Here is a 71,573-nt window from a genome sequence, read left to right on the forward strand (position 1 = left end):
TAAATACTTACATTGAGAGTATTAAACATTTTCATGTGAAAAGGAAAATATACAATAAATAAAAATATTAAAAAATAATAGAAATATTCAAATACGAGACATAAATATTAAATACTTACATCGAGAGTATTAAACATTCTCATGTAAAAGAAAAATATACAATAAATAAAAATATTAAAAAAAATAGAAATATTCAAATATGAGACATAAAAAAAATTTAATTGACATACATCTTTTTCACATAATTACATAAAAGTTATGATAAGATGAAAAATATAATTGAAATGCGAATGAGTTTCATGACAAACCAAATAATTAGAAGAAATAAATAAATAATACACATATATATATGGTTACTTAATTAATTGTGAATATTTTAATAATTTAAACGGGGACGGATATTATGGCGGGGATATGTATTGAAAAAGTCGGGGATTCCCCATACCCATACCCAATCAATGCGGGAATTCCCCGTCAAAACGGGGACAGGTTCAGGCAATATCCACGGGAACGAGTTTGTTTGTCATATCAGTTGTAGTGTTTCAAAATTGGAAAAACTGTCTTGAATTATCAAGTAAAGTTAAAATTGGGTTCAAATCGATGGAAAAAGCTAAAATGGTAATAACTTGTTAATTAATGGCCTATTAATTTTAATAATATTTTGACAGAATATTCTATTTTATTATTGTAAAAGAGTATTATATCTTTAATTTGTTCATATTAATTCAAAAACACATCCGTCGTTACTATATCTGTGATTTATTTAATGTATTTTTATTGTAAATTTTATTTATGAATAAAATTTAGTATTTCTCTGTCAATTATGTTTTTCTCAAATTATATGTCTTCCTGTGCGAAAATTTGTGGGACAATATTAGTTTCTGACTAGTTAACATGACAAAAAAATATAGCATGCCATAAAATGTTAAATGTAATAATTATCTTTTCAGTAATATATTCAAGATATAAATATACTAATAAATGTAATGCAATGAATAATAATAAATGTACAATTGTAATTGTACATTGCATTTAATGAACTATTTAGTTATATAATTGTTTTTATTATAAAAATTAATGAACTAGTTAATTTTAATAGAATAAATAGTTCATGACTATTAAACATTTTTGAAATTTTATTAAATCATGAATTAAAAAGAAGAAGTTATGATGACATCTGTTTTACAATAAATTATAATAATTACTTGAAAAACTACTGACTCCAAATAATAAATGCGGGAGACTCAAATATAAATTGGAATATTTTTTATTCATAAAACGAAATTTGAATAATTTCTTTTGCTTAAACCGTGGAATGAAATTTGTTTTTCCAATAAGGAGCTTACTTTCCAAATGTAAATATAATCGTTTTAAAACTTTTAGAATATATATATATATATATATATATATTCTGGATACAGTATAAAATTTTTATAACACTGTAATAGATGATAAGTTTATTGATTTTTATAATATTTAAGAAAAATTATATTAAAGATTTTTCCTGTTAAATTGACAAAATATAACATTATTATATGATTCACATGCAGAATTATTTATTTTTAGTGTATAATTTCATTAGGTGGTATTTTGGGTGCTTCGAATTTTAAGAACTCGCTGAAGTAATAAAATTATAAAACTTTAATATTAAATTAACATTAAAGGTATACAAATGTGAATAAGATGGAAAAGAAAAAGAAAAAATTGATTGAAAATGGTTTACTTATTAACTTTATATAAAGCAATATTGAAAAAATAAATCAGTCATCACACAAGGATATGCTATATATAAGGATATCGAGCATTTTTATGAGTTTTTTTTTTTTTTTAAATATAGTTAAACTAATTTTCTATAAGGTAAAACTATCATTTGATAGAATTTTTATGCAATTTATTTTAATCTATACACAATATTTTTTTTTTGTTTATTAAAACATTTAATTGTCTAACAGGAAAATTACACTAGAGATCAGTATTGAGAGTATTTCGACAAAAGATAAGTCTGAGGGCCTACTACTTAATAACTGATAAGAACGTCTACTAATCATGCAGTCTCACCATGTAATAGTTGTGTCCAAATTCACAAATACCTCTCTTCCAACCTTTCTTTTCCCTCTAATCAGACAGACATGTGAAAAACACTCAAACAAAAATAAATTGATGAGACAAAGAAAAAGTAAAGTTAATATTTTAAAAATAAATACTATTTTCATATATTATAATTATTATTTAATTTGAATATATTTTTTATCATTCCGTTCATTCAAATTATAATTTTGATTTGTATCTTAAGATATAAACATTTTAGAATTTTCTTTATAACAAAATTATAATTATATATATATATATATATATATATATATATATATTATGACCTTAAACTTAACATATTAATTTAAAGTATCTTGAAAAACAATTTAATCAATTAAAATAAAAGAAATAAAAATATAGACAAATTTTCATTCGAAATTGAGAATAAAAAATAATACATGGATTAAATTAAATAAAATTTCAATTTTTAAGTGTTATTTAAGGATCTTTAAGAAACACTATAACAAATGTAATAAAGTTTTCTAACTTTAATAACATATTAACAAGACCTTTTATTTTATCTCTTCAACTTTTGTACTATTAAATGCATATATTTAAAATAAGAGATTTAAATACATTATGTAATTAGGGATAATAAAAATATTCGTGTCGGTGAGTATTTACGGATAAAATTTGTAACGGAGAGTTGATATTTGGTTATCTGCGAGTAACATGTAGTGGATATTTTAATACTTGTTTATAAATGGGTCAGGTGAGGATATCATACTATCCATACTGGAAGGTATCTGTTAATTGTAAAAAATTAAAATTAAAATTTAGTTTATGTTTTATTAAGTTAAATTTAATTAAAATTAAAATTTAATTTATATTTTATTAGATTAGATTAAATTAAATTTAAATTTAATTTATATTTAATACAATTTATATTTTATTTTTTGATTTTCTTTAAATTTTATTATAAAAAATTATATAAATATTCACGAATATTCATGGGTGTTCACGGGTTTTAAAATATCTAATCTTTCAAATGAGTATCCGACAAGTAAACAAACGAGTAGCAGATATTTATTTATTCTTTTTTGCAAATCGGACTGCATAATAGACATTATCTGTACCCGATCCAAGTTGTCGTCCCTAGATGCAACAATATTATTATGTTATGAGAATCATTTTAATAAATATTAAATTTAGATATATTTTTCATAATTTATAACAATCATTTTAATAAATATTAAATTTAAATATATTTTTCATACGTTGTAACAATCACTTTATTAAATATTAAATTAGACATCTCTTTTATTATAAGGCGTTACAATTTTTTTAACATTATAACATGCCAAAACAAAATAAAACGTTTCAATCTCTCTCACACAACGTCACAGTATCAAACTTGTTATGATCATCTCATTCATCTGCACATGAACCAAAAGGTTTAAGGTGGAAGATCGAAGAAGAGAGCTTAATTTGTTTGATTGGAGTGTTACTGAATGATTCAAATATTAGGGTTTTAGAAAGATTCATAAATTGCATTTTTAATTTCATGAATAATTTCCTAAAAAATTTACTTTGGTAAAAGAGTTGGAGTATTTCATAGTTGCAAAAACTGTCTTGAATTATTAAGTAAAATTAAGATTGGATTCAAATTGATGGGAAAAGCTAAAATGGTAATGACTTGTTAACGTATGGCCTAGTAATTTTAATAATATTTTGATGAGATATTTTATTTTATTAATGTAAATAATATTATATCTTTAATTTGTTCATATTAATACAATAACACATCCGTTGTTACTATACCTATGATTTATTTAATATATTTTTATTCTACATTTTATTTAAGGATAAAATGAAATATTTCTGGGACAATATTAGTTTCTGACTAGTTACGACAAAAAGTTATAGCATACCATAAAATGTTAAAAATAATAATTATCTTTGATTAATATATCTTCAATAAATAAATATACTAATAAATGTAATGTAATGAATAATAATAAATGTACAATTGTAATTGTACAACCATTTAATGAACTATTTAGTTATATAATTTTTCTTTTGTGAAAATTAATGAACTAGTTAATTTTAATAGAATAAATAGTTCATGACTATTAAAGATTTTGAAACTTTTATTAAATTATGAATTAAAGATAAGAAGTTATGGTGTAAGACAGTTTGACATCCCGTTTTATAATAAATTATAATAAATTGTAATAATTACTTTAAAAACTACCGTGAATCTAAATAATAAATGCAGGAGACTTAAATATAAATAAAAATATTTTTTAATATATATTTTATATACATACTATAAGTAAATGTGATTAATAATTAATTTTAGTGACTAGAAATTGTTAGTAACTATAGTGATCAAATTAGATATTAATTTATAAAATAAAAATTTATTGGTTACTAAAATAGTCATTATTATTAATAAAAATTTATAATTGATTTCTGGATTAGTTTTTAAAATTTAGCTACCAAGAAAATTGATTATTAAATATAAGCTATCAAATTTTTTTTACAAAAAGAAGTTAATTTTTAAATTAGTTTTTATTAAATATAAGCTATCAAAATTTATTTTACAAAAAGAAGTTAATTTTTAAATTAGTTTTTAATTAATTAATGACCAATTATATTTTTTTTATTCATAATGGTGACTTTTTTAATAATCAATAATTTTTTATTTGTAAATTGATATATAAATTTATCATTACAGTAACTAACAACTTTTTAATCATTAAAAACAATTTAATAAAAACAATTTTCAAATATTTAAGTAAGATCTATATTAAAATACTACTAAGTTTGCATAAATTAAGAATTTTAGTTAAGTTTGTTTAATGTTTTTTATTTCATAAAAATAAATAAATTTAATACATTTTTGTAATCAAAATTATAAACATGGGTCAAAATGTACACATAAAAATATTTTTGAAGTAGGAACATTTAAAAGGAAGCCTGTTATAATTATTTTTAAATAAGTGAGATTGTTGAAAATAAAATCAGTTTTAATTTTAAAGGTTTGTGAGTTTTAAACTTGACTACATAACTAAATATAAAAAAGTACTATTATATATATATATATATATATATATATATATATATATATATATATATAATATACGCTAATTTGATATATAAAAAAATCAATTCTTCTTTCATTCAAATTTTTATACTTTTAATTTAATAAGCACTACATAATTGAAATGAGAAATAACTTTTTTAAAGTCTGTAACTTCCTTTCACTTACATTAATTATATAAATAAAATATTGTGAAATTTTATTAAGGTTGTATTCCTTTGTATGTATGGATATGAGAGAGAGTTTGAAGATGAATTTGTGTAAATTTAAGGAGATAGAGATATGTGTATTTTAGTAGATTTAGAAGGTAAAATGAGTAAATTTGGAGAAAATTTTTGTAAAAGTTAGTGAGAGTTGATTGTGTGATAAATAAAAAAAAATGTGAAAATAGATAGAATTTCAAAGTTACCAAAATGAAAAAATAGAATGATTTTGTAATTTGATGTTATAAAAATAATTAAAATTAAATAATACGAATTTAAAAAAAAATAAAAAATTAAATAAAATGTTAAAATAAATAAATATAATTTTGTATGAATGAGAAAAATAATTATCATGCAAACACACAATACCGATTACATAATCCAGTGTCACTCGCTCACAACACTAACATCGATTACATAACCAGTGTCACATATATTACCGCACTAATGATGTAACCGGTGCACAAACGAACAAACATAAAATCATTTATGTAACCGGGTACTCTCACTCACACACACCACCCACTCTTTCCACACCCCACACGAGTTCACTCACACACACAAACATCTTTCACTATTCACACACATGCTACAAGGTTATAATGATAAAATGTCTCATATTCCTCTCAAATCATAGCTTATTAGCAAAAATAAGATAATGATATCATCCCACAAATCCATGATTTCAAATCACTGCACATCTATCGAAAAGAACACATTGTAATCCACAAATTCATCACTTCAAATGACTGCAAACACTGTTATCAGGCGAACACCGCGTAGGTGTTTAAGGTAGCTGTTATGGGAAAAACCGTGTGTTCACGTGGTCCCCACCTGCTGAGACACTTCAGAGATAGATAAGTCATTGAGCTTATCATACTAGATGAGATAAGTTCTGGTGAGTATTTTCCTTCTTGTCCACGACACTGATTCTTATATATTAACCTCAGTGGTTAGGCCAACATTTCTTACACAAAGGTTTATTTTCCCAGTAAGATAAAACCTTCTCATGTTTTCTTCCTAATTTTCATCTTTTTTTTTCTCCTTTGGGTTGAGTTTGGGTGAACCCTTGCACCTTTCTTTGTGTTTCATTTCCGATCCCTTTCGGTGCCAAATTTTTTTCTTTCATCTTTTAGTGCATGCAAGCTTTCTACTGTCATTCAGTTTGCCATTTCAATAAAAAGACTGTTCTGAGTATTTGAATGGGACAATTATCATGATTTCGATAAAAGTTTTGATTTTTATATAATTATGATGCAGGATTGATAATACAAAAGAAACAGGTTGGTAATGGAGAACTCTGCTCTACTAAATAAAGATCTTGTTTTCTTAACCATAAAATTTCTCAGAGAAGAGGGATTGAAGGAAACTGCACACATGTGGGTCACCCTCTGTATATAAATTCAGTTCTGGTTTTTGTTCTCATCATTGATCTTTTGACATTTTGTTTCCTTTAATTTTTTATTCTTCTATTCATAGGCTTGAGTGTGAAAGTGGGTTGTTCTTTAACCTGAAGCATTTTGAGAAGATGTTAGTTGTTGGAAAATGGGATGATGCTGAGAGCTATCTTTCTAGATTTACAAGCATAGATGACAACGTGCACTCAACCAAAATTTACTTTGAAATCAGAAAACAAAAATACCTTGAAGCATTGGATATGTAAGCTTTCTATTGTCTTACAAATTTAAGAAAAACCTAATTGGGCTAATCGTATTATTTTCAAAGAAATCCTAAGTTTTCATTTAGGTATAATTTTCATATCCTATGTTTGTGTTGTTTCATCGTTCATTAGTCACGATCGTGGTGAGGCTTTAGATATTCTCCTTAGGGATCTAAAAGTTTGTATTCCCGGGCATGAAGAACTGTTTAATGAATTGACTCAGCTTTTGGCAGTCAACAATATAAGGTACAACTCAATTTTCAGTGTTCTAATTTTAGATGTGAAGTTGATGTGCTTTAAGGTTAACCTTTTTTCTGGGTCTGATCAGAGAGCATGCATTACTTGCAACATATAAAGATACAAATTCTGCGAGGAAAAATGTTGCAGATGGTATTATAAAACTCATTGAGGGAAATCCTGAGTTCCATGGAAAATTGAAGTTTCCTACCTTTAAAAAACAGCGATTATATTATCTTCTGAACCTAAGGTTTCACTCTTTTTTTCAACTTAGAGTTGATAATATATATATAGACACATATAGCAATCATGTTTGTTTGTTTTTATTCTCGATTTAGACATTTATGTTTGTTCATTTTGTCAGTTTGAATTGGCAACATCAAGTTCGTAAAGATCCACTTCGAGCTCCTGACATGAAAACCTTTTTAATGGACCCTGTTTCCAGTTCCAGTTCGAATCCTTCACTTCTGCAATCAGAAAATAATGATTCAATTGAAAACTTGCAATCTGGTAAGCATAACTCAAATCGCAATTCTAACTCTTATGCTTTAATTGGCTTTGAAGCATTTTGTGCTGCATTAGCATATCTGGGTATGTGATTTGTTCTTGCTTAATTAAATCATTTCAATTATTGTGTATGACGGTAATAATCCATGTCCTTTCTCTAGAAACTACAATGGAGGATCATAATGTATTATCACTGCAGGGAAGACCCAACCAGGTGTCAGAGGAGGTTTGTTGGACTTCTTTTGTTAAACATTGTTGATTATATAAAAGATACACAAGGTTTTAGAAAATAAAAAGTTATTTGTTTTGTTTTATATATATATATATATATATATGTGTGTGTGTGTGAGAGAGCACTTGTGGTATTCTAACCAATATATAAAATTATATATATTGTTTCTCAAAGAGATTATCCCCGTGATATAAGATGATATTTTACATTTGCAATCAAAAATACTTATTTTTTTATATATTTTGATCCTGATAATGATATTCATAATTCTTCATACCAGATTAATTACACAAATTATCTTTCTATATAATGTGCTACTTCATTGTCTATTTTCAAGTGTTGTGTCCATGCAGTACTTATGTCCAACAAGGTTAGGTTTCATCAATAGCAAGATTTCATCAATACCATATAATCGAACATGACCTTTTGGAAATTTAAATTTCTCGAACATAATTTTTTCACTTCAAACCTCCTTCCTGCGATGTTCTACTCTCGCTATGTATTTGATTAGTTTTAATTCTCAATGATTTTTACCAGATTTTCCTTCTGGGTGAGCCTTCTTTATCTATTCATTCTCTTGCAAAAAGAATACTCTAGACTAGATCATCTGAGATTTGTTAGTCTTGGTTAATTATGCCTTTATGCAGTCCTCCAATTTAATGTCCTATTATCTAAGTGCCTACTTATAGTTTTTTTAAAGTAACTTGTGTAGGCATCTTATAACAATATTTTAATGCAATGCAGAGGATATAAATATCAATAAAAATGTTTTATATTTGCTCCTTATCCATGACCATATCCTCATTTGGGCTATAAGCTCCTTTTCCTATATATTATGATCCTAACAATGATATTCATAATTCTTCATAATAAATTAATTACACAAGTTATCTTTCTACATAATGTGCTACTTCATTGTCTATTTCCAAGTGTTGTGTCCATGCAAGACTTATGTCCAACAAGGTTTCATCAATTCCATATAATCGAACATGGCCCTTGGAAATTTAAATTTCTGGCACAAAATTTTTTCACTTCAAACCTCCTTCTTGTGATGTTTTGCTCTCGTTATGTATGTTCTGCTCTTGTTATGTATTTGATTGGTTTTAGTTCTTGATAGTTTTTACCAGATTTTTCTTCTAGGTGAGTTGCCTTCTTTCTCTATTCATTTTCCTGCAAAAAAGAATACTCTAAACTACTTAGATTTGTTAGTCTTGGTTAATTATGCCATTTATGTAGTCCTCCAATTTAATGTCCTATTATCCAAGTGCCTACTTATAGTTTTTGTAAAGTAACTTGTGTAAGCATCTTATAACAATGTTTTAATATAATGCAGAGGATATAAATACCAATCAGAGTATGAGAAAAATGTTTTATATTTGATTCTTATCCATGACCATATCCTCATATGGGTTATAAGCTCTGTTTCCTATATATTCTGATTCTAACAATGATATTCATAATTCTTCATAACATATTAACTACACAAGTTATCTTCCTACATAACGTGCTACTTCATTTTCTATCTCCAAGTGTTGTGTCCATGCAGTACTTATGTCCAACAAGGTTTCATCAATACCATCTAATCGAACATGGTCTTGGAAATTTAAATATCTCGCACGAAATTTTTTCACTTCAAACCTTCTTCCTGTGATGTTTTGCTCTCACTATGGATTTGATTGATTTTAGTTCTCAATTATTTTTACCAGATTTTCCTTCTGGGTGAGCCTTTTTTCTCTATTCATTTTCCTGCAAAAAGAACACTCTAGACTAGATCATCTGAGATTTGTTAGTCCTGGTTAGTTATGCCCTTTATGCAGTCCTCCAATTTAATATCCTATTATCCAAGTCCCTACCTATAGTGTTTGTTAAGTAAATTGTGTAGGCAACTTATAACAATGTTTTAATGCAATGCAGAGGACATAAATACCAATCTGAGAAATGCAATACAACTTATAAAATGTTAAGTAAATTGTGTAGGAATCTTATTCATGGACGTATCCTCATTTGGGCCATAAGCTCCTTTTCCTATATATTCTGATCCTAATAATGATATTTATAATTCTTCATAACAGATTAATTACACAAGTTATCTTCATACATAATGTGTTATTTCATTGTCCACTTCCAAGTGTTATGTCTATGCAGTACTTATGTCCAACTTGGTTTCATCAATTCCATCTAATCGAACATGGCCTTGGAAATTTAAATTTCTGGCACAAATTTTTTTCACTTCAAACCTCCTTCTTGTGATGTTTTGCTCTAACTATGTATTTGATTGGTTTTAGTTCTCAATAGTTGTTACCAGATTTTCCTTCTAGGTGAGCCGCCTTCTTTCTTTATTCATTTTCCTGCAAAAAGAATACTCTAAATTACTGAGATTTGTTAGTCTTGGTTAATTATGCCCTTTATGCAATCCTCCAATTTAATGTCCTATTATCCAAGTGTCTACTTATAGTTTTTGTAAGGTAACTTGTGTAGGCATCTTATAACAATGTTTTCATGCAATGCAGAGCATATAAATACCAATCAGAGTATGAGAAAAATGTTTTATATTTGATCTTTATCCATGACCATATCCTCATTTGAGCTATAAACTCATTTTCCTATATATTCTGATCCTAAAAATGATATTCATAATTCTTCATAATAGATTAATTACACAAGATATCTTCTAACGTAATGTGCTACTTCATTTGTCTATTTCCAAGTGTTGTGTCCGTACAGTACTTATGTCCAAAAAAGTTTCATCAATTCCTCTAATTGAACATGGTCTTGGAAATTTAAATTTCTCTCACAAAATTTTCTCTTCAAACCTCCTTCCTGTGATGTTCTGCTCTCGCTATGTATTTGATTGGTTTTAGTTCTCGATTATTTTTACCAGATTTTCCTTCAGGGTGAGCCTTGTTTATCTATTCATTTTCCTACAAAAAGAACACTTTAGACTAGATCTTCTGAGATTTGTTAGTCTTCTTTAGTTATGCCCTTTATGTAGTCCTCCAATTTAATGTCCTATTATCCAAGTCCCTACCTATAGGTTTTTGTTAAGTAAATTGTGTAGGCATCTTATAACAATGTTTTAATGCAATGTAGAAGCCATAAATATCAATCAGAGAATAAGAAAGATGTTGTTTTATGGTTGCTTCTTATTCATGGCCGTATCCTCATTTGGGCCATATATTCTTCATCTACCTTTGCTTTTCGAAACAAAATGTTTTTTTCTTCCATATACTCCATATGATAGCTATCTACATCTCCTTCCAAATGTTGTTTCCTTTTTTATTAGTTCCATTAAGTGAAAGTAATTAAAATTTATTCTTAATTGGTTATGGTTTACATTACATAACTCCTACAAAAAAAATCACACATTTGTCATACTTTAGTTGCTATCTTGCATCCAAAAAACAAATGGTTGGTTGTTTCCTTACTCTCCCCAAACATAAGACACAGTTCATTTTTCAGCCTATTGCCCATGTGTTTTAATTGTTCCTTAATAGGTATTTTATTTGACATAACCCTCCATGCTAAACATTGGACCGATAGTAGTACCTTTACTGCTCATGATTCTGTAAAAATCGTGGTTTCTTCTCTCCTACTTTTATCATACAACTTCTTGTACATATCTTGAACCATGTAGCAGTCATCATCTTCACCACCCCATATTCAAATGTCATTCCTTTCCTTATTTAGTGATATTGTAGATAATTTTCTCTTTAGTTCTATTACTTGTCTTTTCTCATTCGAACCATCGCCTCCTCCAACTCATGTTTCATTCCCACTTGCTTCGTATATGAATTGGCATATAGTCTAGGGTAGGAGTGTGTGAGTATAATTTCCTCCTCAAGCCATTTATCTTCCTAGAATCTTATCCTAGTTCCTGATCCAATCTTTCATTTCGCATTCATATCAAACCAATTTTCTTGTGAAGGCCCACAAGTGTTCCTTAGGTCTCTCTACCACCAAGATTCACCCTTACCACATCTTGCATTATTAAGATCTCTCCATGACCCATACTTAGACTCTATTATATCCTTCCATAACTCTTCATTTTTGTTCTTAGTTTCCACTTCTATTTACCTAGTAGGATTGTGTTGAATAGTTTAATATCTTTAATCCCTAATCCACCCTCTTTCTTAGGTTGACACAACTTTGTCCTCCATCCCCAATCTCCACAAAAATTTTCATTGTATTTTATTGATTTGTTGATTCACACAAGTCGACGTCTGACATGTAATATAAAGGTAATGTTGTAATTACAACCTTAATTAGGCACACTCTTCTTGCAAAAGATATATAGTTGTCTTCCCTCCCACTTTGTAAGTCTATTTTTTATTTTATTAATGATTAGTTTCCAAAAAAAATATTCTCCTTGGGTTACCTCCCACATTCATTCCTAAGTATTTGAATGGTATTCTTATTATTTTATTTTGCAGTTGAGAATCAGTAAAAATCTCTTTAATTCACTCTCTTATATACCCATTCCACCAATTTTGCTATTATGAAAGTTTCCTTCAAGGTTTAACGCTAGTTAAAAACATCTAAAAATACTTTTAACCATCATTATATTTCTATTATCTGCCTTATAAGTAAATAATGTATCATCTGCAAACTGCAACATACTTCAACATACTTACTGTAATCTCCTCTTCCCCTATTTTCACTCCTTCTAAAATCTGATTTTTAACATCTTTTCTAACCATCCCAGCTAGGCCTTCAACAACTAATAAATGAAGAGGGTGTCAAAGGATCTCCTTATTTAAAATCTTTTGTTGGTTTGAATTCTTGAGTTGGATTGCCATTGACTAAGATTGATATTATTGATGAATCGAGACATCCCTTTATTCACCTTATCCATTTCTCACAGTCTCAATCTTTGCAACATATAATATAAAATTCCAACTAACTGAATCATATGCTTTCTCAAAATCTACTTTCTCTATTGCACATTTCTTCCTTTTTTTCCATCTAGCCTTCCCCACCACTTCATTTGCCACAAAAACACTGTCCAATAATCCTTTACCCTTGATGAATGCAGATTGAGTAATATCTATTATGTTAGGGAGTATACTTTTCAGCCTATTAAAACTCTGGATATAATCTTACATGTGCTTCCTACCAAAGAAATTGGTCTGTATTCATCTAGGTCTATGGGAGTCAATTTTAGGTATAAGAGATATAAACACTGCATTACAGCCCCTAGGCATTATCTCTCTTCTTTCAAAGTCCTTCACAGCTTCTATCAATTCCTTTTTCAATGTCTCCCAATGCTGGTCATGGACTTTTGCTGCTCTCACATTGCCCGACAACAACCTTTATTTCCTTCTTTGTGATATTGCATGTCAGCATTCTATTAGTTTCAAGGGTATGGTTGGGAAATCAATATTATCTATCCTAATATCATTAGTTATTTCTTCTGTAAATCTTTTTTTTTTAAAAAAATCCTTAATTCCTCCCTTAACAACATTAGGCTTAGAAGAGTATATTCGATGTTCACTATTAGCTTAAGTATTATATATATATATATAACTTTTTTTTTCTGTTTGTTCTGATTTCAACATGGTTTTTGTAAAAGAATGGTAATAAAAAAGGCTTGGAAGATGGGAGGTCCAAACCAAAAATTTATGAGTCGTCCCCTTGTCAATTTTTGGAGCTTCCAACTCATCCCGACATAACCAAGGTATGACATTTTAGAGCAATGCTTTATTGTTAAAAATTACATGTATTATCACTAATTTTAAAAAAATAGTTGAACATGATAAATATCATCTTTTAAAAATATAGCTCTATTTATAATGCTCAACTCCCCTTTTACATAAATGCCATCATAAAATAACAATTACTACTGGGTCCCATGGATTAATTAAATGATTGTTACAAATATTAAGTTGAGAATGAATGTTTTAATAAGATCTATTTTGCACAAACAAATACACATTAGAATTTACTACTAGGGAGAAATTATCGTTAACTTTCCCTACGATAAACAGATAGTTAGAGTGACTTACACCAATGAGGGAAATGGCATTTTGGCATTGGCATCAAATGGTCATCATATACTTTGGAAGTGGCCTTGTAATAACCTTAACTCGGATGGCAAGGTAAGTGGAAACATAAAATCCACTTTTTTTTTTTTTTAATTTTCCCTTTACCCATCCTACCTTCATATTTTTAGATTTCTTACTTTGTAGTTGAATTTATCATAAAATATATGTAATACATGTAGGCAACTACACAAGTTTCTCCTCAAATTTGGCAACCAAGGAGCTCGCAATTGATGAGCAATGAACTTTCAAGTTCATATAGTGGACCCCCAATTTCTTCTTTTTCCTTATCAAAGAACGATTTATATCTCATGTCAACATCTGGTGGACCAATCTCATTGTTCCACATGTTCTCGCTTGAGGTAAACATTATTAGAATTCTTTATATTATATGAGTTTTTTTTTTTTTTGCAAATTTGTTAAAAAAATTTATAAAAAAGATTTTGTTATTTTAAATATTTTAATTCGCAGGTAATTCTTTTGTGGATAATTATTTTCTACAAAATTATAAAATTTGCAAATATTTTTTACAATTTTTTTTTGCTAAAAGTATTTTATATAAAATATTTTGTAAAAAAATTGGTAGCAATTTTTTGCAATTTTTTTCATAACAAAATTTGTAGATATTTCTTACGAAAAAAATTTCAAAACAAAATTAATACAAAATATAATTTTTTTTTAATAGTAAAAGCAAAAATATAAAAAAATTATTGTATCGAAGAAAAGTTCTTCATTTATATGAAATTTCTAATGTTAATATTGTTATATTATTGTGAAGGTTTGATTCCGTCTATGTTAAAAATTCTAAGTATGAATTGAAAATCTCGTACTAAATATAAATGAAAGAGTTTAATGGTATATAAAAAAAAAAAAATCAAACTCACAAACATTGATTCTTAGATTTTATATTGAAAATAATGTCAGCTTTCTTATATAGATATGTCTAATTATATCAGTATTTGTACCATAAAATCTCTAATTTCACAAGAGTTTCGTAGCCACTTATAATTATACATAAACTCTTTCTGAAATAAAAAATAATTGAGTTTTCATTTTGTAATTATGTCACGTACCTCTTTTTCATCCTATGCTCATTTATGTTGCATACCTCATTTTTATCCTATATGTCCATTCATTTATAAACATTATCCCTTTGTTATCTTTTTTTTATTATTATTATTTGATATCACACTACTATTTACAATTTTTCTACTACATGTTTACACTGAAACTATGATTTGTTTGATAATAAATGTTATGCATTGTCCAATAAATACAGACTTTGACGACTATCATGCCACCATCATCTATAACAACTTGCCTCGCCCTCTACCCTCGTGATAACAATATACTCGCTATTGGTATGGATGATTTGAGTATAATTATATACAACACTAGTACAAATAAGGTATACAAGTTACTTTATGTTGAGAAACATATGTTTCATCACCTACTTCAAAGAGGTTGAAGGTATAACTTTTTGTGTCATACTTTTATACAGATTATAAGCAAACTTGAGGGTCACACCAAAAGAGTTTCCGACCTTGCATTTTCAAATAGTTTTGATCTCCTTGTTTCCATCGGTGTAAATGATCAGGTTAGTAATATCTATTTTAAAATTACCTTTCATTTTATTTGAATAATCCAAATATGAGTATAAATTTTAAATTAAGTAGAAATGACAAAATTAAAAATAAAGACTCATAAACCGAGTGTCTTACTGTCTTTAACGGATAAGTTAGTCAATTTTCCTAACTTGCTCCATATTAATTTTATTTGTCATTATTTTAATTACCACTTGTAGATTTTTGTATGGAACACCAATGGATGGAAAAAACTAAAAGATAGGTACTTGCAAATACATGGACAAAGGGTGCCGGAAGTACTAACTGAGACACATATTCACTTTCACCTATATCAGAGGCACTTCCTTGTTGTACGAAGTGATTGTCTTGTAATGTATAAAGCAAGAAATCTCAAATGTTATAACCAGGTTTTCCCTTTTTTCCTTCACTTGTGATATTGTTTTCTTCGTATAAAGTGACTTGTTTCTTACTAAACAAACATACAAACTTTTTGTTTCGTGCTAGTGGGTTCCAAGAGCTGCAGAGGTTATCTCCCAAGCAACTTTCTCATCTGATGGTCAAGCTGTGTATGTCTGTTTTGTTGATGGAACTGTAGCAATACTTGATACTTTAAAGTTTCAAATGCGTTGTAAGATTAATCTCTCGACTTACATTCCTACAATCCCAAGGTATGTTTTAATGGGTTATTATTTTCTGCTATTGTTGTGGTTATGGTGTTGTAGTGTTTTTTTTATCTTTTGTTATAATGATCTAAGCAGTCATCATGATGACGAACTATTGATTCTAATACCATTATTTGAGATTTTTTTATTTTCTTTTAAATTCATTAGGAATACACCTGACATTAGCTTAACTCATTAACTCATTGACATAATTTTTAACTTAAACTCTCAAAATAATAAATTTATGGATTTTTTACTTAATATTATTTAATTTTATTATTTTTATTCGATATAGAATTTAAATTTACACTTAAATTATTTTAACGTGTTTTTCTTCTTTAAAGTTACAATTTCTAGACTGAGTAATTAATAACAAGTTTTGGTTTGTTCATGAGATCTTGGTATCACCACAACAAGCTTTGGCCTTTTTATTTGACTGTCACACTAGAATCTGTTTTCTGGAAGAAAAGAAAAGATTTTAGTTTATGCACATTAGTAACACTGTTTTTATTCTGTGTCACTGCATTGTGCATCGTCATTCCACTAGGTTCATTTAATTTTGTTGTCACAATTGTAATCTCCAAAAGAAAATTAATAGAATTTTTTTTTTAACTTTTACATATTGCATATTCCTTTGGCACACATTAGAATTATATTATTTGTTATTTTGTTTATTCCAGTTCAAGCATGTCTCCAATAGCCATTGCTGCACATCCACAGAATCCAACCCAGTTTGTTGTGGGGCTCACAGATGGTAGAGCCTTTGTGTTTGAGCCTCGAGAGCCACAAGATTGGAGCAGGTTTAGCCATTGATAATGCAACACCAGGATTGTGAGAGTTCGTGAACATGTCAAAAATGAAATGAATGACTGAAGATTAATAGAAAAGTATAATCAATAATTAGAGAAAATAAAAAACAATAATACTGTTTATTGTTACTCTTCATTATCTATTGCTACTTTTTTATTCATTTTGTTAAGTTATCCTTAATTACATGATCGTGATATGTTTTAGTTATCATGTTATTCTCTAAATTTATCATTATTTAACTAAACTAATTGATATTAAATGTAAACATTAATTTGATCAAATTGTGTGTTAGACAAAATTATGATTCCATCATTTATAAAAGCGCGTAATGAAAACATTTTTTTTTTCGAACTATTATTTATATTGTTTTGGATCTATTTCTCTTAAGATTTGTATGGGGAATAGTGAAACTATTTTTTGTTTTCTCTGTTTTTAGAAGTCTTGAAAAGAAGGAAAAGAAATTAACTCACTTGGAAATTTTGTAGTTAAAAGCGAAAAATAAGATATAAGGTGTTCTCAAAATAAATAAGATCTAAATTTTTGGTTTAGTTCTTTTCAATACTTTTGTGAATCTTTTTACATATTGTGTGGTGTGATTTGCTATAGGTTTAAGCAATTAAGTTGGTATCTCCGAAAGACTATTCAAGAGATTTAATTTATATATTATGTAATTACATGTTTTTGACGAGTAAAATATATTTGTAATATAATTTTACTAGATAATAGAAAAAATATATATTAATATAAAACTTTTATACATTTTTTCTTTCTCTTATCTTCTATTTACTTTTTCATTTATTTTTTATAAAATCAAATCATCTTATTAAGTAGATCCAAGATTTTTTTTTTAATGTTATCAATTGTAAAAAAAAAAAAAGACCAATTTATTTCCATCTTATTGGGGTGGGGTCTAATTTCACTTACAGAAACATAAATTGAACTCTAAATTAACATATGCGTTAATGTATAACCAAAAAAACTGTTATATCATAAATATCAAGTTATAGTAGGCTGAAGAATACCCTACTTACAAATTTGAATTAAACTAAATTAAGCATACACTCAAACCATCTTAATTAAAGTGAATTTATGCATAAAATATTTAAAGTGCATAAGAGGGGGCTATATATAGAACTGGACGAAAAATATGATAAAAATGAATAATATAATGTGATACTTGACATCCATAAATTGTTACATTCCACCACTTAATCACTCACCAAGGATACATTACAATATTAATCACAAGCCTTCACCTATGAAAAAAAAAGCTGTATATATGTATATACTTTTGGTGCAAGCTGAACAAATCAAATCATCCAATATACTGGTACACCTTAAAGAATGAAACCTCGCAGCAATTCCCTTCAAGTATAAAAACCAAATAAATATATATCACCAGCTTTTCTAGTCTCAAATCCCAACTAGTATCACACTGGCATCAGAAAAAATAATCCAATCATAGCACCGAACAATGAGCTAAACAACAGTATGCAGAACAAAACTCCCTGCAAAAAAAAAAATGCAAGAAAACCCCTTCAGGCCAACCACATCGGTAAAAGGTAATTGAGAAAAAAGACAGAAAAAAAAACATAGTTGAAGGTATGTAATAATGTAATTTCATAACAATAAAAAACAGAACAAAAAATTTTAAGATGGAAAGATTAAATGTTAAGGACGACTGTGAAATACTAAAACTATTCATAACTTTTATTATTAGTCAATCCAGAACACTCTTATGTAACCCAAATATTAAATATTTAACAGCTAACATAACCAAGCTTTTGGTTACATAGAATGGACAATGAACATATACAAGACATTAACGTTATTGATGTTATCTTAAGTAACCTGTTTCTGTCCAAAGTCTAACGCCAAAAGCCAAGAGTTTTTCTTCCAGTCAGGGAACTGGCAAATCTCGTCTTACAAATTGTTTGCTTGAGTCATTCATATGATAAAGTGTCAGTGGTCACCATGAACAGTGATATCATTCAAACAGTGCCTCAACAATTATATTTTATAAATCCCATAAAAAATGGGTGAATATGAGAAGGTCACCCCAAAGATTTACTATTGTTAGTTAATAATACATACATATAAACATTAGCTACATTAACCATTGTGCATGTTTCTATGTTATTATACAAGTTTATATAAACCCTACTTTTCGTAGGTCAATCAAAACAATGCTTTGCCTCTTGCATATGATAGCCTAAGTTCCTATAACAGAGTCCATAAAACTAACGAAGCAGTAAGTAGAATTGATTTTATTGCTCAGAACTTCAGATATAACATGGAAGGACGAACACTTCGGCATAAAAGCTTGGCTTGAAATGAAATAAAAAGATTAGAAAGAGACTGTAAGGGGGGAACATAACATGGATAAATCATTAGGTATGCAGGAACCGCGTCAGCATTTGAAATCCTCTAGTTTTTTTGTTTCTTTTTCACCCTCTTAACAAACTCTCTCTGTTTGTTTGATATTGTTTCTTTAATTCTGATTTATGAAAATTCATTGGCAATTCCCTTTGATCTCCAAAGTTATTTCTGGAAGAAGGATTCTCCTTTCCTCAGAAGTTGTTCACAATAACTTTTTCCCTGGTGCATCAGATGAATTTGTTTCTCAATTCTCACAGCAAACTCAACAAAAACCAACGCAAGATAATAATTGTCTCTGTAATACCTAGTGTCGTGGTAATCTACAGACAAATCTAAAAGTTTGGCTGAGGGTCAAATAAGCACACTCTTAAGAAATACACTTTAAACTTAACTAAACCTTCCAAAACCTTGTACGACAAGGTTTATATCTACTGTAAATTTGTTTTATACCTTGTACGATAAGGTTTATATATACTATAAATTTGTTTTATCTCTAGTTAACGTAAAATGTATGACAGAAACATCTTAAACACTAAGGCAGTAGAAAGCCATTCACCATCAGAACTATGGTGGCAGGAAACTGGCATATATTATTATTATTATTATTTGTCGTGGTTATTCAGCCAACCCATCTTGATACCTTTTGAGTTTGATGGCAATTATAAAAGAAGATTAAGGTTTGGTTTACGCAGGCAAATTGATATACATGAAAAAGAAACTAAAATTCCTAAAATCTTTTCTACCACAAACAGAAATAACCTCAGTAGTGTCTTGAATATGCAAATCATGAACAATTTATCCCCCCTCTATCCCATTCAAAACATAAATAGATCATGCCGGCAGAAAACATCTAGCCGGTTAGTCCAGCATTCCGTTATTCATGAAACAACAATTTCAGTTATAAACATAGATTTTAAAAAAATAATAATAATTAAATGCTGTTGGAAGATGATCTTCTGTAAGAGGAGCACAACAAAATTGTAGAACACATAAGGTCTCACTTACCCGTCTTAGAATGGGATGAAGGAGCTTGAAAAATACGAAGACAAGAAATCATGCCTCTCAAGAATTTTTAACAAAAGAAGAAAACTTAAAACTGCTCCAATATGGAATGGAGTTTAGGAACACGCCGACGAAACAATGGTTCAAGTCGAAATGATGGATCACTAAACTGCCACCCCTGAGCATCGTACATCTCATTCCATGCCTGTACTATCTCATCAATTTTGAACCCTGTCATTAAGAAGAATGGATTGTTAGCTATCTGTAATCCTAAAATATTTCTTTTAAAGGAATATCACATCTTTCCATCACATACCTTCAAGTGCTGTTTCATTTGAGCAGTGATTCTTTACAATGAAAGCAATATCTGTTCCAGAAGTTCCAGCTAGTTCAAATTTTTCAACAGCAACCTCCAAACATTCCTCCCATGTGGGAAGGCCAAGCTTATATTCCACAACAGAACGTTCATACAACAAGGTTCCCCATAGTAGGTGTATCTGAGACCTCATCTTTGCAGCTTGCTTTGAAGCTTCATCATCAGAAACATCTTTGAAAAGACCATCCAAGCCCATTTTCTCTAACTGTTCTCTATATTTATCTGATTTGGATATTCCATTCAAACGCTGCTCCTCAACCTCCTCCCACATCAAGATGCCTTTCTCCATGCTATCCTCTGCCTTGTTATAAAGTTGTAGAACCTCCTCAGAAAAGCCAGCATTTGAGTCCTTGCATGCCAATGCATAACACCAGCACAGCCTTGCTTGCTCAAACTGCTGATGCCCAAGAGCAAGATATCCTTCATAGAAATCAGGTTTGATTTTCAAGGCTTCTTCATATCTCAATTCTGCTTTCTCGTACTCCTTTCGTGCCAACTCATATGCAGCTTTTATATGCTCCAAGGAAGATTCTCTAGCCCCATCCTCCGAAAAGGAACCTTGATTCCTTGCCCTGGACATCTGAACACTTCCCCAATTAAACAGTGCCAAGGCAGCCATCTCTTGAAATTTATCAGCAGCAATTCCAAAAAGTTCTTGAGCATCATTGCTTGCTACGGTATCCTCCATCGCTTCTCCGTACAGCTTCATTGCAAACTCATGAGTATCTAGATAAGAATCAGACTCAAACCCTACATGGTTCTTGAACAGCCTTGCAAACTGGAGAAGCCAGTCCTCCACAGTAATCATCCTTTTTGCAGCATCTTCATCTCTGCCTTCTTCCGTACCCCTATTCTCAACACCACCATTTTCATTTCCACCCTCCCTTTGCACCTCGTCCTCATTGGTTGTTGTTCCATCATAAGAAGGTTCTTGATCTGGACTGACCTCAGTAATATAAAGCCTAAACGATGCCTTCTCAGGAGCAGACTTTTCAGCTAACCTTAGTTCATCTGTAGTAGTGATAGTAACCAAATCACCTTCTTTATCCTTATACTTCACAAGAACTCCCTTCAAACCTGGAAACCGGTTCCTAGCTATATCCCTCACCAACTTCGCACTACAATTCACGGGTAATTGAGCCCACCTTATATCTTCTCCAAACACCAACTTCACGCTCCTTGTGATCGTGGCATGTTTTTCTTCCTCCACAGGTTTGACTTCCACCACCTTTTTTTCTTGCTCAATTGCTTTTGAATCCACCTCTTTTACTCGCTCAATTGTTTTTGAAACCACCTTGTCTTCTTGCCCAATTGTTTCGGAATCCACCTTGCCTTCTTGCCCAATTGTTTTGGAAACCACCTTTTTATCCTCAACAATGACACCCGGCTTTTCCTCCACAACCACCTTGTCCACAATTTTTTTACCTCTCTTCTTCTTCAGTTTTTGCGAAGAACGAGAAGGAGAGTGATAAACGGTTGTATCAAAAGCCATCCTTTTATCATCAACAGAGACCCCCTTTTCTTCCGTTGACTTCGTGAGGCTCTCGAGAAGCTCCAACGCGGTGAGGTTATTTGGCTCCATGCTCAAAACAAGATTAACATCCCTTAGCGCCAAATCCGAGCGATTAAGCTCACGATAGCATGTGGCTCTTTTCAGAATAGCTTTGCTGTACCTTGGAGACACTTCCAGCGCCAAATTGCATTCGTGAATGGCTCGAGGGTATTCCCCGAGACCCAATTGCATGTAACACGTGGCCATGTTGGTATGAAGGTGTGCGACATCTATGTGGTTCTTCGGAAGCAGCTTCAGTGCCTTCTCGTACTTGAGCATGGCGCCTTCGTGATCCTTCTTCTGAAACAACTTGTTACCTTCTTCCCTGAACTCTTGTGACATGTTAATGAACATTGCTGTATCTTCATCGAAAGCTTTGGAAGACTTGGCATGTTTGGCATGTGAATTTGCAGCACCCGGGGTAGCGATATCCTTCTTCTTCCCTGAGGGCTTTCCCATTAAGAACCAAAGGGACAATCCCAATCAAGATTTGAGAAAGAGAAATGAATGAAGGGAGAAAGGAAGAGGATACAGGTAGATGAAAAAGGAGAATTGAATTGAACGGTTGGTTTTGGGGGGAATGAATATCTTGTGCAGAGAAAATTGCGAAGAACACAACAATAGTGATTGCGGCACTACAGGTTAAGCCATTTTTATTGCATAAGCACTTATCTCTAGGGCTTAGTTTGGACAAGTCAACTCTGCCACAAGGATAAAAGTTTCACACTTAGGTATATGCTTGGAGGTACATATGGTTATTTACTAAAAAAAACTATTAATTTTATTTAATTGAAATAGATTTTGGTTTTAAATGAAAAATATATTTTAAACTATTATTAGAATATCTATACATAGTCGTAGATGACAAATAAATAGATGCATAGAGGAGGGAGTTATTTTAACTAGTTATAATGTTGGTAACAAAAAATATCTAAATTGATGGAACATGAATACGAATATGCATATTTAACCCTTTTTTATTTGATTTGGACATACAAAATTTCTTTGGTTCACTTCATTTTTTAAATTACTTAAATAATTTTTAATTATCTAAAATATTGTGTCTTGAAATTTATCAATTATAATCTTTTTCTTATTTAGAATTAAAAAAGTTACGAGTTAAATTTACATTCAGTAACGTCGCCAATTTATTTTTATTTCTAATATTGAGAAATTAAAATACAATGGAAAAAAAGTGTTTTGACAAGCACGTTTTACAAACATATTACAGCTCTTTCCAATAATAAAAATATTTAATTAAATTATTTAATAAAATGATACTAATAACTATAACTGTAGATTGGTTGAATAAAATTGTATGCTTATCAACAACTGTGGTAAAAGTGGAAAGAACAAGTATTTATTTATTTATTTTAACTTTTAATGGTCTAGTATTCATTATTAAAGCATTTCATTTTTTAAATAACCAAAGTTGGAAAACTTTTCTTATTCTAAATTTTTAAGTTTTATAATAATTATCTAAAAATATACGATAATAATTTGTAATTAAAAATGTTCTAGAATACCGGGCATATTCATTCAACCAATATTTTTTATTATTTCACTTTATTTTAATTCTTTTAATTTTGAATTAATTGTCTTTTTCAACTTTGTTGGTTATTAATGTTATTTGAGTGTTTATGTTTCCTTTTGCATTTATATGTTCTTTTTTCCTACTCAATCAAGTAGAAGAAGAAAAAAATCCTCCTTTTTATTTTCTTTTCAACTATGCGTTCTCTTTCATTCTAGTTTCTATTCTATCACTTTCTTTTTACCTTTTTTTTGTTTCCTTCGAAAACCAAACAAAATGTTAGTTGAGTTTAGGTAGTTAGACAGAAGACACCTGATTTTTTTCTCTTTATGCTGATGTGGTAGTGGTGTTACATGCGTACACTTCACAATGAACCATTTCCAAGATCAATGAAAATCATTTGCCAATGTAATCATCCAAAAACAAATTTTCCTACATTGAAAGAATAACAGTTTACACTGCTGAGGTGTGTTTACTGTCTAAGAACTAACAGTTCTGGATATCACAGGGCGCTATTTACGTGACATGTTGATTTTCAAAACGAGAATTCACATTTCAGTGCCTACTCTGTTGTCTTGACTCGAAGATGCGTGTAACCTAAATCAAAACCAGGAAAACAACCGTGAAGATGGAGAGGTGTCCGTACATTTCCAGCAGCATGACAAAAAACCTACGATTCCTGTCCCCATGGTTTGAGCAATGTCTTTTTCTCGATGTTGTAGCACTTTAACAAACTCCTCTGTACTCAAGCTTCCATCCCTATTTGCATCAAACAAATGGAAAACAATCTCAACCACATTGTCCGACAGAGATAAACCGCAAACCTGTAATTCAACAACCAAACACCATAAGAAGTTGGCAAATCGAAATCACAAATAAACTTTCAGGCATGTGATTCTGTTCTGGATATCACAGGGTCGTACATGTGAAGCAGCTCGCTTAAAATCATCTCTTGTTAACAGGCCTTGTACTTCTGCAAAACTGAAAATGGCCAGCGAAAATGGTAATAACTTTTTCCGCAGCTCGGAAAAGTTTTTGAACTCCTCAAATGTTATGCGTACATCCTTAAACCGTGGATCAATTCTCAATTCATCAGCCAGATCAAGCAACTTGCCTATATGACTCAAGTCAGCAGAAGCAACAATGGAGCGAGCAAAGTCCATGGCCGGTATAGTTTTTCGAGATTTGTAATCATAATGAGCAAACTCCAACCTCACAATCTACACACATAATATTATAATTAGTTTGCAAGCATAATCATTCTAATGTCCACAGATAGAGGAGCATGAATTTCAAGTTATCCTGTTAAATCACAACCGCATATGTAAGGCAAAGAAGCAACTAGAGACATACTTCATCATGGAAATCTCTCATAAACTGGACGAATTTATCATGATTTAGGCGTCCCTTTCCATCTTTACCAAATAAGTATTTCACCAGCCCTCCATTCTCTACAGAAGCATTGGTGGTTCGGCCAGTTCGTCTTCCATGCCCATGGTAATCACCATGTCTGGTATGAGATCGCATTGATTGCATGACTTTCTTGAATTCTTCATGGTCTATTTCTCTGGAAATGGAGGAAACTAATTAAGGTCACCAGGAGTGAAGAAGAAGAGGAGAAGAGTTATCACCCACAAGAACATCAAATCAAATTTAAGATACAGCCAGAATTATGACACTGTATTAGTATAATCTTTTATCTCTTTGATTCGATGGCATGAATGTATCCAGTCTATTTGCAATTATATGATGCTTAACAGATAACTAGCAGCCAGTGTGTTTAGAACTAATCATATGGTTAAAAATGTTAAATCTGTAACGTGTTGTGCAAGAAATAATCACAGTTTACAACATACCAAGTTACTAAACTAAGAGCATGTAAGGTCTATAAAATATGATTGGTAATTCATTGAAAGAAGGTAGCATGAGCACTGACCCGTCATTATCCTTGTCAAACATTTTAAATGCTGCGGAGAAGCTTGATTCTGGGATGCTAAGCAGAGTTACCAAAAACATATACCTGCTCCAGTTAAGATGAGACCATTATGAAGACAGAAAAAATAGACGGAGGGTAATGAATACAGATTAGAGAACTCACTCTTTGAAGGATATAAGTCCATCTTTGTCTACATCAAAAAGCATAAAAAAATCCGAAGGGGGACACCACAAATGATCAGGATTTTTTTCACCTGTCAAGCTTCCCTCTCTTATTATGTTGGATTCTGATGGAGGAAAAACAGGAACAATTGCTCGCATTAGGTCTGCAGGCTTCATGAATATCTCTCTTTTTGGAGTACGACAAGACGCAAAGTATTCAAAAACCTTAATACAGAAGAGTGGAGTTTGTCAATGTAAAGAATTTTCTTAACAAGAGTCTAACACTATTGATGTTTGTTCCTTCTAATGTTTGTAAAACTGATTTTAATTGAAACTAATTTTAGAGTGGAGCCATTTATGTTTAGATTTTTCACTTCAGAAGCAAGTCAACGCTCAAACTCAGCATAAAATTGTCTATTCAACACAAGATTCCATCCAAAGTGCACGTGTGGTTTAACGTATATGATAGGCGGTAAGCAGAAATAACAAATAGTAGTTTCCACGCTTTTTTATTCTATTGATATGAACATGCCACGTCATGCAAGTATTTGATGTGAAAACAAACACAAGCAATTTTGAGTATGAATAAATTCTCTACAATGGGTCTACGTCAAACACGTAAACATTGTCCAAAATTACAATACTTAGTATTTCAACATAATTTGAATAACCCAACACAAAATCTTGACGTAGCTTGAAGTGTTAATGTATTATCTTGAATTACCAAATTTCAAGAAAGAAAAAATCAAAGTATTTATCTTGAATTCACTATGCATAAATGGTTTTATACAACAATGCAGGTAATGCAATTAGATAATTCAACATGCTAGTGATATATACCTTTTCGGGTGGACTATGCAACCGCAGGCGCTTCTCATAGTTGAAGTAAATCTTGGTTTTGTACTCATCTGCAAGAAAACAGAAAGAACGTGTAAGTGTAATCTTTCTAGTACTAGCCGTACGATTAAGTATAATTGAACGAAAACATTTGGGGGAGAGGGTAAATCATTTGGAAAACAGAAAAGGTACTACCAACAAGCAAACCAGGAGCAGTTGCAGGAAGGGGTGATTTTTCAGAGACCGGCGGGGAAGACGCGGGAAGGGTATTATCAAAGAAAACGGAATGGAAGGGTGAAGTGGGTGAGTTGTAGCAATAGAAAAGAGCAAGAGCAGAGGTTACGCCTGCAACTGCAACAATGGCTGAACCTGAAGCCCAACTGGGACTGCGACGAGGAGCGGGAGAAGATGAAGATGAAGATGAAGATGAAAATGAAGATTGCGAAGTGGAAGAATTCAGGGTACGGAAACGTTGAGTGAACAGAGAGAATCTCCGGAGAGTGGAAAAGGAAGGCATGATGTGCTCAGAGAGAAGAACAGGGGAACATGCAGAATGCTTTTGCTTTGGTTTACTTCTTCTTCTTCTTCTTTTTGTAAGGCCTAAACAAGAGAGAGTCAAGAATCACAAGGTGGCAAGTCAAGAATCACAACTAAAATAAAACAGATCCTCTCCAAATAACTTCATCTCCATACAAGAGTTAGTTCATCACAATAATCACAACCGTTGATTACTGCACAGAAAACAGACAATAAGAAAGAAAACTCAATCAACGGTGCAGATCTTCAGGCCTACTGTAGAGAAACAGCAGAGACGTTTTTTATTATCTGATTTTTTTTGTCCAGAGACAGTTATGACTAAGCCCACTGGGCTAAGTTCTGTAACTAAGGTGATCCCCAAGCAAGATTGAAGTAAGCCCAAAACACTAGTCAGTGCATGTATTTCCCTAAAATAAGATAAAAAATAAACTCGTGTTTTAGTTAGAAATCCATATCAGCCCAATTTTATGTTTTATTATTGAATATTTTTAATTTTAAATTTTATAAAATATAGGTGTGCATATAATAGAGAGAGGTAAAAAACTAGTTTTTTTTAGTTACACTTTTAGATAAAGTTCTGGATTCAAATTTTATAGATGAAAAAGTAAAATATATAATGTAAAGAAAAAACCACACTAAAGATAGTAAACGAGATATTCTAGTATAAATTAAGTATGAATAAAGTTCAACAAATACTTCATTTAAAAAAAAGTAAATGCCTCATGTTTATAACATAATTATAAATAAAAAAAACACATTAAAGTTAAACACAAAGTTTGAAATATTAGATCTTATTAGTATCTCTTCTATATTATTTTATTACAATCTCTTCTTATTTTCTTACTCTTTAATTTTTTGTTTGTTTATGGATTTTAGTACCAAAACATTATGTACTTATTTTACTTATTGTGCAGAGATGAACAAAGAGATTTAAATTTATGATAAGAACGCAATCTAGATCTTATTTTTTTCAATAAGATGGTTTAATATTTAACCTGTTTTAAAACTCTTGTTTAAGAAAAGACATTACTTTCTTTAAGGGGGAAAAAACAGACAAAGTTGATAAACTCCATTTTCTTTTTTGGCCCTAGCCTTATTGATTACATTGTGTTGGCAGCAACCAAATCTGCCACGTTGGGCGGTTGAAGCTGGCAAAGATGGTGTCCAAAAATCCATGTGGCCAAAGTTGACATTCCTTCATCCACACAGCTCATCATCAAAAGCACAGATCACAGATTTTCACCCTGCATTTTGGTACTCCACTCTCAAAACTCAAAAATCACACTAAAATTTCTATGCAGTAAAAAAATAATGCTCATTTTAATTTTTTATAAAAAAATAAATATGTTCTTAATATTGAAATAAATTTCCTTTTAGATAAATCAATTATTATGAACTGATTTTTATTTTTTTAAAACATATATATGATACAGTGTGTTTGAGTGAAACTCGAATTTTGGGTGGGACCGTTATAGTTTTGAAGACTTGTTGGGGTGCTATAATAGTGTGCATTACAGCAAAGTGCAAGCAAGGAAACACGCAAGTTGTGGTGGTATCTAGCCAGTAATGAGGGGCCACAATAGGGTTAGCCTTTATGGCCAAAGATGCTAATTGTTCTTCTCACATTCCCTCCTTTTGCATTTTTCTTATTGCTTCTTCCACTCTTCACCAATACCATTGCTTCTCTCAAATATTTCTACACCTTTTATTTATTGTATTTTCTCTGTGTTCTTTAATACATATACTTCAACTATTTTAATGACAAAGGGCAACACGTGTCTTCTTCTCCTCCACCTTTGGCAGGGAAATAATGACCATTGCTATGCTCTTTTTTTATCTTGTACATATTCCATGCAAGTTTTATATGAATGTGTATAGAGTGACAACAGCAATTATTTTATGAGTGGATCGAGTTACGATTAAATCATGATGTTTAGATTCATACGTTTTTAAATAAAAGAAATTACATTAAATTACATTTTGATTAATAGTTATAACTTTTAATTTATTATTAAATGTGCTCGGTCTTCTCATTAGATTTATAAAGGAATTTTTAGTTAGGTATATCTGGGTGAGGCCAGGAACTTGAATACACGTTGTAATGACCGTAGTACATGTGATGCTGTTCAATCATGTGAAACTGAAGATCTTGCTACCAAATTATGTGCTTCAATCACTTCAATTTTCAATCTTGTCTACAACTACGCTTTATTTCTTTTGGTCTTCGCAAGGTCATTTTTTAAATTGTTATTTTGAAACAACTTCTAAAACAAAACATAACTAAATTGTGATTTAAGAAATATACATTTCTGAAGTTTTTGGTCTGTAGATATTTGTGTGTTAGGGATGCACCCTTCACTCTGTTTTTTACTTTATTGTGAAGATTCCGTGTCGCTTTAGGATCTTAGTAGAATTCTGAAAATCCTAACCATACATTGTTGTCAATGGATACATCATCAGAATAAATGCACAAATAACAAAATGAGTTAAGTAAGAAATTTTTGAAGAAGTGAAATTCAAGTGTGTCACTCTCAACCGACTAAAACAAATTCTGCGTCACTCTTTTTGCTCTGTTTGAATTCATTTAGCAACTATATTGATGGTGGCATGTTCTTCGTCTTAAGCAATGAAAATATCAGAGGACAAGTGAACCACAAAATAGACACGAGTTTTGCAACGCCGTAGGCTAATTTTTATGAATTCTAAAATTTTATTTTAAAGATGAAAACAGGATTTTATTTTTTTTGTGATACTTCGAAAGAATTCTATGTATTGTATATTTACAGACCACTGGTGAAAAAGATCAGGTGGTTGTTGAGCATGAATATCCACTTCAACAAATCCCATAAATTTGCGTCTTTACCTATTTTTTTTATTGGTGTAGAGAAACTAATATTTTAATGCTAAAGAGCTTGTTCGGGTAATAAAACCAAAAAAGAAAAAAAAAATTGTTCTTGTGGTGTGGGTTAATAGCTACCGCAACCTAGAATTAAGGATGCGAATTCATATTCATAAATTACAAATTATGTTTTACATTGAGAATAAGTTATTGGAATTCATAAATTTAAAAGCATAAGTTAAATAAAGTATTCGAATTAAAGAAATAAAAAATGAAATCGTGAAAAGATGGATTACCAAAACTAAAATCGGAGGTTTTCTCCCTTGATTTGTAAGAAATAAATACAAACTTCATTTTCATTTTTGCTGTTTTTTCTTTGGTATGAAGCAGAGAGAACTTTCTTGCGGTCATCTTGGGGAAGAAAATAAGAAGCTTGTGTGTCAAAGTAGAAAATACATTTCACAATTCTTGGAATGATTATGAAATTCAAAAAATCAAAAGTGATTTTTCTTTTTAAATAGATGAAGCAAAAGACTAGACTTTGAAAGATAGATGATCACTTGTGAGTCACTAAGAAATAGCAAGTAGATAAATAGATTATGCATTTGATATTTGATATTAATTTTTTTAAAAATAATAGTAATTACACCGAATAGGTTTAGTCTAAGTAAAAATGTATAGTTTTGTTATCTTTTAAAAATTTGAATAATATGAAGGTGTGATGATTAAAGTGTGTAAAGTTACAGAGGTGTTTGGATATGGGTTGGGTCTTTTTCAAAACCATATAGTACCTACTTGTCAGTGGATCAAATATACCGTAGTAGTCTAACAATTATTTCATGCCCCACAAGTACACCAATATTTACAAAAAAAGGATAAATGGGTCTACCAAAATTGTTCATCCCCATTCTATTTTATCTCAATTCACCTTAAAGTAAATTACTAACTCGGGTGTAGAGATGGCAAATAAATTCGTCCCCGTGGGTATTGTCCGAACCCGTCCCCGTTTTGACGGGGAATCCCCGCATTGACTGGGTATGGGTATGGGTATGGGGAATCCCCGACTTTTTCAGTTGAGTATGGGGATGGGTATGGGATGTACATATACCCGCCATAATACCCGTCCCCGCCATATCTCCATTCTCGTTTAAATTATTAAAATATTCACAATTAATCAAGTAACTCCTATATATATATATATATATATATATATATATATATATATATTTTCTATTGTTTTTTCTTTTAATTATTTCATTTGTCATGAAAGTCATTCTCATCTCCAATATATTTTTTATCTTATCATAACCTTTATGTAATTATGTTAAAATGATGTATGTTAATAAAAAAAAATATTATGCCTCACATTTGAATATTTATATTATTTTTTAATATTTTTATTTATTATAAATTTTCCTTTCACATGAGAATGTTTATACTCTCAATTTAAGGTAATATAAAAAAAATTCTTTACTTATTATTATTATTATTAATTTTTATTTAATTTGAAGAACTCTTTTGTTTCATTAAAATAATTTTTGTTATTTTTCAACCATTAAGTATACATGTTGATATTTGAAAAGTTTTCTTAGTTCTCTAAGATATTTTTCGTCTTATCATACCTTAGTTATACATTTGATTTTCTTTGTGTGATTTTTTTCGATAGTCTCTCAAATTATTTCTAAAACACACATTTGTTAGTTTTTTAATATTTTTATTTATTGTTTTTATTTTTATCATGTAGAATAATATTTCGATATATTTTATCTAATTATTTTTTATTTTATAACTCATTATTAATCATAATGTAATTTTTTCACTTTAAATTCTGTTTGAAGTGGTTAAAATTATATATATATATATATATATATATATATATAATGATATTTAGGAATAGTATATGATAATTCACTACAAAAAAAAACATGAAATGGTGACTGATTTAGTTAGTAACCCATATCAGTCATTATTTTTCGTCATTGGTGGTAGTAGTTGATTTATTGTCTGAATCAATGACTAAATTAGTGACTGATTCAATGATCGAATCGATACTTGATTTAGTGACCAATTTAATTACTAATTTATTTGTAATTTAAGGACAAATTTTTTGGTCACTAATGATATTTCTATTTAATTTTAACCACTTCAAACGTAATTTAATAATTAGTTCTCTAAGGTATTTTTCATTTTATCATACCTTAATTATACATTTGATTTCCTTTGTGCGATTTCTTTCGATAGTCTCTCAAATTATTTCTAAAACACACATTTGTTAGTTTTTTAATATTTTTATTTATTGTTTATTTTCATCATGTAGAATAATATTTCGATATATTCTATCTAATTATTTGTTATTTTATAACTCACTATTAATCATACTGTAATTTTTTTCACTTTAATTGTATAAATAACTTTTATTTACTACAATATAAAAATTTAATGTAATTGCTATGAATATTTTTTCGTCACTATCCAACATATATTGAAGTTCAAAAGATACAAAATCTATGTCAAAATTTTATTATTATGTTTATTATTTGTTCTTTGTGTCATTTTGATCAAGTGATGTATTATAACTTTTATTAATGTATAAAAAAGAGATTTATTATAATTTAAAAAAATTGAAGTAAACAAACATTTAAAATATATTTTAATTTGAATATTTGTTTTTCTTTTATTATTATGTTTATTATTTGTTCTTTGTGTCATTTTGATCAAGTAATATATTATAACTTTTATTAGTGTATAAAAAAGAGATTCATTAGAATTTAAAAAAATTGAAGTAAACAAACATTTAAAATATATTTTAATTTGAATATTTGTTTTCCTTTTATATTTTTTTTGAAATATTTTTTAATTTTATCAACTAAGTTCATCAATGTTGTAGTTTGCAAATTTAATAAATGTTTTGGTTCACATGAAATTTTATATGGTATTCTAATATAAAATGTAAACAATTATAATTTATTTTAAGGTATTTGGCATCGAAGAAAATCCTCCTAATATTGAATATTTCATAATATTATGTTTTCTTTACCGTAATTTTTTTTCTTTTATAAAAATTAATATTGAAGTAGTTAGAACACGGGTATGGGTATGGGTACGAGATTATACCCGTTACCCGGTGGGGATGGGGATGGGAAAAAAGTTTGATACCCGTTGGGTTTGGGTATGGGGATGGGGATGAATTTTTTATGCGGGAATGGGTATGGGATAGCGAAACCCGTCCCCGCCCCGTTGTCATCCCTACTCGGGTGTGTTTGGTAGATTGGAGAGAGAAATATAGAGAGAAAAATTATTAGTAGGTTCGATAGAGAGTGAAAAAGTTCTAAAATATATTTGTTGATTTTTTTGTTTATTTATTATTATTTTTCACATATTTTACCTTACTGAATAATTATCCACTATTTTCAGTCCTTTTATTTATTTGTTTAAAACTAAAGTAAGCATGAATGAACGTGTGATCTAATCCAACCATAATGCGTGAGGTGTAAGCAACTGTGGTGTTGTGAGTTGTGCCCTTTCTTCTTTATATGTAATGGCCATTACCATTCTAGATTGCCAGAATGACCACATTACAACGTCACTGCCATTAAATAACTTTCAGTTTTTTCAGTCAACCATCAATAAATGTTTTCTAATAATATACTTCAAAATACTAATTTCAAGAAAAAAAAATAGTCGTCAATATTACAGTGGTTCAAACAAATTTACCTGATTACCTCGATATTATGTTAATCAAAAGCCGTTTTCAAAATTGATTTAAAATTAAATGCCAAAATTGTAGTGCGTTATTATTGTGAAAGCTGGAGATGAATTAAAAAGCACCCCCCACATGGCCAGCTGGCACTGCTTCATAAACAAGTTCCATCATCTTCAACGTTTCCTGACCAAACCTTATTAAATTCAATAAAAGTTACCAAATTTCAAATTTTCTTTATTTTTTATTTTGAGATTTTCATTCATTTATTCGTTTTTATATTTATTTTTCTTATTTTTGTCCGGTTTCAGATTTCATCCTCCACGAGAGCGTGTTTCTTTCTTCACACTGTTCATATTATAATAGGATAATCATTTTAAATTGATTTTTGGTATAACTTTTTTTTTTAATGTTCTTCTTCTCCTTGTCCTGTTACAGAATTCATAGAATTGGTCCTCCTTTGTGCTAGGGTTTCTTTCTACTTTTTGTCAAAAACTTCAGCCTCTTTCTTCTAAATGTATGAACGCCAGCTTCCAACACAAGAATTCAAATATTCCCAATTCCAAAGTCCAGCTACACAACCAACCTTCAATTAAATAAATTAGATATAAACAAACAAATCATATAAAGTTAGTAACATAAATACTAAAGAAAATAAATAAAAAGTAAATTAATAAAGACTGAAAGTGAATACCTGACACAGCACGTAAAGCAACTGGACCAACGTAACAGACGGTCAACGGCATCACGGGTAACGGAACGGTTCCTAACGGTGGAACTACCCAGGAGCCAAATGGAAACGGCGGCCATTGACGGAAAATTAACGAACACTGCAGACAGAACCACTGATATGGGTCACGCAATTGATCAACGGAGTCCAAATCACCAATTAACTTATGTTAATGTTAGGATTTAATTTAATTAATTCAATTGGCAGATTTTATGCCTCGAATAAAGGCTTATATGTGGATTTCATGATGTATGTTTTCTGCAATTTAACCATGGAAAAGGCAAAAATGACAATCGGTCCAAAACTCTGCTTCCATAGCAAAAGTTATGTACAATAGCAATTGTGTGTGTGGGTCCAGTGTCATAGATCTATGGGGAAATGCGCCAAGAAGACAATTCACCAATCTGCTGCTCCAGACGACGAAATCAAAACTCGCCGGAGAGGACTCGCCGCTACCTCCAAACCGCTTCGCCGGAATCCAACTCTGGCGGCAGATCAGGGCGCTAGGGGTGGGTAAACCACCGCAATAGCAGTAAAATGGAGAACGAACCTGTAAAATTAAATTGAAAAAAAAATCAAAGATCCTGGGCCTTGGACATGACAGAGAGACGGCTGGGCCTGGGCTCGAAGGCCGCTCTCCTCCTTTGCTGATGAGAACTGGGCCGAATAAGCGCGGTTAGGGCACGTTTCACCCACTCGCCCTCCACGCCTCCGATCCTCACGAGCGAGTTCTTCATCGCGGATCTGCGCATGTTGAGGCGATTGGAAGGGTACGAATCGGCGTGGTGGTTGTTGCTGCCAGTGCTCTTGTGGAGGCTGCATCGGAAGGAGCCAGGGTGTGTGGTAGGGGAACACATGCAGGTTTTCTTGTGGCCAGAGATGGGACGGCTGTTCTTGGTGATGATCTGGTTGGAGATTGAGCGGTTGGGAGAGATGGAACGGGGGTCGATGGAGAAGCGTACGGAAGAGGAAGGAGGAGTGGGCGAGTATAGATTGACACGTGTGGGGGAAGCCGCACGGTGATGAGTGTGGTGGTTTGTGTGGGAGTTTTGGTGACGAGTGTTGGTGAAGAAGGTGGAGGAGGGAGAGGAGAAGGTGGAGCCTGTGGAGGAAGCAAAGGCTGAAGAAGGGGAAGAGAAAGGGGTTTTGGATGTGGTGTAGGAACAGAATCTGGTGGAGGGTGAGAGAGAGCGTAGAACGGGTCCACTTGACTTTGTTCTGGAAGATGAGGAAGCCATTGAAAGAGGAGAGAAAGGAAGAGATAGAGAGCGAGAGTGAGAGGGAAGAGGATTGGTCTCTCTAAGGACCCCTATGGGGAATTGGTTTGGCAAACCTAGCGAGTCTCGGAGGCCGGTTTTAAAGATGGGAGTCTGTGAGGGTGAAGAGTTAATAGGCTCAAAGGGAAGGGGTTTTTTCGACCTAGGTGATGTAGTTAATTAACTTAACCAGGGTTGAGTGGGGCTAGGTTGTGTGAGAAGTAGAACAGGATGAGGATTATGGGTAGGATCGGAATCCAACGGCTGGTGTGATGCGGACTCCTGATAACGATGGCAGGTTGAGCCGTTGGTGGAGTAAGGTTCCTAGAAGAGCGCAAAGGCTGACACGTATTGAATTATAGGGAAACGGTCGAAGGCGAATGTACCAGAAAGCCACTCCTCCTTTGTCGGTAATTATAGTGTCATTCGCTTCGCCACTTTTTTTTTTTTTTCTCCTGTGGGTCCTGTACTCCCAATAAAATTTTATTACCAAAGGATGAAGCCTCTTTGGTTGGTTCAACCCCTTGCTAGTCACATAACTTTGTCAATTTAGAGACCTCCATACAAAATTTATTTGGGTCAATGTAATTAATAAAATTTTTAATATTTATTTTATTTATTCTTAGCATCCTGAGACATTAATTACTAAGATTCATATATGATAATGATAATTAATTAAAAAGTATTGTAGATATGTTCTTTAAATACTTACTATAACTAACAATTTTATTATGAAATATATTACTTAGTATAAAATTACATTTACTATTAATATTTTTTTTATTAAATTCATATATATTTATATGAAATATGAGATATTTTTATGTCCACGGAACTAATATTTAGAATGATTATTGTAAAAAAATTAAATATTGATCAGTATGCATTTATTTTTCAAAGACTAAAGGAATAGTAATAAAATCGTGCATAAAATAAAAACAAAAATACACAAAAACTGCAATTTAAAATATTAACTTAACTTACTGATTATAACAAATTATTTAAAATAGTGATGTATATAATTGTGATAATATACCTTTATAAGATATTTTATTCTTCATTTCTGATATCATTTTGTAAATATTTTAGTTTACATCAAATAAAAATATATATAATATTTTTGTATACTTTATTTCATTACTTAGTACACCTCTTTCAAATGTAATTGTGAAAAAAGAAGGTAAATTCAAACTCTAAAAACTAAATTATATATTTTTATAACATGATTTAGTTATGAACTACGTTATAATTGAATATATATATATATATATATATATATATAATATTTTTTTATCAATACATCAAAGTAAAATTCTGAAAAAGAAAATATTTTTCTTGGTTATAGAAATAAATATGGTACAATATATGAAATACTGAATATTGAATAAAAATGTATACAGAAGTCAAATAAAAAGTAGTTGGATTACATAATTCTTATTTATGGAGCGTGACGAAGGAGATGATTGAGCCAGGCTTTTTTTTATTGCAACTTTTTTTTATTAATCATTATTTTAAACTTCACTATAGTATCTTTTCAGTTTTTAAACTTTTTAATATATATATATATATATATATATATATATATATATATATATATATATATATTCAATGTTAAAGATATCAAACATACTTACTGCTAGAAAAGGTATACCACTAATTTTTATTACAACTATCAAGACACAGATTAACAATATAAAAGTTTATATTAGAATGCAAAATAAAAACATTTTAATTTTTTAAAGAATTTTCATAAAGATTTTTTATGTAATTCTTTAACTAGGTTTCTTAGTGTTTTGAGAGTTTTTTTTAATCTCGATAACAAATTTAATAAATAAGACAATTGGAATGTCTCAACCTATATACCACGAATAAAGAATAAATAAACTAATCAAACACCATAAACTCTCTTAAAAATTACATGAGATTGTGCCACAACACTAAAAGCAAAAACAAAAACATTTTCCCTAATACATGTTCAATCACAAAGAAGTATTTTGAGATGGCTAGTTAACAAGATGCTCTCTTAGTATTTCAAGAACAAACTTAATTTTTCAAACTAGAAGAGGTATTACACATTCTATTTCAGGGCAAGTGAGGGTGTCTGTGTGTATTTTTTTTCACCTGAATTTAAATATAAATTCATCCAAATAAATTAATCAAGAAACCCAGTTAGTACTATTTCATTGTATTAAACATATTTTAAATTTTTTATACCTTTTTATTAAATTATGACATAATAATACAAAAAAGGTTATTAGAAGTAGAATTTCAATTGATAAAGGAATGTTTTTGCGGATGTAATATTAAAGAAGAATTCCGTTCTTGATGTTGTGACTTTTGGTATGGAATAATCATGATGCAAGAGAAAATTCATCTTTTATGTATGTTCAAGGCCTCGTTTTTTTTTTTATCAGGAATGAATAATTTATAATGTTATGGTAAAATAGAAGCGTATATATTGTACTGGCTAATTTCTTTTATAGTAAAAGAAAGTAAACAATAAGTATAAGATTAGGTCAATACGAATCTAAGTTTACATGGAAGTATAAGAAAATACCTACTATTCAGTGTGCACATAATATTTAGTTGTAGTAAGAAAAACTAGAGGAAACTTTATTTCAACGTAGACGTATTTTATTCAGAACAAATAAGTAGAATGGGGCTGTTATATTAAGTGTGTTTAGCTTGAACTTTTTCCTTGTGTATTTTTTTTTTATTAAAATACTTTCTTGTTCACTTTTTTTTATCAAAATCTCAAATATATTATAAGATTTTTTTAGTTTCAATTTGAAAATACATAACAGATTATTTTAAACAATATGGTAGTAATAACATGAGGTATGGATCACTTGTCAGTTACATTTTTTATTTTATTTTTTAATTTTTTAAAATTATTTATATCACATGTTATATTAATATTCATATATTTATTATTTTAATTTAATTTCAGTCTTAAATTTTTTTAAAATTTTTTACTTTTATTATCTTTAAATTAAGATCAAATTTAATTTTATACAAACGTTACAATAATATTTTTATCTTTATTTCATGTTGTCATTTCAATATTACATACTTTTACTATTTTCTTCTTTATATATATATATATATATATATATATATATATATATATATATATATATATATATATATATATATATCAATAAATAAATAAAAAGAACTAAAAATATAATAGCTTTTTATCCTACATAACGAGTTTTCTTAATATATCCTCTTTCATTTCTTAAGTGAAAATTAATTAAATATTAAATGAATAATCAGTAATAAAAAGGTAGTTAGTATTGTTTTAAACTTCAAAAATCATGTATAAATAAAAACGAAAATTATCTAAAAAATGAAAGAAATAATTATCACAAAAAAATAAATAAAATAGTAGCTAACGATAAAAAGCAATAATAACAATAACAATATTGGTTGATGAGTATGTAACCATATAGCCGAGTTTGTGTTTGAATTTAAGAGGATATGACGTTCTCCCCTCTCAAACAAGTGTTCGTAGCTGTTTTGTTAGACTAATTCAGATTGGTCGGTCTTCAAATTCAAATTTTCAACTATTTGACTTTTTACTTCATGCCAATTTTGTAACCCCACGTTGTGAAACAACATAGCATATGACTTTTTCTATGTTTATAACACACAAGATACTATTTTATATATATATAAAAAAAAAGTGATACTAACAATTTATATTTCCTAAAAAAATCACACAAATGGCATGGTAGGAAAATAATAAAAAAGAAAATTTTCTTATTTGGTAGTAAAATATGGTATAAAGAAATATATTATTTTTTTATTAAGTCTATATATTTTATTTTTCACTCACCTCACCAGATAAAATACATAAATTTCATATTCATATTCATATTTTATAACAAATATATTTCAAAATTAATATTATTTTATTAAGATAACTATGTAATATTCACACAGTTGTCTCTAATCACTTTAATTGAAATATTTATAACTTAAAACTCTTAATTTCGGAATTTGAACTCAAAACAGCATTCTTACTTAAATGCATATATTTTCTTTTTCACAAATGTAATCAATGATTATATTAAAACCTACCTTAACAATTCAACATTTGAAATTTCTTCAAAGTTCAAATATTAAAAATACAACACAATAATTATATTAAAACCGTCACAAATAAACAAAAATAAAATTTATTTTAAATTCTTCACAAAATATTATTGAGAATAACTTTTCTAACTTATGAGAAATTTTCAATTAAGACTTGATGATAGTCATTCAAAACTTAGGGACTTGAAACAAATTAATTAAATGCAACATATCCGGTGCAACATTAACTAAGTTGAGCAATTAAAACTTAAAGAAATAAGATAAAGACATGCAGAGATTTAAATGAGATCTTACAAATTAAGTCTAATATTTTTAGAAAAAAAAATTATAATAAAAAGTGTTTATAATTATATATTAAAATATAAACATCGAGAAAAAAAATCTTAATTTAAAGATATTAATTTTAATAAAATTATTTCGTTTATAAAAGTAAGCAGAAAATATAGAAGTAATTTTGTAATGATACTATTATTAATTTTAATTAATTAATTTAATTTAATTTTGAAAATCATAATTTTCCTTTATTTTTTGTTATTTTTCTCTTCAAGCAAACAAATGTCCTTCTTTTGACTTTATATAATCCCTCATTCTTTTATTTGATTTCCTTACATCCGATTATATTCGATGTCAAATACCTACCAAAATGTGAAGAAACTGAAAAGATTGTCAAATTATTTTTTCTTAAATCCCAATTTTTCCCATAAAAACCAATGTTTCTTATATAAATGCGTATTTAATAATATTATTACTCGCATGTAGCATTTTCTTTAAGTAATTAAATGATATATCAAATCAATATTAATTAATTTTCAGAAATGAAAAATCGAGTTTGAAGTTGTAAAATTATAGCAGTCAAAAAGCAGTGTTGAGTTTTTCCTTAGTTTAACATCACAAGAAGTATCCCTAAAAACGCGTTTATTAAAATAGCCTAACTTTTGTGATGAATGATGAGTAGTTGAATACAAAAAACAAAAACTGATAGATGACATTTGGCAACAAAAGATCCCTCAGAAAAATGGTCCACTTGATGCCTCAAATAAAAAAAATGACTAAGAAATTAGAAAATAGTATCAAATAGTTTTAAAAAAATTAAGATAATATAATTTGGTGATTAAACATGACGACGTGTGAGTTGTTGTAATATTTCTAATATGTTTTCAATATCAAAAGATAGCCAAAAAAGGATAATAAAAAAAATTATTGATGACCACCGAAAACCTAAAATATTCAGTAGTAAAATCTGATAATTTTTCATAATTCTATAAACACATGGTTCTACAATTTTAAAAAATTACGTGATCGATCTTGGTCAAAAAGCAATCAATAAAAATTAACCACTTATAGTCAATTGTGCAAAAGTTGTGCAATAAAATGGTTCAAAATAGGAAAATTTATAAAACGACTTTTTAACCTCGTCGTGTTTTCTTTACCTCTTAGGATTTTAGGATATTAATGATTGTTAAAATCGTCAACCATACCTTTTCGTTTATTAATTTGATTAGTAAAAATATAAAAAATATATATATAGAAAATTTACAAGGAAAAAACAATACAAATTAAAAAAAAAAAACATTTTAGGTTTTACAGGAACACAACATATATTTAACCTTACTTTTTTTAATAAAATATGGCCTAATAACAATCACGCAGGTTGAGGCTGGCTTATTATTTTCATCATAATATTACGAAAGATTGTATTAAAACTATAATATTTAATGTTACTAATATTTGTTCACAATAATTTTTCTTCAAACTTTATTTATTAATCCTTTAAATATTATAAGACAACCAACCAATACAAAGTTGTTGGTTTTAAAGAAAAAATACACTATATGTGTTGATAAAAAATGGACGTTAATTATAACAAAAGTACACTGAAATGGTTTTAGCATCAATCCAAGTGATAAATGATTATGAGTTTCATTTTAGAGGAATTATAAATCTTCCATCTATTTATTTATAAGTTAACAGAGTTAGTATGTGTATTCGAAATGACAAATTAAAGTTTTTGCAAATATTTAAGAATTTTTTTAGAAAATCATATCCTCTCAATCTTTTTAAGAGGGCTAGTTTCTGTTTTTTTTAATCACAATTAAGGAATGACATTTCAGAAATTATTTTTCTTATTAATAACGGATTCATGAGTATATATATATAAAAAACATAAGAATTATATAAATTTGAACAATGTAAGGATATATTAACAACCGAGGCTATGAACTAATTAAGATTAGATGTTCACTGTAAAAAGCCATTCATTTAGGAAAATTCATTGCTTCTTTATTCTTTTCTTACATTAAGGAAGCGTTTTGTCTTGCAGAGGTGTTCTTGTTCTTTTCTTAACCTGTTTTATTTTCAGTGGGTTCTGTTTGGGTCCAAATGGAAGAGTCTGCTAACTTATCCACAAAATGAAAGAGAGACAGCTCAACATTCAGTCAAATTGGGTGCACTATTCCCTATTTTTTGTATATTTTCAGGACCATATTGAGATAACTTTTTCCCGTGACTGCATCCAAACAAAACATGTCCAACATCTAAGAGCTGTGACATGACATGTTGGTGTCATGATTGCCCTCACAAGAACAAACAATGTGCTCTATCCTTCTGTTTGTGCCTCGTATGCTGTTTGATTCCTCCTCTTCATCATGCCACGTAAAATAATGACATTTGATTAAAAAGCTAGCGTGTCATACAAAGAAGCTACAACATTATACACCCAACACCGGAAAAAGCTAAACACAGTTCAAACATGTTCATCCACCAACTACCAATGGAAGAGCAACATCATTATCAACTAGTTTGTTAATTATACTTGTCTCCTTCAGGGATTTGGGCTAATGCTAGTGCTTGTCCTGGTGGTGGTGCACGTGTAGGAGTCAAGTCCTTTAACTCTTTTCTATGCAGACGATGTCTACGCTCTCTTCCATACACGATCCAGAAGATCAAAGAGAACATGACAGCAAAAGAGACCATTACCAATCCAACATAGATCCATCTACTGTAACGCCTTAGACCAGGACAATGATCCGTAGATATAACGCTTAGAGTTTCCCGAACAAAGGTGCAATCTTGTAGCTCAACCAAAGAGGGGGCATCATTATACAAAGCGTTGGCCACGTTTATTCCGGCGGAGACTTGGTTGTAGAAGGTGGGGGTCAAACGCCCCTGCGTCATGCATATCTCAGATGGTGAAACCTGGCACACGAAACCGCCGTACACCTGCATCACACATAAACTAATATTAACATTAACTCTACATTTTTTCTGCTAATTTAGGACTTTCTCTATGTTATTTAGTTTTGGCAGTGTTTGTATGTTATATGAAGGTGGTTCAATTTATGTACCTGTGTTGCATTGCTTAGGGTCACTTCACCAGTATCACATTGTCTATCAGTCATGTCGGGATGGAAGGGATTGCAGAGGAGCGGCAAGAGGGGACCAGATTGGTTATAGTAGAGTGGGGTGAAATTGGGAGCGAAGTTTATGTTGGAGGCGTTGGTGATAACCTGGTTCACCAAATTCACTAGTTCAGAAGTTACTTCTTTGCTTCGTAAAAATGTTTCTTGTGCAGTAGCATTGTCCACACATGGCAGAATATCGTCCATTGCCGTGTGTGCAATTGGATACTGGATCCATTCATTCACTGCTAAACAACTGTCTGCTGTTGCACTACCAAAACACAAAGGAATTAGCTCCACACTAAATGCCAAATTTCATATGCAAGCTTCGCATAAAAGCTGCATTCTATGGTCCAAACTTGTGATAAGTGATAATTTCAGATTGAGAAGAAAACTTAAGTTTCAAAAAGAAAAATATGCAAGAACAACGATCAAAGATTCTCGACTATCAAAGAAGAGAAAAAGAAGAACTGAACCAGAGAGCAGCGGTGGATAAAAGAAGCTCAAGAAAGGATCTCTGATATCATGAGAGAAGGATAAACTTCAAAGAAAAAATTGAGAGAGAAATGTGCAAAGTGCTCTCAATCTGAAACTAATCACTTATGACACGTTAATTAGACAATGCAGCTTTTATATGAAGCTTACATACAACTTACTAATAAGAATTTCCTAAAGAAGCAGCAAAAAAGAATTTAATAAATAAGATATATGGTGAAATCATTGAATACTTTTTGACTATTTTAGGGAGGGGAAATAGGAACTTACTTATGGAGAACAAGGAACGAACCACATAATATAAGGGCACCAGTAACAAGAACCCATCCTGCCATTACCAAGCTGCAATTATTTATGCCAAGTGTTTCATGAGAAAACATAATGTGAAGTGGAGTTCTGTTTGCTATCAAAGAATCGCAAGAAAGGTATGTAACATTGGGTGGTACACAGTATATATTACTTACATATACACAAGGAGCTGTATTCCAAAAATTGAGAATACTGTAGTAACAAGTAAAAAGAAGGAAATGAATTCCATAGCAAGTAAGAACTTGTGCATCTAAATTGGGGGCACAGAAGAGACTTACAAAATCCAAGAAATGTCAAGACTAGCATAACAGCAGCTATTATGATCAGCGCCAACCTCCTGTATCATTGTTACATTGGTGTTATAGAGTAAAAACTAAAGCAAAAAAACAAATATCTGTAGTGGAAACATCAGAATCAATCATTACGCAGAGTCTAAGAGATCTTGTATGTTGTCTGAGTTCTCTTTTGTCTTGTCAGCAAGTGTGCCAGCAGAGTTATTGATATCTGTTTCTGCCGCATCAATATCAGTTTGAACATTTGTGGGGAGAAAAATTCGATCGATTCCAACCTGTTTAGCCTGAGCAAGATAATCTGACACGTTCCTAAGCTTATCCACAGTGGAATCAGCTTGATGTACCACGTACTGCAATGTGGAAGACATGCTGTGATGGAAACTTCCCTGGCCGATGTAGAGAACTGCACATCCAATCCTGTTAACACAGAAAAGTGCAATTTGTGATACAGATCCAACAAAACCTGAAACAAGCAAAACATAAGGAGAGAGATGTGTACACACACTGCTGCAAATGTGAACAATATCAGGAGAATAAGGGAAAGGGCATAGCATGTTGGTGAATAACCATAAGGCTCTCTTTTACGACAGAAGTAACAAACACCAATAGTCATTAAGCACAAGCCAAAGCCCAAGAACCAAACTGCTGCAATACTGAACATAGGAACTGCAGTATATGCCACAGACTGCATTCAATAAAAAAATAGTTAGTGGGTTTTGCCTTTTTAAATTCAACATTGCAAACCAAACAGCTTGGTAAGATTAAAGTGCTGAAAGTGGAAAGAGACAAAATTAAAGAAAAGAAAAGCATAACAACAGAAATCAGTCAGAAGTCACCAGATTATTACCCAACTGTAATCTAATTCAGCCAAATCAAATTCAAACAATTAAATTTGAAGCACACTACAGGACCATTCATTATCTTCATCCAGTAAAACTAAATAAAGCATATATGACCACCATGGAGATAAATATTGGTTTTCCTTAAAAACACCTGCAAAGGAATATTTAAATGTATTTTTAATAAAGCATATATAGTGGCTCCAATTTTACACAAACCCGGATACTACTCAAGATATTAATAAATGGATCACTTCTAGTGCATTACTTTTTATGCTTTTTGTCATTTTTACCAATGAGTTCCTCCTAAGGTCATTGATATAACAATCAAATTTTGATCAGAAAACATCACCAAAGGCTGCAGAGATCCTGTCCTTGTGTTTTATCCTATACATATATTGGAATAATACTTGCAGTTGCATCTATATCAATCGAAGGATAAAATAGGTAACACAAATGTGTGCACCAAAAGCATCTCCTTTTTATTGCTACACAGATACTTTCAATTCAAATACAACCACCACTCTTCGTTACATACTTTTCCAACAATTCCATATTTCATAGTTTGGGCAGATAAACTAAAATGATAGCTGAAGATAGGTGATGTAAATCCCAGAACCACAATAGAAGCACAGATTCTGAGCCTAACAGAACAGCACAATTAACGAAATACAGTCCTCAGTGGCACACTATAAAACCATTATCAGTCCTCAGTACAAAGGAGTAACGGTTCGAAGTGCTTACAGCCCAATAATGGTTGTCACTGATATTCCATCCATATATGTACTTGTTGAAGCTATTAAGAGGGTCTTTTCTTCGTGTTCTCTCAGCAGCTAAGGGAACGGGCGAGTTCTCGAACGGTGGTGCGGCATCGTATACATACAACCTAGAAAAGCCTACAACATCCTTTCCCTCATTTTCTGGCCCTGTAAAAAACAAAATGGTCATGTGCTTTGCTTTCTGAGGAAACATCTTCAAGAGTGAGAGAGTAGCCACAATCATATGAAACACTGTTCTGCATTGTCATAGTGGTGACTTATGTGTCCCCCACTAAACCCAGTGAAAAAAAGTGAGAACATTTGTTTAAATTAGAGGCTTGTTTGGCTTCCAAGATTTTAGGGTCTCCTAAACAGTGAATAAAAAGCCAGAGGGAGAGAGTTGTGAGTGAAATACCTGAAGCTTGGTGCGACAACAGAAAGGAACTGGACAAGAAAACCGTGAGCAGAAAACAAAAATGCAGTGACCTGTAACTTAGCATTGTGTGAGAGGAACCAACATGAACTTATGATGTTCTTGTGTTCTTCACTACTCTGAGTGTGTGTGGAGAGAGAGAAGAATAGTTAACCGTTAGAAAATATCGTGTTTGGGAGACCGGCGAGTTGCTCAGGACATTAACCTCGTTAATGCCCCACCATTATCATATGCCGTAAAAAATAGTAAGCAAATAATAGTATATTCAGAATAACAATATATTATAATGTATGGTGCTGTAATTTTTCGTGAATAGCATAACATACAGTTCTTTACTCTCACCTATACTTCAACATTAACCTACGGAATATAATGAAAAATAAACAGCAAAATTACTTTCTACTCACACACAAAAGTATGTTCTTTTCTCAAGTATAAAGTAAAGAGTTGCTCTACAAGTAAAGCTTAATGCACCTCATTAGTAGAGATGGCAAATAAATCCGTCTCTGTGGGTATTGCCCGAATCCGTCCCCGTTTTGACGGGGAATTCCCGCATTGACTGGGTATGAGTATGGGTATGGGGAATCCCCAACTTTTTCAGTTGGGTATGGGGATGGGTATGGGGATGTACATATACCCGCCATAATACCCGTCCCTGCCTATCTCCATTCTCGTTTAAATTATTAAAATATTCACAATTAATCAAGTAACCCCTATATATATATATATATATATATTTTTTCTATTTTTTATTTCTTTTAATTATTTCATTTGTCATGAAACTCATTCTCATCTCCAATATATTTTTTATTTTATCATAACCTTTATGTAATTATGTTAAAATGATGTATGTTAATTAAAAAAAAATTATGCCTCACATTTGAATATTTATATTATTTTTTAATATTTTTATTTATTATAAATTTTTCTTTCACATGAGAATGTTTATACTCTCAATTTAAGATAATATAAAAAAAATTCTTTACTTATTATTATTATTAATTTTTGTTTAATTTGAAGAACTCTTTTGTTTCATTAAAATAATTTTCGTTATTTTTCAACCATTAATTATATGTTAATATTTGAAAAGTTTTCTTAATTCTCTAAGATATTTTTCGTCTTATCATACCTTAGTTATACATTTGATTTCCTTTGTGTGATTTTTTTCGATAGTCTCTCAAATTATTTCTAAAACACACATTTGTTAGTTTTTTAATATTTTTATTTTTTTTTATTTTCATCATGTAGAATAATATTTCGATATATTCTATCTAATTATTTTTTATTTTATAACTCATTATTAATCATAATGTAATTTTTTCACTTTAAATTCTGTTTGAAGTGGTTAAAATTTTATATATATATATATAATGATATTTAGGAATAGTATATGATAATTCACTACAAGAAAAACATGAAATGGTGACTGATTTAGTCAGTAACCCATATCAGTCACTATTTTTCGTCATTGGTGGTAGTAGTTGATTTATTGTCTGAATCAATGACTAAATTAGTGACCGATTCAATGATCGAATCTGTACTTGATTTAGTGACCAATTTAATTACTAATTTATATGTAATTTAATGACAAATTTTTTGGTCACTAATGATATTTCTATTTAATTTTAACCACTTCAAACATAATTTAATAATTAGTTCTGTAAGGTATTTTTCATTTTATCATACCTTAATTATACATTTGATTTCCTTTGTGCGATTTCTTTCGATAGTCTCTCAAATTATTTCTAAAACACACATTTGTTAGTCTTTTAATATTTTTATTTATTGTTTATTTTCATCATGTAGAATAATATTTCGATATATTCTATCTAATTATTTGTTATTTTATAACTCACTATTAATCATAGTGTAATTTTTTCCACTTTAATTGTATAAATAACTTTTATTTACTGCAATATAAAAATTTAATGTAATTGCTATGAATATTTTTTTGTCACTATCCAACATATATTGAAGTTCAAAAGATACAAAATCTATGTTAAAATTTTATTATTATGTTTATTATTTGTTTTTTGTGTCATTTTGATCAAGTGATGTATTATAACTTTTATTAGTGTATAAAAAAGAGATTCATTATAATTTAAAAAATTGAAGTAAACAAACATTTAAAATATATTTTAATTTGAATATTTGTTTTCCTTTTATTATTATGTTTATTATTTATTCTTTGTGTCATTTTGATCAAGTGATATATTATAACTTTTATTAGTGTATAAAAAGATATTCATTAGAATTTAAAAAATTGAAGTAAACAAACATTTAAAATATATTTTAATTTAAATATTTGTTTTCCTTTTATATTTTTTGAAATATTTTTTAATTTTATCAACTAAGTTCATCAATGTTGTAGTTTGCAAATTTAACAAATGTTTTGGTTCACATGAAATTTTATTTGGTATTCTAATATAAAATGTAAACAATTATAATTTATTTTAAGATATTTGGCATCGAAGAAAATCCTCCTAATATTGAATATTTCATAATATTATGTTTTCTTTACCGTAATTTTTTTTCTTTTATAAAAATTAATATTGAAGTAGTTAGAACACGGGTACGGGTATGGGTACGAGATTATACCCGTTACCCGGTGGGGATGGGGATGGAAAAAAAGTTTGATTTGGGTATGGGAATGGGATAAATTTTTTATGCGGGGATGGGTATGGGATAGCGAAACCCGTCCCCGCCCCGCCCCATTGCCATCCCTATTCATTAGTGTATCATCTATGAGATCACGAATCCTTAACCATTGAATCACGCCGTAAAATTAGATGAAAAACTTTCAAGTTTTTTCTAAACTAGCCAGTGTCTCATCTTTTAACCTACAATCCAACAGGAATAACAATACATTTAGTTTAGGTACATAATTAATGTCTGATTAATAATAATTACAATATAAAATTCTTTAACATTTTTTTTATTATTATTATAAGGAGAGAGTTGGGGTGAACAGGTGAGAAAAGTGGAAGATGATAGAAGATGAGATGTAAACCAAAATGAGGAGAGGCCCATTGATTGGGCTCGTTCCCCAACGTACTTCTCAATACTCTTCCTATGCCTTCTTTTGACTTTAAGCCAAGTGTGGACCACCATCTCAGCCTTTTTCTCTCCTTTTCATGCTTCAACTCTGAAATGCAAACACTGTCAAAAAACTTTCTCCCTCTAAATTTTAAACTTGATGAATGAAAGCAGTGGAATGTAGAAGAAGTCCCATATGAAACAGAAATAACCTCAGTAGAGTTTCGAATATGCAAATCATGAAGAAAAGGAAATGTCAAAGGGTTCACACCTTCCTCTCTACTCACTTCTCATGACAGCAAAAATAGGTTATTATAATGTCTCATAAAATTTATACAACCTCAAATCCGACCATGGAGCTATGAAACAAACAAACAAACAATGTCAAAAAGTTCAGGCTATCAAGGATTCCCCACTGTCACACACTGAACCTAAATGTGGATTGTTATTTCCAATTACCCTTTTTATATTTTTTTATTACTCATACCTTATTTCTATGTAAGTGTTTTTTTCACATCACATTCGACAAAAAATCTATATACATTATAATGTGGAAAGCTATCGAAAACAAAATACCTTCATCATCAACTACACGTGGTGACGAGATCAATCACTTTGATTATTGTAAGTAATAATGTGAATAGTCTTCTTATTCACACATTTTCAATTAATGCACTATCATTCACTTTTTATTTACATTAACTTAATATTATTTTATAATAACTACAAAATCTTATATTTTTTAACACGTAAAAATAAATGAGTAAAATAACGTGATTATATAATAATTATATAAATGTTAAATTAAATAATAGTAACTCAATTAAAAACTATGAAATTTATTTTTAATAAATCCAAAAAAAATAAGATAAAAATAATTATATTTTTGAAAAACTTAAAACTTAATTAAATTATAATAATATAAATATTAATTTAGTAAATAAATAATATCAGCTAATTCACAACTTTTTCAACTATTTTCTCATATGCAATAACTTTAGTTTAATTATTGGACGAAAAATACTATTACAGCGAGATACATGTTGAAAGTAGTAAAGAGTTATTAGCAACATAGAAAATTAAATATGGCGTGGAAAAATATGGAATACATGTTAATAAATCCTATTTTACACCGATTTAGATTTTTTACTGATTTTTTTGTTAATTTTTTATTAAATCTTCAATATACTGAGTATCACTAACTTTGACATTTTAAAATATATTAAAAAATATTTAAAATTTTAATACAATATAATTTTATATTCAACATAAGAAAAATCAATAGAAAATTTGAATTCATTTTATATACACATTAAGTAAACGAAAATGTATAGTCCACCGAGTGGGAAGAGAGAGTCTTATTTTAAAGTTTATCTCTCGAGAATATAAAAACAACAACTCATGTAGCTTAATTCAAAATGTAAAACAGACCATGTTAATTTCACCTTATTTCATGAAATCAACTCAAAAACATCCTTTTTGCAATTGTAAATTTATGTCTAAAGATCACTTCTCGACACAATTTTTAAAAGCTTATTTTTAAATATATACAAAATTGAGAATGTTACGAAGACCGAACCAATCACCAAAAGAAAATGAATAAGTGGTTGAACTCATGTATTGTTAATTAAACATTTTAACCTACTTTTTATTAAGAAAAATAACATTAGAAAGTTGACATTATTTTGTTTGTCTACACTTTAAATTTAAATCATATTATCTCATAAAATAATTAATATGTATTGTGTAAATTATGTTAACTATTTTTTAAAAAAAGTCAACTGTATATTTTATAAGTATTTTAGGTTGTCGATTTCATTTGTCTTCTCTTGCTGCTGGTAGCATTGAATAGGCTTTCATCTTCTTTGACTTTGTTCATTAAAGTACTTAATGGGCTAGGTATTGTCAAAAGCCCATTAACATTTTGGGCCATATCTCGTAGTTTTCTGGGCCTCTTTGCTATAAAACAGGTGCGAAACTCTGATCAAGGAAAGAGGGATTTAGTTCTTAAACTACATGAATAAGATAATAATTTTGGAGAATCGCTTGATGAAGTGGTGCACGCAAATTATGTAATTAGTAATAATTATGACTCAGATTACCTACTCAGCAAAAAAGTTGATGAGGTCAAAAAATGATCAGATTCTGTTTTTCTGAATTTGTGAATAATTAAGAAATCTTCATTATTTGGAGAAATCTCTATCATTCCATGAAATTATATGAAAATGGGTTGGTCAAAAGTAAGAAAAGAGGGACAGAATCATTCAGCAGTGCAATGTCTCGGAAACTCATCCAAACTAAGCACATTGAACAATAGAAAACAAAAAATATCTAAGTGCTCTGAAAAATTCAACATTTCTAGAATTTGGTATATAAACAATAATTTTTTTTATTTCTATCTCTTAAACTAATATGTTAATGTTTTTTTATGAAAATAAATAAATCAAATATATTTACTAGAAAAGATACAGTTGGAAGTTCTGTTTGTTTATACTATTAATATTTTATATTTTGACATAAATATATAATACTTTTTTTCTTTTGAGTTTTATTTATTTAATAAAACAATAATTTTTAATGCTTAATTTATTGTTATACGTACTAAAACTTATATTCATTATTATCATAAATTCATTTTCGTGAAACATATTTAGCCTTAATTTAAATCTAAATATATATCTTGAAATAATAATAAATATAAATAAAATAAAGTCAATAACGTTGAAAGATTGAGAATATTAATGTAATACAATTTTAGGAATCATAGCGGAATACAGGTGGCCTTTCTTGTTATTACGAGGTTGGAGTTTTTGATTGTCGTAAGTTATAGTCCAAAAGGTCACTATGAAAAAAAGTTAAAAGTATAATTGGTAAATTTATATTCATTAATGATGATAAATAAGTTGTTTAGTTAAGCATTCAACCTATAATACCATGAGTAAAGAGATCTGCGTCGATATTGTCAACTTCAATTAATATTAATAAATAAGCTTATGCAGTAATATAGTATATAATTAACAAGCTAATAAAGTCTACATTTGGCCATAACCTTTTTTATTGCTTCCCTGGCTCTTCGTGTGTATCGACACTATTTATAGCTACATTTTGACGAAACTAAGCTGAGAAAGTATTGGGCAACTTCCGATTAATAATTTACTAAATGATTAAAATTATTCTATTCACATTACTTTTGACTTTTATCAATTATTTTTATACTTCTTAAGAAAAGAACTTCAAAAAAATAATAAAAAATAAATATCCTCTGTACCAAAAATCAAGATTATTATTTACCAGTTTTTTTTTCATAATAGAAAATTTGTCTAGCTCATTATGAAAATAGGCAAAGTTTAAAAATATTACAAAAATAGATAAATCGTGAAGTCTCACACGTTTTTTAATTGAAGAAATCGTGCACTTTCATAACATTTTTCTTAATTTCATATGGTCAAACGATCAGATAAAGAAATCGTGTGAAAGACACACATTTTTAAACATAAAATTGCGTGAAAAAAATATTTTTGCTTATATAATCAATTATTTATGTGTATTTTGTATTTTAGATTTTTGTAATCGATTACACAAACAAAAATGTCTTCTTCCCACACAACTTCAGGTCCAAAAACATGTGCCTCACATAAAATAAAGAAAACATCATGGGATGGATTTTTTTACATAGACGTGTATATTATATATACGATTTGCCTAATTTCTTATTATAATTTGCCTACTTTTGTAATAAAAGAGGCAGATTTGCCGACTATGAAAAAGAAAACCTATTTACCCTCCTAAACATGTCAAAAAAATCCAATATATATATAAACTTAGAAGTTTTATTTAATTAATAACTTTTTTCATCATTACTATATCTCACATTCCACTTGTTATCTGAATGCAACTCCCCACCAACGTATCAAGTTCCATTGAAGGTGCTAAGTATTTGCCATAAATTAATCATATGAAATTGGTAATTTATTAGTGAAGTTAACTATAATAATATTTTATGACATGTAGATATAATTCATATGGCTATATAAACCATTCCTTCTCGTGGTTTATCCATCTTCTCTAGTCTTAACATAAGTGTAACAGAAGCATAAACATGTACAGAGTAGCGAAGGCATCAGAGTATCTTGTGATCACCGGGGTTGGAATCAGAGACATAAAGCTCGCAAAGAAAGGATGGGTGCTTCCGGGGCAGTCATGCACCGTCTTCGACCTGTCTCCGGTGAACTACACTTTCGAGGTTCAAGCCATGAGCGCAGAGAAGCTCCCTTTCATTCTCCCCGCCGTGTTCACCATCGGTCCCAGAGTCGACGACGACGGTAGCCTTCTCAGATATGCCAAACTTCTGTCGTCCCACGACAAGCTCTCTCACCACGTGAAGGAGCTAGTCCAGGGCATCATCGAGGGAGAGACACGTGTCCTTGCGGCATCCATGACCATGGAGGATATTTTCAGAGGCACCAAGTCGTTCAAACAGGAGGTGTTCGAGAAGGTTCAGCTGGAGCTCAACCAGTTCGGGCTTCTCATCTACAACGCCAACGTGAAGCAACTGGTGGACGTGGCTGGCCACGAGTACTTCTCTTATCTGGGTCAGAAGACTCAGATGGAGGCTGCCAATCAAGCCAAGGTTGACGTCGCAGAGGCAAAGATGAAGGGAGAGGTTGGAGCCAAGCTCAGAGAGGGGCAGACGCAGCAGAACGCTGCCAAGATCGATGCGGAAACAAAGATAATATCCACGCAGAGGCACGGAGAAGGTGTGAAGGAGGATATCAAGGTGAAAACGGAGGTGAAGGTGTTTGAAAATGAGCGAGAGGCTGTGGTGGCGGAGGCTAATTCCGAGCTTGCCAAGAAAAAAGCTATGTGGGCACAGACGGCGCAGGTGGCGGAAGTGGAGGCCACAAAAGCCGTCGCACTCAGGGAAGCCGAGTTGCAGAGAGAGGTTGAAAGGATGAACGCTCTCACAAGAACAGAGAAGCTTAAAGCTGAGTTCCTCAGCAAAGCAAGTGTTGAGTACGAAACCAAGGTTAGCTTATTTATTTCTCCTTCCTCCTTCATGCAAACAATTTTCCAACAGTATTATATTCCAGTGGAAATTTTGAAGGGAGTGAAAAAAATTTGTTTAACAATTAGGTACAAGAAGCGAACTGGGAGCTGTACAGGAAGCAGAAAGCAGCAGAAGCAATATTGTTTGAGAAGGAGAAAGAGGCAGAGGCACAAAAAGCTCTGGCGGAGGCAGCGTATTTCAGTCGGCAACAAGCAGCAGAAGCTGAGCTATTTGCAAAGAAAAAGGAGGCAGAGGGACTTCTGGCAATTGGGCAAGCACAAGGAGTATACTTAAGAACACTTCTTGATGCACTGGGAGGAAACTACACTAATCTAAGGGACTACTTGATGATAAATAGTGGCATGTTTCAAGAGATTGCGAAGACTAATGCAGAAGCAATTCGTGGACTTCAGCCAAAGATTAGTATTTGGAGTAATGGCACAGATGGAAGTGATGGTGGTGGTGGAATGAAGGATGTAGCTGGTGCGTACAAGATGTTGCCACCTTTGTTTAAGACGGTGCATGAGCAAACGGGTATGTTGCCACCCGCTTGGATGGGAACCCTATCAGACAAAAGTTCTTGAACCCTCATGTTTCTTTCTGCTTCGATGCGTGTTTTGTTAAGAATGTACAAGATTAAATGTGTGAACAAATATAACTTTTATGTATGTAGTAGTATTCTTAAGATAAGACTCATTTTAGTTACCTGGTTTTAACTTTTTTAAGAACAATTTTGTTCTTAAAACTCTGAAGGCGGATAACTAAAGTGGGGACTCACGTTTATGTGTTTGAAATTTGGGGACATGTTGAAGTGCAAAAATTCGCTGTGATCCATAATTGCTCATGTTTTTACATTGGTTTTAAGTCTTTGGTTTTAATTTCCTTACATTTTTCACTAATAAAAACAAAGCCAACAACCAATAAAAGGATAAAAGATAAGAGAAAAACATTAATGTGTAGTCACAATATAAAGAGCAGAAAATTAGACTCAGACGGTTTGGATGAATATAAAAAGAAATGAAAATAGAAAAGAAGTAAAATGATTGAATTTATAATTAGTAATTAATTGGGATAAGTATGTTTTTGTCCCTCAATTGTAACACAATTTTGGTTTCCATTCATATTTCAAAGTTTGATTTAGTTAGGTCCTCATTCTTAAGAAATATATGAATTCAGTCATCATGATAACATGCTGCCAAGTTGGAAGCTGACGTGGAACCTGTGCAGCTGGCAAAGATGACCTGAAATAGCCAGTGGAGTGCTCCAAACGATTGAATTCTATAGCTGGAGTTACCTGTGTTGACCAGTTGCAATTAGAGAAGTATGACTGGAAGACTTGCTGCCTAGGCATTAGGTTAGGTTAGGTTAATTAGTTAAAACAATTTGTTTAGATAGTTGTTTTTTTGGCAGTTTGGTAACTTTTAGTAGTCAGTAATAATTAGTTTGTAGGTTTCTTAAGTAGTTGAACACATATAAAGCTGAGTTTATAGACACACTCGCAGAGAAGGTCACTTTTATTTTTAGTTTGAGAGCTTTGCGAAGGAGGAAGAGGCTTGGTACATTATCATTGGTGCGTTCCAGATCTCCATTCCAACATTTGCTTGTTCATTCATCTCCATTGTTATCCAGATTTGTAATTTCCATCTTGTTCTTCTATCTTTCATGTTCAATTTGAAATTTTTGCAATATGAAACGTAGACATTGGTATTGTTCAATTACTTTTAGTTTTGTACATTCATTGACTACAATTTCTGATTTAATTGTGGTTGAGTGATCTTAAGGATCACTTTCATCTAGGAAATTCAGATTTGAATGACTAGAAATCAAAGTTTAGAAGTAATATGAACGATGCTGAGTTTATGAAGTAACAATCCAGAAATTCAAGTTGAACATGTCTTCTTCCATTTGAACCATTGTTTACATGTTTGGTCTCTCTAGTATATCTTCTTTCCATTCCTAAACACATTCTAATTCATGATTCAGAAAATTAAAAAAAAGTTAATTCAGTTTTTGACTGTAGTTTACCGTTAATTTCGTTTAATGCAATTTTTCAGTTCTGCAATGATCTTGATGCCTTGATTCATTATATTGCTTTATTGTAGTGTTATAAACTTGTTTGATGCATGAATTGTGCTTTTAATTCCACTTCTTCAGCTTAGTTCATTTCAATTCTAGCTTTAGAAGTTAGGTTTTCCAATTTTTCTAAATTTAGGGATTTTGATTCGCTCATGATTCTTTAAGTACAATTCTCGGTTCCTATGTTCAGTTAGTATTGTTTTAATTGTGTTTTCATGTTCATTTGGTCCATTTAATTTGTTCTGCATGTTAGAATAAATAATTCAATTTTCGGCCATATAAGCTGATGCACGTTGAATACATAGCCTCTACCAATTCTAGCTTGAGCTGTGACTTTGTGAATTGTGCATTGGTTGGTATTTCTACGTGTTTCTCATGCATCTTTGTAGTGTTTCAAATAGGTTTCATGATCCATATTGCATATAACTCTAATTTGCCCTTAGAACCATAAATTGCATAGGCTGTCAAAAGCTGGTGATGAACAATGATAAATCTGCCAAATTGGTTCAAGAGTTTGATTTTGAGGATTTTGAGTTTCTATCTAGTTATGCTTGCATATCTTAGTTATTTTTAGGTAATAAAACTTGTTCCAAGCCTGAGTTCTTAAGAATTCATTGTTTTTGTTCGTTTAGGCATTTTAGCAAACGCCTTGTGCATATTAGGTTTTTATATAGGAATTTCATCAAACACTTTGCGTTTTAGCATCTCTGCATCATTTTAGACTCTTTTAAAGATCCAAACATGTTTAGATACATTTTTTCATACATTCCATGCATTCATATGTGATTTCCATGCATTAGAATCCATTTTAGGTGATTAAACTATTACATTGACAGTGTAGAATCATACATTGTTCTTGCTTTAGACATAGTTCATACACCATTTGCATTGCATTTTAGGACTATTTAAGGTTAGTTTGAAGTGTTACTTTTATATTTTCCCCTCTGGCATACACTAGATAGATTTCATACACTTCAAATCACTCTAACTTAGCCATCTCTTTGATTGATTTCCTGGTTTATAATCTACAACATTTAAAAGGGGAAAACTAGGATTTTTGTAATCTTGTATGCGACTAGGAGGTTAACAAATTGACGCCTCAGCCGGTGAAATGATGAGTTTTGAGTGATTTAGTGATAATCCGACTTGTGCTTGATAGTTCATGCATTTTAGTATAGAACATGCATCATTTTATTTTCTAGAAACTGTAACTGCTGTTTTGGAAGAGTGTTTTGTTTGTGCTAGCAGCTTTATGCAGGTTAGACCATGTCATTTTGACACTAAAAAGCAGAGAACCAATGTTTTGCTAACTAACATTTTTTTTTTTTTTGTTGCAGTTTCACAGGTGTTTTCCAATCTAGTTAGGTGTTTTATGCTTTCATCACAGTTCCAAGTTACCATTCTAATATGTTTTTGCTGTTTTTAGTTTAGTCCTGTTTTCATTCCAAACTTTGTTCTGACTAAAAATTTTTGCTGCTTTTACTAACTCGTTCACTAACCCTTCTAACTTTGTTTTCTGTTTTGCTGATACAGTTTACTAACTAATATTCTTTCTTTAGCTATATCTAGTAGTAAATTCAAATTTTATTTCATTTAGCTGTTTGAGTTCATTAACATGTTTTGTTTGTTGTTTCAATTTGCAAAGTTTGGTTCTCAAGTTTTAGCTATAACTGTGATTTGTGCTAACGGTGTTTGCTGAGTTATCTCAGTTTACTAATATCACCAAAACAACTAACATTTTTCTAACTGCTTCTAACATTGTTTTTGCTGGTGTGTGCTGACAGATTCACTCACTGCAGTTTTGGCACCACTTAAACTTACGAACAAGAACAAATTAAAAAGCCAAACAAATAAAAATCTTAAAAGAGTATAGAAAAAGTACTTTCAAAGCTATTTCTGAAAATGCATTCCAGAACAGTTATATTTCAGAAGACTGTTTCATAATGACGGATTCTAAAAAATAAATTTCAAAATAGAATGTTTCTTAATAATAATTCAAATAATTGAGATACTTAAAAAAGTTAAACTAACTCAATTTAATTAAAAATATATATATTTATATCAACCATTATATAATTTTGAATTTATTTATTTATTTATTTCTAAAGTTAAGTTTGATACTAGTTAAATTAAATATCATACTTAAAATATGTGAGTGGCTCCAGGAATATAAATAAAACATTTAAGACTTACAGGGATTAAAACAAAATATAAAAAAAAGAAAATACGTACCTATAAATGTTAGTTAAATTTAAAAATACTGGTGTAACATGATAATTAGTTTAATGGATCTACATTAATCATCTCGCCCAATTTACTTATTTTTTTTTAAAAATGTATCCGGGCAAGCGATAAATAATGATATATAATTAAATTGCATCTTTTAAAAAATAATATTATTGATTTATAATAGTATCATGCGAATCCAATCCAAACTTATCCAAATGAAATAAAGATAAATAAAACTAAAGATATTGCTTGAAAGGATAAACTATAAAGATCTGTTTGGCTGGTAACTGTCGATTAACAGGAGCCACATAAGCCCCAGCTTCTATAAACCACGGTGGGCCGCCAAGCCTAATAATATTCATAGCCCAGTTGTAACCTAACACGCTCAAAACACATATACTCATCTGTCACGATCGAAAAGAACAGCTCAATGAAAACTGAACACGTCGGAGAGCAATAATCTCGAACTCTTGGTGACCACGTGTCGTAAAATAATAGGTCCTTGAAACTTTCACAATACCGATTCACCTATTTATAAGTGACAGTCTCTCTCTTCTCTTCTCTTCTCTTCTCTTTTCTGTGCAAGTATTCAATTGACGAGGATTGAATTGATGAGTGAGTGTAACAGTAACAGAATGGCTGAGAATTCATCAACGCTTCATGCACTTCACTACGACCAGGAATGCATGGTCATCACTTCTTACGGCGGTTTCCGTGAACTACGCGCCCCACATCGATATGGTGGATTGTGTCGTGAAGAGCAAGAAACATCGAAAGTTGATCGGAAGCGGTTGGGGAAGAAGGTGAAGAAGGCGGTGAAGGCGTTTACGACGAGGTTGAGGATGCGCAGTGGCGGAGCGAAGGAGAAGGAAAAGAGTAGGAAGTTCCAGTATGATCCCAAGAGTTATGCACTTAATTTTGACGATGGAATAAAGGAATGTGACGGTGTTTTTCTAGCTTTCACAGCTCGTTATGCTTGTCCATTAGGGATAAACAAAGTATATTTTGGATGGGAGCGCACTGAAACGTAAACATCATACCAAATTCTTCATTCTCCTTCTTCTAGTTTCGATGATACAGTAATTCGTGTATATGTATATCACGTGTTAGGTGGTTCACTTTTAGAAATATTATAGTGTGTAAAAGTTGATTTTTAAATTTTATATTTTAAATTATCGCATTCATAGTTTCTTGTATGAATAGGCTTATAGTTCATCCAGTATTTCTTTTCTCTGGATTACATGATAACGGTATCAATTCTTCTTCAGAAAGTTTCTGACAGTGAAATTTTGTTAAATGATCGTCATTGGCGTCAAAGTTTGTATTGATTGTGTTAGTTTTACATTCACTTTGAAGACCGAGATATATTATCATGGCGTTCTTATATATTTGTTTTTTATAATAATTATTACTGTGGATAGTTAAAAATATCAAGATCTAAAATGATAGAGATAAGATTTTATTTAAAATTAAAATCGACAGGGAACGTAGTTTGTTAGAGGAGCCATGCAGCTTGTTAGATATTATCTCGATCTAATTAAGATTAGATATATTTTCTATCATCACCATATCTTTCTTATCTCAAAATCAGATATTTTAATGTGGAAACAACTATCTTTTACGAAAAAAAAAATCTATTTCTGATCGCAAAATCATATATTTTAATGTGGAAACAACTATTTTTTACGGAAAAAAAAAATCTATTTAGGATTGGACTATTTCCTTGGAATGTCTAAATGATTATAGGAAAATACGTTTGCCATGAAATATCTGCAGAATAGAGGAGAAAAAAACGATTGACCGTTGCAACTTGCCTTCAATTCTTTCTTTCTTCTCTCTTTAATTATAATTTGTTTTTTTTCATTCTTTCTCACTTTAGTATTTTAGTTATTTGGATCGAGTAGCTTGTAAGAACATTAACGTTGAAGAATAACTTGAAAAGACTTTTATTTGAAAGTAATTATTCTAAATTTTATATGTAGAAGTTTTTTTTTATTGATTTCTTAGTTTTAATCTCAGAGTACGAAAATTAAGATTAAGATGTAATAACTGGATATGTTTTAAACACGGGTATGGAGTTAGAAACTTTAGTATCTTATTTATTTATTATTAGTTGTGTTACTTTCCTCGCTTTCAAATAAACATACATTTGTATTTTGTCCACAATTATATTCTTGGAAACATATTTGGTTTTATTTGACAAGTTTTTCTTCATATGTACTTATTGAATTTCTTTAGAAAAATAATGAAATGAGATTATTTTTAAACTAAATTAGTTTATGCATATGTTTCAGTCAGAAATATATCCATTTTAATCACTACTAACGGTTTAAGGTCACTGATTTCATGAGTGTAAATTTGTGTAATCATTTAACTTCTAAACTTAATTTTTTATTTGAATATGTGATTTAAAATTTTATTTTAATTAAGAATTATTTTAAGATATATAAGTTTGAGATATAAAAATATGTTCAAAATAACTTTTTTAGTTGCATAAATAATTTTTTTAATTATATATTAAAAAATATAAATAAAATTTGCCAAATATGTATCTTTCAAATATTTTAAAATCTCAAAAGCAGCATGAAAATTATTTCAATTTTTTAAAAATATTTAAAGATTATTGATATAGATTTCATCATCAGAGTCCAAATTCACAATTAATGTGACATCCCATTTTAAATAGAGTAATCTACTAAAATTAAGCATCACATAAATGTAATGTAAAAGAGTACATATCATGAAGCATACATGTACTGACGATTACAGTTATCCATAGTATACTTGGAATAAAAGCTTAGACACACCACAATTGTCATCAAAAGGACACAAGGGTACTATTGTTTTACAAAAGATTGCTCATAGAGCAAGGAATCTAAATAAACAAGAGTTCTTCAAAAAGGGCTCAACAGTGAGCCACAACCCAGACCATGGAGACCACTCTACACAACACCATCTTCACCATCCTGAGTTCTACCAAGGGTTTCCACATCTGCTTACACCAATAAATTGGTAATCATTGCAAAAGAGAAAGCAAAGCAAGGAACAGACAAAAATGAAAGGGTAAGCTAGAGTAAAATATTTTAACATGTTATCAAGCAACCAAATGATAAAACAGGTTATAATCAAACAAAGTAGTAGGCACCCAAATCATGTGAAAGTAAACAATTGCAAGACTCTATGACTCAATATCCGGATCATACTCTTGATATAAAATTCTAAAGGAAGTATGCACCTGTGCTGGTTTCTAAACTCTGCAGAGTTTAGACGCAAGGGGTTATCACTCAACCACACACAGGGTTAATTCTCTAATGTCTTAGGGCCAATACGTCCCAAGACTAGGACCTCCTGCCCTCTCACCACATAAAGCATTCTACTCTATGTGAGCGTGAACGATTATTAGAGTTCAGGATACATTTCTTTATCTAGACATCTCCTATATCAAGGTATACACTAACTACCATTACCAAGAGTTTCCCTTGAAACTCTTTTACCAACAAATTTCCACATGTCATCTCAAGAATTCAATTTTCATGCCATTCCACTACCAACCACAAAACAAGTCATGCTTCCCATACCAACATTTTCATTATCAATCTCATTAAAGCATACAAACAGGCATGATCATCTATATTGAGCAAGAGAAAATTAAATAAAATCATCATGAAACAAACAACCGTCAACACAACGTCTCCTACCTGAGTTTCATAGGAATGACTAAAAAAAACATGTATTATCATCGAAAATCTGACATTTGTTTTAAACTTGCAAATATATAAATAGTTTTAATAATATTTGACAATAGCATATAAAATTAAAACCCATCGTTAAACTTGCATGTGAAAGACTTTGAACAAATTATGTTAAATTGGTAATGGGTAATTAATACATTTAAAAATAAACATTTTTCTTTTATAATAATGAGAATAAAAGTTACTGTAATTTATTCTTATACAAGGATCAAAGATACTGGTATTCTAAAATGTAACAAAATGATTAAAATTTCATCAGAAAACTAAAAGAATATTTATTATTTATTATTATTTTTTTTTACCTTTACTAGGAGAGGAAAGACATTACTAATTATAAGACGAAGGAAAAAGTAATAGGTCTGAAAATCAATACATGTATGGATTCATGATAACACTTGCAACAAAACAATGTCTTTTACAACAGTGTATTATGTTCTCATTAAATTAGTTTACTCTGGTGAAAATAGTTACATCTATAATAATTTAAAAATTATTTAACCAAAATATAATTTACCCAGAAGGGAATACTCCTCACATTTATACTTTTATCTAGATTTTTAATTTTTACAAAACATAAAAATGTACTCGATGCAATATGAAAATTGTCAAGGGACATGCCATTTTTAATGTAAGCATCAACACCTTAAATTATTTTCTACAAATCCTGCACAGGGGAAATTTTCAATAAAAGAATAATTTAAACAAGATATCAACCCACAAATGTTTAAAAAAAACAATTCTACTTAGTTCATACTTCAACATAAACCCAAGTCTTCAGAGATTGAGACCAAAGGCAAACTATTTTCACGAATAAAATCTCAACAAATAAATAAAAGTATCTAATGTCAATGATCCAATGCGGGCAACAATCAACATCTAAAATTTCAACCAAAGAAACTGTGTACAGAAAACGACATACCCTTAAAAATATAAATATTAAATAAAGTTAGATACTATTAGATTTCTGCTTGTTCAAGCCCTAACAGAGCTTTCTGGTTCAGCACAAGAGATACAGAGAGGACTGTTTTCTGTAAAAGTGGCAGAATGAAGGGTAAGTGATTGTGAGAGGATCTTGAGGGTCCAAAGTGGATTGAACTTGGACCCTTAAATGATTAGGCCCAACCCCTCTTTAGGACAGAGTTTAAAATAAAAAAAAAGGGGTCTCACAATTAACTTTGAACCTTTACAATAGCAGAAATTGTAGATAGGTCCATGACCCAACAAGGTCCATGGCCAGATAGTTTGTGCACATGCTTTCCTCCAAGACCCCATCCTCTCTTTTCTTATATTTTATTTTATATTCATTTTTACATCATGTTTTGTAATATCATCTCTGAGGTTGATTTTTTTTTTAATTTCAATTATGGATTATGATGTTTCAAGTAGAGTTGTTCATTTTATTTATTTATTAGAGTCTTCTTTATTTTATTTTATTTTGAGCTATAGTTATTATTTTTAAGATTGTCTCGTGATGGTGTTGTGAGTAGGATGGCTAAAATACTTGTGTCCCTGAGTATTCATGGATAAAATCCATGAGGGATAGTTGGTATTTACGGGTAACAAATAACGGGTATTTTAATATCCGCTTATAAACGGGTCAAGTGTGAATATCATATTGTCCGTATTCACAGGTACTCGTTACCTGTAAAAAATTAAAATTAAAATTATGTTTTATTAAATTAAATTTAATTAAAATTATATTTTATCAGATTAAATTTATATTTTATTTATATTTTATTTTACATTTTTTTGTAATTTTATTTAAATTCAATTTTAAATATTTGTAAAATATTTTTTTTTAAATATTTGCGGGTATCCACGGGTACCCCCGAATTTTAAAATACATGCAGGTATTTTTTTTTTTTAAACAGATGCCCTACCCGCGTGAATAACAGAACAGATAGCGTTTGAATTTTTATATTGCGAGTTGGGTTCCGGATAGACATTATCTGTATCCGATCCGACTTATTGTCATCCCTTGTAAGTCAATTTTATGCATAATAATTAATAAGAACTCATTAATTTTTAATTAGTAATATTTGATGTGGATAAATAGTAAACACATAATTTGTATACCGTAGAACAAAATACGGGTTAATTAATTCTTTTCACTATATATATGGTAGGATCAATTAGAAAAACTAAAATGAATCGATTGAATGGTATCTAATTAATTCAATTTTTAATAATTGTTTGCTTAGCAAAAGTATTAGTATTTTAATCGTATACCGGAATGAAAAAAAGTAAAAATTGAATCCTATCCTATTTGAAAAGACGAGAAATCAATCTTATTTCATATCATTGAATTAAATCTTTTAATCCATCTTGCATTTTTTATTTAATTGTTCTTATTTAATTACACAACAATCTTCCTTATTTTCTTTTCAAACACCAAAATACCTATAAAGTTTCTTCCTTTATTGTATCATTGTATTTAATTTGTGCATAGAATTCTAACAATTTTTTTTTATTCTTATTTGCACCAATTTATTTATCTTTCATTATTTTTTTTTATATTTTTTTATATTTTTAACTCTTAAGTGTGGGCTTTATAAGACATAATTTTAATTTAAATACATTTCGTGTTTGTTGGAAAAGAGTTTGAATTAATTTTACCCCAATTAAGATTATTGACTATTCACAAATTAATTTTATTTTTGTCGAGAGATAATTTGAGTTAATTTTATTCTAATTAGTCTTCATAACTACTCACAAAACAATACTGAAATTGTGTTTATTTAAAAAAAGCAGTGTTAATTTGATAATATAAAGTGGTGCGATATCATGATTCATGTTGTGTCTTGTAGGTATTAATTGAAAAATGAAATTGAAGAGTAGGAAATTGAAATTTACTCGCTTAGGATTATTTTGTTCTTAAGAGTTGGAGGATTTTAAAAGATAACAGTATCATTACGCTCCATTTTAAAAGAATGATTCAAGAAAATAATAATGAAAGTTTTAATTTATTTATACGTGACACTTTGAAGCTGAGTTTGAAAATATGTTTTCAATCAAATAGTCTTAACATATTTTAAAAATAAAAATCTATCGTTTTGTGTAGAAAAATGATTGTGAGAAATTAAGAAAGTTTCAGAAACACTCATAGTTGCTGTGATATTTGGCTATACTCTCTCGAAATACAGACCACAAAGAAAATATCACTGAGGGGACCACTTAAAAATTGCAGGTATGAGCCATTTATATCTGAAGAAAGTAAAAACAAAAGATTTATATCCGTTTTCTCTGTTAGTCTGTCTGCTCCACCTGAACTTTTCCTAACTATAAATACATCTATAGACACTGTCATATTTACCCTCCAACCAGACATTCTTAAGAATTTATGAACCCTGTTTTTCACCCTCCAAATTTCACCAACTTATTCCATCCATCATTATCACTTTACACTCACTTCATCATACAATGCCAACTCATCCATTCAAAACCTCCTAATAATTCCTCTAATAATTTTCCTTCCAATACATTCATATCTTTTCTTCTTTCAATATTCTTTCTTTACTAACAATATTTTAAGAACAAAAAAAAATTCCAAACTCCATGTAAAATACCCATTTTATGAATAACAACAACAACAACAAAACTAGCTTGATTGAAGAAAAACAAAAAAAATGCTCAGATTATTACTATACACCCACAACCCCTCACTATTATATATTTCACAAACATTAATAATGAGACTAAAAATGATGCTCCATGGAGTTATCCATTTTGATATTGGTATATAATTCCTAATTCAACTTCCTAAATTCGATGCATCACCGTACACTGCAGACTTTAATACTCCTCTTCTGTGTTGACCTGTTCCTTGAGCAGAGCAAAATGTGAATGTGAATTCTTTTAATCGTTGACTTCACTTAAATGTTAAATCCCCTGTCATGCACCATGATTCAACCAACGGAATATCGGTTCTCGAGTTTTCTTGCATTTACATGTGATGATCGGCACTGTTATCACCTGCATTGCTTCTTTAAAATTAAGATTGGTTTTCAAACAAAGCTCGTGCAAATTCTGAATCAATGAAATGAAAATCACAACTTTTAACATATGAATACCTCTTGCGCTTGCTCTTCAACACAGTGGAAGTTGAGGGATTGCTGTGCCAGTTCCTCTTCCTTTGATTGATAAACCAATTGTTGATCTGCTTTAACTGCAAACCCGTTTCCTGCACCAACCGTGCCTTATCCTCCTCCTTAAAAAAAAAAAAAAACATGTCTCAATCCAATATGAAACATCTTTAAAAGGGTCGCTTGTAGACATCTCCTTTAACCACATACACTAAGGTTTTTGGTCAACGGTCAATTCCGCTAAGATAAATGTCTGAAATTTTCATTCCTTTGCTTTGAATTTAATAATAAATGTGTACAGGGACATCTATCTTTGTTCCTACTCTTAGATTCAAGCATATTTATTTGATGGGGTTTCTTGAAAAAATAAAAAATAAAAAATAGTTGAGTGAAAATATTGAGTTCTTACCGTAGGGTAAGGCCACTTGGAATGTGATTGCCACCAAGCTTTAAGGACAGAGGTGGTGTCACCAGGAAGTTTCCCAGCTCGTCTCTTGCGTAAAATTTCCTCTCTAATGTCCACAATTTTCTCTTTATAACCCTACATAATAATTAAAAAAAAAACAAAAAAAAAAACAAAAATTGATGTCAAAGACGTGGGAAGAGAGATTCAAAACGATGGGACTCTTAGGCAGACTTTTAAAAGGCATTTGCATTTAATCCCTTACCTGTTTCAATTCGTGCTTCAATTCATGTCTTACACGTTCCATGAGGGACCTCTCGTTCTCTGTGGGAATAAGAGGACCGAATCCCATGCTATCGGGACCATCCAAACCCCCATCAAACAGATTGGCATCACTGTCTACTTGTTCATCTTCGTCATCAGACATCGTTGCTCCTGTACCTTCCCCGGGTGAAACTCCTGTTCAATCAATCATTCACCATGTCAAAAAAAAATCATCACTTTAGTACTCCTCCAATGCCAAAAACAGTCCTCTGCTTTTGCTCATTATTTCTGCACAAAAAGTTAGCTAATCTAACCAAAACCCTCTCCACCATGGTTCGGCATAACGTGCCAAAAATATCAGACAACCGGGCTATGCACTTTAAAGTCTTCAATGCTTTCTTCAAATACACAAATTGTCTTCTTTCTATCTCAGACAAAGAGTAGGGGTTTCGTATATTCTTCTCTATTTGGCTATATATGTTTCAATTTTAATAAAGTTAAACAAAGATTTCAACTTTTCCAACCCAGAGACATTCTATGTCAAAACATCACCAAAATTTAATCCCTGTACCCATGTTCCTCTCACTCCAACAACCATTACGGACTTGCATATCATTTATTACTGAACCTTACAACCTTGCAATATATTCACTCATACTTTGACCTTATCACAAACTTTTAAAAATGAGCTAAAGTTCCTGATTTCCAGAACTTAAGTACCCTGAATCTCAATGTCCCAAGTTCCACACACGGGACCGAATACATAATCACACACACAGCAGCAGCTAGCACATGATACTCCTATTTTTCGTATAAAATATTTGACATTTCTAGACCCGGGTTTTTTAAAAAAAAAAATAACATATTTGCAGCTTTAAAAAAAACTGAGGTAAATTGCTAGAATGTTGTGTTCATTAGGTGAGGAAATTGCTGGTTGGTTCATTGATAGCCTGAACATAGTTGAGGGAACTAGAATGAAGTTATTCCAATTTGTCATGCAAGCAACCCTTATTTTAATGTTGAGATGTAACAATCACTAAAAAGAGTATAGTAGTACCTGTTAAGCTTTGTAAGGATTGCTCAATCTCCCAACAAGCCATTACTGCTTCCATTGCATGGACCCTGACATGCTGTTGGAGCTGTTCTTTGAAAGAACAGAGCAACAGAACATAGTGGGACTGCAGCAGGAATTAAAAAAATATATAAAAATTGTGAATTGTAAACCCACAATTGCAAATAAAGCTGGAAATAAATCACGGCCCATGACAAAATAAAGAACATAACACTAAATATTGTGAAGATCCATGAGGAGTATATGGAATAAGAAGGCTCGGCTGCAAAATCATCTGAATTAGGGGTTATAATCCAAATTTCATTTGGCATGAAGGTAGCTCAAGAACTAAAATTAGAAGCACAGGTTTCCAATCTATTTATTTTTAATTAATAACCATCATTCTACATCTGACATAATTTAAATAATTTCATTCTCGAATCAAGGAAGGAACTAAATCTGTTTCACTTTCTGTCCAGGAACAACACATACTTGGCCAAGAAAACCTGTCCCATGTCTTCAACAACAATTCAAATAGCTAATTTAAAATTAGAAGCGAAAGTCCTCAATTACAACGAGAGAGAGAGAGAGAGAGAGAGAGAGAGAGAGGGGAGGGGATAATCACGAGAAGAATAATAAAAAATAATAATTAATCGAAAAGGGGGAAAAGAAAGGTGAAATTGGGGAAGAAAGTAAGAAAATACCAAGAACTGATCGAGTTCCTTATCATCCACAATGGCTTGTCCGAAAGCAGAGTACTTGGCGAGCACATTCTGGGACTGTGCGAGCTGAGCGTCTATCCTGGGCAACTGGTCCACCGGTGTGGCGATCCGAAGGCATGCCACGTGTGCCGACAGAAGCTGTTCATACAGAGGATGCGATAGAATCTCCGCCTTAAACCTCGCATTCTGCCAGTTCATCAGGCCGTCTCCACCGCCCTCCACTGCTGCCGCCTCGCTCTTCAAATCGCCGGATCCGGCGCCGGTCATGGCAGAGTCGCCCGCTGCCGTGACATCGTCGATGACCTCGCTCTGGTTGCGGTGGAGGATCGGACGCGCCAGCCATTGGCCAGAGTCAGTAGCCGCAGTGTGGAGGTTGAGGAAGTTGGTGGCGCTGTTGTTGGCAGCGTTAACGTTGGTGTCGGAGTTGGTGTTGTCATTATTGTTGTTTGTGGTGGTGCTGTTGGTGTAGTGCGTGCGGAGAAGGGCGTTGTTGAGCCAATTTGGCGCTGGTTGGTGAGGATCAGAGGGAGGTTTGGAGGTAGGGTCGGAGAGGAGAGATGCGTCAGTGAGAGTTTGGTTATGGTGTTGTTGTTGGTCAGTGAAATGGTGAAGTGGAAGGTCTTGAGGGTTGTGGTAAGCCATATATGATAGAAATGAAACTCTTTTCTTCTCTGTGTGCGAAAAGTAGCAGCTATTGGTTCATGCCGAAGTGAAGAGGAGTGAGGAAACCAGAGAGGAAAAGGGAGGGAACAGAAGGTTTTCTGAGTTACAAACAACGTTGTATTAATGGTTATAACACGAGATTGGAGAAACACACAACACAATACATTCACATAAGGCGGTTTTCAGTATTTCTCACTCTGGTTTTCCGGTCATTACTTACTAATTCCGGAAATTGCTTTTTTCCGTCACTCCCACTATTTTCTTTTTATTTTTATTTTCACCCCGGCCCTTCAACCCTACTACAATTCATTCTTTTTACAAACCAATTTCAACCCTTTTATATTCGCATGCTCCATGGTCCCCACTAAATTTTAAAAAAATAATTCTTTGTTTAGATATTTACTAAAAAACATTTTAAAATAAAATAAACTAATCCAATGGTTTCCTTTCAAGTATCATTTAATTTGTTAGCTTGTTTTGGTTTAGTCCTCCTAGTTTACCTTACTAAACACCACATTGTTCAAAATTCTGCAACTATTTGCACCAATTGACTCAGCTTTTACACAGAATAAAAATTAAACATTAAATTGTTTTGATATTAGATTATTAAGTGAGTATACCAATAATTCATAAAATTATGTAATCTCATTAAAGCACACTCATATTTAACCAAATAAATAACATTACTCTATCTTAACACAATTTTCTACCAATAAATAGTTGATTGATTTTTTAGTAGGATTCATATTTATTTTTATTACATTATCTACAAAGTAGTGATGTAATTGTAACCTTAATATACAACACTGTTTAAATATAATGACAACTTCACATCATTAATTAATGTGGTTTATTGAATAAAAAGTATCAGTAAAATTAAAAATTGAATATGAAATAAAATTATCTGATTTGAAAGATAAAAACTTTATTTTGATAAAATATTAAATAACTTGGTTTTCTAGAGTAGTTCTGATTCGGTCTTGGTCTATACAGTATGAAAGGATTACATATATTTGATTCCATTGTATGGCATCGACGGTCTTAAAACTTAACTAACACAGGAATTACAAGTCAACATTTAAAAAAATATAGATTTTTGTATGTTGAAGTAATAACTGGTTTAATAAATTTTGATGACAAAGAATGAATGGATTTTTGAGTCGAAAGTTTATCGTAATATGTAATACTTAGGATTTAGTTGTGAATTTTAATATTATTTTTAAATTATTTATAAATAATATAAAATATTAAAATTTTCTATATTAATATTTAAATTTGATAAACCATATTAATATTTTTTATAAGATTAGAAAGTACATTCTACTTAGAAAGATTATTTTTTGTTGTTAATCAAGATCGTGAAATAAATTTTACTTATTACATCGAATAAAAGATAACTAAAAATGTTAGTATTGACTTAATAAAGAAAAAATTATTAGATACGTACTATGTTTTTTATAGTTATAATAATATTAAGTTATGTATTATTTTCATTGGATTATAATAGTAATAATAAAATATATAAATTTTAAATATATTATTTTGGTTCTTTTAATGTTAATGGTCTATATATATTCCTAATTACAACTCTAAGACAACTTTTGATGTTAATGTTTTAGGTCATGACTAATCTTGGATCTTCTTTCTTTCGATTTTACTTATTTATAATATTTTTTTAAAATATTTGACTTATTTTTTGTGTTCAAATTACATT

At 30.5% G+C, this 71,573-nt stretch overlaps 8 protein-coding genes across 10 annotated transcripts; 3 read left to right on the forward strand and 5 right to left on the reverse strand.

Annotated features, from left to right (window-relative positions):
- Positions 1–6,325: 6,325 nt before the first annotated feature.
- Positions 6,326–17,197, forward strand: LOC114164828 (topless-related protein 1-like). Its single transcript, XM_028049601.1, has 15 exons — positions 6,326–6,401; positions 6,601–6,719; positions 6,820–6,999; positions 7,133–7,246; positions 7,329–7,487; positions 7,602–7,747; positions 7,906–7,970; positions 13,546–13,650; positions 13,961–14,071; positions 14,197–14,376; positions 15,294–15,422; positions 15,516–15,611; positions 15,819–16,007; positions 16,105–16,268; positions 16,943–17,197. Exons 2-15 carry the CDS (start codon positions 6,631–6,633, stop codon positions 17,073–17,075), a joined length of 1,860 nt encoding a protein of 619 aa, XP_027905402.1. The 5' UTR covers positions 6,326–6,401; positions 6,601–6,630; the 3' UTR covers positions 17,076–17,197.
- Positions 17,198–18,199: 1,002 nt separating this feature from the next.
- Positions 18,200–23,048, reverse strand: LOC114163310 (protein PHOX1-like). Its single transcript, XM_028047538.1, has 3 exons — positions 20,770–23,048; positions 20,457–20,684; positions 18,200–18,580 (listed from the first exon to the last, which is right to left on the reverse strand). The coding sequence occupies exons 1-2, from the start codon at positions 22,838–22,840 to the stop codon at positions 20,542–20,544; spliced, it is 2,214 nt and encodes a 737-aa protein (XP_027903339.1). The 5' UTR covers positions 22,841–23,048; the 3' UTR covers positions 18,200–18,580; positions 20,457–20,541.
- A 1,243-nt stretch (positions 23,049–24,291) lies between these two features.
- Positions 24,292–27,470, reverse strand: LOC114164623 (calcium uptake protein, mitochondrial-like). The gene is made up of 7 exons (XM_028049356.1): positions 27,042–27,470; positions 26,850–26,917; positions 26,011–26,234; positions 25,849–25,932; positions 25,266–25,479; positions 24,836–25,132; positions 24,292–24,736 (listed from the first exon to the last, which is right to left on the reverse strand). Exons 1-7 carry the CDS (start codon positions 27,361–27,363, stop codon positions 24,515–24,517), a joined length of 1,431 nt encoding a protein of 476 aa, XP_027905157.1. The 5' UTR covers positions 27,364–27,470; the 3' UTR covers positions 24,292–24,514.
- A 7,446-nt stretch (positions 27,471–34,916) lies between these two features.
- On the reverse strand, positions 34,917–36,003 carry LOC114164870 (putative protein TPRXL). The gene has a single exon (XM_028049643.1). The coding sequence runs from the start codon at positions 35,888–35,890 to the stop codon at positions 35,228–35,230; it is 663 nt and encodes a 220-aa protein (XP_027905444.1). The 5' UTR covers positions 35,891–36,003; the 3' UTR covers positions 34,917–35,227.
- Positions 36,004–42,654: 6,651 nt separating this feature from the next.
- LOC114196189 lies at positions 42,655–46,757 on the reverse strand. The gene is made up of 9 exons (XM_028086752.1): positions 46,517–46,757; positions 46,088–46,269; positions 45,008–45,189; positions 44,637–44,921; positions 44,490–44,548; positions 44,367–44,403; positions 44,173–44,244; positions 43,354–43,678; positions 42,655–43,228 (listed from the first exon to the last, which is right to left on the reverse strand). Exons 1-9 carry the CDS (start codon positions 46,599–46,601, stop codon positions 42,812–42,814), a joined length of 1,644 nt encoding a protein of 547 aa, XP_027942553.1. The 5' UTR covers positions 46,602–46,757; the 3' UTR covers positions 42,655–42,811.
- Positions 46,758–53,620: 6,863 nt separating this feature from the next.
- LOC114162178 (flotillin-like protein 4) lies at positions 53,621–55,451 on the forward strand. The gene is made up of 2 exons (XM_028045971.1): positions 53,621–54,596; positions 54,704–55,451. The coding sequence occupies exons 1-2, from the start codon at positions 53,670–53,672 to the stop codon at positions 55,199–55,201; spliced, it is 1,425 nt and encodes a 474-aa protein (XP_027901772.1). The 5' UTR covers positions 53,621–53,669; the 3' UTR covers positions 55,202–55,451.
- A 4,024-nt stretch (positions 55,452–59,475) lies between these two features.
- Positions 59,476–60,226, forward strand: LOC114162983. The gene has a single exon (XM_028047016.1). It carries the CDS (start codon positions 59,534–59,536, stop codon positions 59,951–59,953), a length of 420 nt encoding a protein of 139 aa, XP_027902817.1. The 5' UTR covers positions 59,476–59,533; the 3' UTR covers positions 59,954–60,226.
- Positions 60,227–66,216: 5,990 nt separating this feature from the next.
- On the reverse strand, positions 66,217–69,838 carry LOC114163397 (homeobox protein knotted-1-like 3). 3 transcript variants are annotated; one of them, XM_028047710.1, is made up of 6 exons: positions 69,179–69,838; positions 68,481–68,601; positions 67,425–67,618; positions 67,166–67,297; positions 66,745–66,881; positions 66,217–66,646 (listed from the first exon to the last, which is right to left on the reverse strand). In XM_028047710.1, exons 1-6 carry the CDS (start codon positions 69,836–69,838, stop codon positions 66,643–66,645), a joined length of 1,248 nt encoding a protein of 415 aa, XP_027903511.1. In that variant the 3' UTR covers positions 66,217–66,642. The 3 variants fall into 3 exon arrangements, with proteins under 3 accessions (XP_027903511.1, XP_027903510.1, XP_027903509.1); XM_028047709.1 differs by having other exon boundaries at positions 66,217–66,654; XM_028047708.1 differs by having other exon boundaries at positions 66,217–66,657.
- Positions 69,839–71,573: the final 1,735 nt, after the last annotated feature.

The sequence above is a fragment of the Vigna unguiculata genome, chromosome 9 (assembly GCF_004118075.2).
Source record: "Vigna unguiculata cultivar IT97K-499-35 chromosome 9, ASM411807v1, whole genome shotgun sequence".
Classification (NCBI taxonomy): Eukaryota; Viridiplantae; Streptophyta; class Magnoliopsida; order Fabales; family Fabaceae; genus Vigna; species Vigna unguiculata.

What these genes read in the sequence shown, in the direction of transcription:
- LOC114162178 (XM_028045971.1), top strand. Translation starts at nt 53,670, where the DNA reads ATGTACAGAGTAGCGAAGGCATCAGAGTATCTTGTGATCACCGGGGTT. An exon ending in GTGTTGAGTACGAAACCAAG is followed by an intron (nt 54,597 to 54,703) that starts GTTAGCTTATTT and finishes TTTAACAATTAG; the next exon opens with GTACAAGAAGCGAACTGGGA.
- LOC114162983 (XM_028047016.1), top strand. Translation starts at nt 59,534, where the DNA reads ATGAGTGAGTGTAACAGTAACAGAATGGCTGAGAATTCATCAACGCTT.
- LOC114164828 (XM_028049601.1), top strand. Translation starts at nt 6,631, where the DNA reads ATGGAGAACTCTGCTCTACTAAATAAAGATCTTGTTTTCTTAACCATA. An exon ending in TTGAAGGAAACTGCACACAT is followed by an intron (nt 6,720 to 6,819) that starts GTGGGTCACCCT and finishes TTCTATTCATAG; the next exon opens with GCTTGAGTGTGAAAGTGGGT. An exon ending in TACATTCCTACAATCCCAAG is followed by an intron (nt 16,269 to 16,942) that starts GTATGTTTTAAT and finishes TGTTTATTCCAG; the next exon opens with TTCAAGCATGTCTCCAATAG.
- LOC114163310 (XM_028047538.1), bottom strand. Translation starts at nt 22,840, where the DNA reads ATGGGAAAGCCCTCAGGGAAGAAGAAGGATATCGCTACCCCGGGTGCT. An exon ending in AAATGAAACAGCACTTGAAG is followed by an intron (nt 20,685 to 20,769) that starts GTATGTGATGGA and finishes TCTTAATGACAG; the next exon opens with GGTTCAAAATTGATGAGATA.
- LOC114163397 (XM_028047708.1), bottom strand. Translation starts at nt 69,838, where the DNA reads ATGGCTTACCACAACCCTCAAGACCTTCCACTTCACCATTTCACTGAC. An exon ending in TGAAGCACGAATTGAAACAG is followed by an intron (nt 67,298 to 67,424) that starts GTAAGGGATTAA and finishes ATTATTATGTAG; the next exon opens with GGTTATAAAGAGAAAATTGT. An exon ending in CCAAGTGGCCTTACCCTACG is followed by an intron (nt 66,882 to 67,165) that starts GTAAGAACTCAA and finishes TTTTTTTTTAAG; the next exon opens with GAGGAGGATAAGGCACGGTT.
- LOC114164623 (XM_028049356.1), bottom strand. Translation starts at nt 27,363, where the DNA reads ATGCCTTCCTTTTCCACTCTCCGGAGATTCTCTCTGTTCACTCAACGT. An exon ending in TGCTCCTGGTTTGCTTGTTG is followed by an intron (nt 26,918 to 27,041) that starts GTAGTACCTTTT and finishes GTTTTCTTGCAG; the next exon opens with ATGAGTACAAAACCAAGATT. An exon ending in TTTGACAAGGATAATGACGG is followed by an intron (nt 25,480 to 25,848) that starts GTCAGTGCTCAT and finishes CTCCATTTCCAG; the next exon opens with AGAAATAGACCATGAAGAAT.
- LOC114196189 (XM_028086752.1), bottom strand. Translation starts at nt 46,601, where the DNA reads ATGCTAAGTTACAGGTCACTGCATTTTTGTTTTCTGCTCACGGTTTTC. An exon ending in GTTGTCGCACCAAGCTTCAG is followed by an intron (nt 46,270 to 46,516) that starts GTATTTCACTCA and finishes TGTTTTTTACAG; the next exon opens with GGCCAGAAAATGAGGGAAAG. An exon ending in TTGTTCACATTTGCAGCAGT is followed by an intron (nt 44,922 to 45,007) that starts GTGTGTACACAT and finishes CTGTGTTAACAG; the next exon opens with GATTGGATGTGCAGTTCTCT.
- LOC114164870 (XM_028049643.1), bottom strand. Translation starts at nt 35,890, where the DNA reads ATGGCTTCCTCATCTTCCAGAACAAAGTCAAGTGGACCCGTTCTACGC.